This window comes from Thamnophis elegans, chromosome 4 (genome assembly GCF_009769535.1).
Source record: "Thamnophis elegans isolate rThaEle1 chromosome 4, rThaEle1.pri, whole genome shotgun sequence".
Lineage (NCBI taxonomy): Eukaryota > Metazoa > Chordata > Lepidosauria > Squamata > Colubridae > Thamnophis > Thamnophis elegans.
In genome coordinates this window covers 38,225,394-38,297,482 of record NC_045544.1, presented here as the reverse complement: position 1 = coordinate 38,297,482, position 72,089 = coordinate 38,225,394, and the positions used below count along the sequence as shown (strand labels likewise).

The 72,089-nt window shown below is 39.7% G+C and overlaps 1 protein-coding gene across 1 annotated transcript; it reads right to left on the bottom strand.

Annotated features, from left to right (window-relative positions):
* Positions 1-19,994: 19,994 nt before the first annotated feature.
* Positions 19,995-63,446, bottom strand: CLVS2 (clavesin 2). The gene is made up of 5 exons (XM_032214870.1): positions 63,058-63,446; positions 52,324-52,498; positions 25,144-25,254; positions 23,127-23,347; positions 19,995-20,082 (listed from the first exon to the last, which is right to left on the bottom strand). The coding sequence occupies exons 1-5, from the start codon at positions 63,444-63,446 to the stop codon at positions 19,995-19,997; spliced, it is 984 nt and encodes a 327-aa protein (XP_032070761.1).
* Between the last annotated feature and the right edge of the window lie 8,643 nt (positions 63,447-72,089).

Genomic DNA, 72,089 nt, shown 5'->3' with positions numbered 1-72,089 from the left:
CGTCAGTTCCCTGCTTCCACAATGCTGCACTGCCTCACTCGTCTGTCCACTGTCAGATGATGGCTGATGAGCTCCGCGCTGATCTCAACTCCTCCGTCGACCACCTCAGGTCTATGCCCAGTCGGGATGGCGGTGCTTGCCTTAGCTGCGGCGGCTGCCATTCCAGAGCCTCTTGCCGCTTCCGAAATGCCCTCTGCCGCAAGTGCGGGAAAAAGCCACATCGCGGCCGTTTGCCGCTCAGCTCCTGGAGACTCTCGTAGCCCGAGGCCTCCATCGTTTTCTTATTCTTCATTGGCTGCCATCCACTGTCCGCCTCCTGGGTCTTTTGCCACCTGCCTGGCAAAAGATGTCCAACTGGCTCCAATGTCCAACTGGCTGCTCGACTCCGCTGCCTCCTCTTTCAAGGGCCAGGGTAAGATGTACCTCCGCGTCTTACTCGCCGGCCGCCCCTGCCAGATGGAACTGGACACTGGCTCGGCCCACACGATCATGTCCTGGGACACTCTTCATGCCTTGCTGCCACATCTCAAGCCGAGCCAGATGTCCCCTGCTACCTGCCTTTGAGGGACTACCAGGGCAACCCTATTCCCATCCTGGGTTGTGGGACATTCCCTGTCTAGTATGGGTGGTTTAAGGGTTCCTTGCCCCTTGTTGTAGTCTGCAGCCTCCTTGCTTCCCTTCTGGGGCTCGACTGGTTCAGTCCTTTTGGCCTTAGCATTGCCGGCATTAATTCCTTATGCCTCGCCACCTCCCTAGACTCCCTCCTATCTGAATTCAATGACATCTTCTTGGATGCCCTGGGCTGCTACAAGGGCAACCCCATCTCCCTTAATCTGAACCCTCTGGTGGTGTCCATCCGCCTTAAGGCGCGACGGGTTCCTTTTGCCCTTTGGGCTTGGGTTGACACGGAGCTGGATAAGCTGATCTCACAGGGCATTTTGGAGCCCATGGATCACTCCCCGTGGGAGACCCCCATCGTGTTGCCTTTGAAGTCCGACGGATCCCTGAGGATCTGCGCGGACTATAAGGCAACCGTCAATAAGGCCCTACAAGCACACCCCTATCCTGTGCCAGCTGGATAATTACAGCCAGCTGGACAAGGAGGCCCTTGCGGCCGTTGCGGGGGTAAAACGCTTCCACCCCTACCTGTATGGACGCCAGTTCACCCTCCAGACCGACCACAAGGCCCTTCTGGGCATCCTCTCTGGGGACCGGCCCACCCCTCCTATACTCTCTCCCCGCATGGGTTGGTGGTCCGAGTTCTCTCTTCCTACTCTTACTCCCTTCTCTACCACCCCGGCAAGCACATGGGCCATGCTGACACCCTTAGCCGCTGTCCGCTGCCCATCCCTGTTTCTGACCCTGCACCTGTGGTCATGGTTGGCTCCTGGGCGGACAACCTTGCTCTTCCCCTCTCAGCGTCCGACATCTCCCAAGCCTCCCGGTCTGACCCCCTCCTCCAGAGGGTCCTGGATGCTGTTCGCCAGGGCTGGACGGCGGACACTCACTTGGCTGAGTTCCTCCCATTCTTCTGCTGCCAGGACAAACTTTCCATCCTGCAGGACTGTTTGCTCTGGGGCCCTCCGCCAGCAGGTGCTCCGCCGCCTCCATGAGGACCACCCTGGCATAGTGCGAATGAAAGCTCTCGGTCACAGCTATGTCTGGTGGCCCTCCATGGACGCTAACATTGATGCCTGGGTCCAGCAGTGACCTCCCTGCCAGGCAGTCCACCCTGCTCCGCCCTCCACCCCTGCCCGTTCCTGGGAGATCCACTCTGCCTCGTAGAGTCGCCTCCACCTCGACTTCCTTGGCCCAATTAATGGCCGCACATTCCTCCTCATGGTGGACGCTCTGTCTAAATGGGTGGACATCTTCCCCATGCAGTCCACCATGTCCGGTGTCACCATCCAAATTTTTGATGCCCTTTTTACTACCCACGGCATCCCTGACGTCATCGTATCTGACAACAGTCCTCAATTTTCCACTGCCCCCTTCCTCTCCTATCTGACCAGCCTGGGCATCCGGCATGCCCCGGTGGCCCCCTACCACCCAGCGGACAATAGCATGGCTGAGCATGCCGTGCATTCGGGCAAGGAGGGCCTTGCCCGGCTCTCCCACCTGCCATGGCTATCCTGCCTCCGGACATACTTCCTGGTGCAACATTCAACTCCCTGCCAGGCCACCGGCAAAAGTCCAGTGGAGATCCCTATGGGACGGTGCCTACGTACCACCCTTGACCGTTTGCACCCCTCCTTCGCTCCTACCACATGACCCCTCCCCGCGCCCCCTAGGTCTTTTCTGGTGAGTGAGGTGGTCTTCACGCAGAATTATGCTGGAGACCCAAAGTGGCTACCAGGGGTCATAATAGATCTAACTGGGGCCTGCTCTTACAGGGTCCAGCTCGACGATGGAAGACTATGGTGGCACCATATAAATCAGCTGCGCCCTGGACAACTCAAGTCTCGTCTTTAAAACTTCCTACATAGACAAATTCACAAAGACATTAGAAGTAACAATAGACTTGAAGAAGACTTTCCTAACAATTATCTAGATTAACAAAATTCTTCTGCAATTGTGCACTTAAGAATTTCTTTCACATTGAAAATTAGAATTGATGTTAACTTTTGGTAACCCCAGAGAACTATACCCAAGGTTGTCAAATGTTTTGTGCAGTATTAGGAATTCAAGTTTGCAAGTTTGCTTTAGTGGCATGAAAATTGCATTTGTGTGAGTAGTTAAGAAATTAGTGGAATAGCAATTTAATGGCCCTGATAGGGAGAAATATTAATTGTGCATGTCCATACAAACAGCCATTTCTCTATGACTGGTGTACTTGACATTGTTCTTTTAATATTTGGGTATTAGATTAGCCTCAAGGTGCCCAATCTGGTATGAAGATCAGTTTTAAAGATAACAGCCAAATTGCCTTGTAGACTGATTAGAGGAATCCTTACTGAAATTATAAATTAAATTATAAATTTAAAAAAGATGCATGAAGCTATTTGAAACTAACCCTCCCATTAATACTATTTAAATAAAAAATGCATTATGATCTCATCTACCATCCAGAGGGTCTCAATAGCTAGTATAAAAAAACCACCAACTTCCATCAGGTTTTTTTTTTTCTGTCTATGTTCTCCCTCTGTGAATGCTACTTGAAAAATGTGAGCCAATGTTGAAATATACCGGTATCTTTCTTCTTATTGAAATGTCCTTATTCTTCGTTTATCCATCTGAATATACCTTAACTTCTTCCCTGTCACTATCAGTTCACTAAGCAAATTCTTAGTGAACTTAGTGAATCCGACCCTCACTTTCCAATTTGTGCCATACTGAAATTTTACTTATTTTCAGCTAATAAATTCATCTGTAATCCCTGCATTGTATTGCATTTTGTGTAATAATCTCCAGTTTTGACCTGTTATTTCTTTCAATTTTACTACTTTGGTGGGATAGTCATAATGTGAATAAAACAAAGGGCAGATATTATGAAGATTGGAAAAAAAACCCAGCTCTTTTTATTCAGGTGATTATACAACTGGAGATTTATTGCAGTAGTTATTGAATTCATAGATGGGTGATGGCTAGATCAATAGTTTCCTGTGTTACCACTTGGGACTATTCCATCTTTCTTTTTTTATAAATAATTCTGAATATCCTTGCTAAAAATAAAAAGGCCTGGTTTCATGCCAGATTGCTTCAAAGTGATAACTCTAATCCCAGTGGGAAATATGAGCATCACTATGCAGTACTCTGTGCTCAGTTTTCCAAGCTTATTAATGAACGCTGTAGAAATATTGGCCTGTCCACTCTCAGTTATTCCTGGGTGACACAAAGAGGATACATACATGTAGAAGGATCAGGAAATAAACCAGACTCAAATTTCATTACTAATCCTTTCTTAATTACAGAGGTGTTAGCAATATGTCTCCTTCCTTCTTTCTTTAATAATTTTCCTGTACTGTTTCTCTCCCTCCACTTTGGCATATTTGACATATTTTTGGATTGCCTCTTACTTGCTAGTAAAACTTCTTTCTTTCTTTCTTTCTTCTTCTTTTTCTTTCTTTCTTTTTCTTTTTCTTTTCTTTCTTCTTTCTTTCTTTTCTTTCTTTCTTTCTTCCTTCTTTCTTTCTTTTTCTTTCTTCTCTTTCTTTCTTTCTTTTCCTTTTTCTTTCCTTCTTTCCTTCTTTCTCTTTCTTTCCTTTCTTCTTTCCTTCTTCTTTCCCATTCCACTTCCTTTCCTTCCTTCCTTCCTTCTTCTTTCTCCTTCTTTCTTCCCTTTTCTTTTTTTTAAAATGTAGAAGTTTCTATCTCAGAAATCTCACCATGTATTATGAATAAACTATCTTGCCATTTCTTTATTTGCTGTCATAAGCCAGTCTTCAGATTAATAGTGGAGCAGGCTACTATGGACCACTCCCATGTAAAACATAAAGTCTTTAAATTGAGTTCAGTTTCTGGTGACTTCTCAAATCACTCATGTTCTTTTCTGGATTATAATAAAGAATTACTGTCTTTTTCATAGGCCTTCTTTCACGTTCTCAATTTAGTTGATTTGGGGGAATTTTCTGGTGGTCTCCCATCAAATAATAACCAAGCCTGACCCTAGGTAATATTTTTTGAGGTCACCTGTTAAAAGGAAAATATCTAGTGTTTTATACTGGTAGTTTCTAAACTTTCAGTCAGAGAGTAACTCTCCTCACATTTATTAATCTCTGATCTGTATTTCCAATTAAACCAAACCTTATGAGTTGAATCTTAGGATAACAATTAGAAGCAATGTATCCAGATCATGACAATCCTGGTTTACATATAGAGCCAAATCCAATGTAGGATAAATGAAATGTAATAGAAATGTAGGATTGGGAGATTTGGCTTGGTTAAGGACTGGAAAGATTCTAGGAATAGTAGTCTTGGATGAGAAGTGAAATATCTTCAAAGAAAAAAGAAATACAGTTGCCTCTTGAAAAAGCACCTTTGGAACAATCATGAACTGGTTGACAGAGAATCTTCATAGACATCTAGGAATAGTAGTGGACCACTAGCTTAACATGAACAAATAGTGTGATGCTGCAGCTAAAAGTGCTAATGCAGTCTTAGGTTACATTAAGAGAGATACTTAGTTCAAGTTAAAGAGGCAATAGTTTCATTATCTTATATAACTGTAGCCTATATGGAGGATTGTGCCCAAAATTTATCATAGCATTTTAAATGGATATGAAGATGTTGGAAGCAGTTCAGAGGGAGCTACCGGCATGCTTAGGGATCCCTAAACCAAGCCCCTATAAGCTTACAAAAAGGAAAAATTGGGAGATATACAGTGATCTAGAAAAATCATAAACACTGATACATGAAACAGAGGTGGTCTATTGTTGAAAGCAGACCAGGACAAGAATCAAGAGTTGAAAGGAAAACAAAACACAAAAAAATAAAAACGTCAAGAGTTTTCCTGCCAAACTGTGAACCACATAGACAAAGTTTACAGACCAATTTACGCCTTGGTGTCTAGTCTACACATACAGATAGTCCTCAGCTTACAAATATAATGGAGCCTGCCCATCACAGTAGTAAGTCATGATGATTTGGTGTCCTTGTGGAAGTGCTCGGGGATTTGCACATGCCAAGTTTCAAAAACTGAAATGTACAGTTTCAGTTTATGTGGAACAAAATGCTGAGAAAATCCTTGTGCCAGGGGTGATAAATCTTGCCAGGTCTCTCTGATGGAGAGACCGTTCTACTTCTCTTTTACAGTTGTCAACCTTCTTTGAAAGGGATGAGGCTGCCAGCTGTGAACCATCTGGTCTAATGGAAAGATCCCATTAGCTTTGAATTGCAGTTAAGCAAGGTATGAAAGATTGCCACAAGATTGGTGCTAGTGTGGTTACATTTGTTTTACTTTGGCTAATTACTGTAGCTTGGCTCTAAATGAACAAAGGAAGGTTGCTCTTTTTCAACAGTGAACTAGTCTTGAGATTTGGTTTCTAGATAACAGCTTCTGAAAATATACAAACTAGGAATACTTTCAAAGTAGCTTCATTTCAATAAACATTCACACACCTGATTCTTTACGTGTTTTTATTAAGGGTTTAATCCAAATACTCATGGGATCAAGTTCCAGGGTACAAGAAGTAGAGATCTTTTCAAGTGGGATCACAGAGGGAGATCTGTTTCCCAGTTTTTCTTCCTTAAACCAACAGGAGGAAAATCCAACATTTGATGATGATGCATGGCAGTCCTGCAAGCTTAAGATTCAGGAGCTATTGCACCTGAACTGCAAAATGGCAAATGAATATTGTATGGCAAACAAAGCCATAGACAACTCAAATCCATTGTTGTCCAGATTTTTAGCATTTCAGATACAATAGCCCTGTTTCATCCCCCCAGCCTGGAATCCAGTCTCCACCATTCTATCATCTAGCTCTGCTTCTGAATAATAATGTTTTGCATTAATATATCTGGTCTATAAATATCTAGATGACCACAAAATAGTAGCAAATCAGTATCCCTCTGTTCACATCTAGTGGTTGCCCAGATTTTTGCAGACCTGATATGGTAGTGCTAGAAGAAAAGCGGAAAATATATAGGACTCGGTCAGATTACAAATTCTCAGGCATTAATTATCCTATCCAACTATCCATTATGTGAAACCCAGATCTCTGGAGAAGGCTCCTATGTTGGGAAAGGTGGAAGGAATTGGTAGAAGAGCACAACCAGCAGCAACATAGATGGGTTCAGTTACAGTGGCAAAGGGTGTACTGTTAGAAGTCTTGAAAATCCAGGTTAGGGATAATGTGTCATAGAGGAGATGTATCTATCTCAGAGGTGGGTTTCTGCTGGTCCTCCCTGGATCAGGTGAACTGGTAGTGGTGGTGATGGGCAGCTCCGCCCACCTGCCCAGACGTTTCTGCACGTGCGTCGAAGTGACATGCGAGTGCCCATGAGCACACAAACAAACCGGTAGTAAAATAAATTGAAAGCTATCACTGATCTATGTCATTGTGAATACTTGATATTAATTTGATGGCACATAATCAGATCAGTGTCTGTGGAGATGCTCAATCATCCAGGTTTATGGTTGTCTCAAAGATGCTTTTTCAAGAGGCAACTGGATTTTCTGGATTTTCTTTGAAGATGTTCCACTTCTCATCCAAGAAGCAGAGCTAAATAAGGTTCTTGGATGAAAAGTGAAACATCTTCAAAGAAAAACCAGAAAGTCCAGTTGCCTCTTGAAACAGCACCTTTGGGCTAATCAGATTATGCATTGGATAGCTGCCAGCACAGATGCATGTAAACATATGACTTTATTCTTCTGACATATACATTTTCATTTTAATATTCAGGCATGGATCCATTATCTTGGTAGATTGTATTTGGGACAATTAGGACACCACATCCTTACCAGAAGTATCACCCACTGTTACTTGTGAGCACTTGCTGAATTGGATCTTCTATTTTGTGGACAACCTTCTGATATGTGCTGACATTTACTGAGTCACATTTGGCATATTGATGCTTGTTTAGCAAGATGAGAAAAGATTCTTTCACAGCCAATGTAATGTGTAAACATTTTGTGGACCCCATGAGGAAAAGATAAGTAAAAAGGAAATAAAGAAATAATGCTTTGTAGATATAAGGCACTATCTTTTCCAAACATGGAAGAGATTATTTGCCATCAACATTGCTAAGAGAGAAAATGTAAAAATAAATAAAAACAGGCAAACTATTCTTAATTCTGTATTTTTTTCATTTTTGAAAAAAAATCTTTCCTTTTGTTGTTAGGACAAACCTCCTCTCCATAACATTGTGGCAATCTAAAGGAAATAAAAATAGCAGAACTGTTGTAAATGAAGTCACTAAGAACTCTCCATCGCAGCAACCTGGATGAGAATACAATATAAAGAGAGATATCTGGGAAGCGGAGAGAGGCTGTGTCAAAAAAGTCAGTATGTCAGCCCTATCCACATGATCAAAGCCTTCCCCCTTTTTGGTTGCTGGACTCGGATTGTGCAGTTGGAGGTGGGGACAGAGGTGATATTCAGCCAGTTCGGGCCAGTTCACTTGAACCAGTAATGGAAATCGCAGGTGGGCCTGCCCACTCACCCCAGCTCTATGCTATCCTATTTGGGCACATTTTCAAGTCACACACATGCATGCAAGCTGCATGTGTAAGGTGACCAGATGTCCAGCTTTTGGCGGGACAGTCACGATTTTTCAAAATTTGTCCCGTGTCCCGCGGCATGTTCAAAAAGTCCCGATTTTCCAAAAGAAAGAAAAGACGCCGAATCATCAATTTTTAAAAGGACACCGTTAAAAAAAAAGTTTCTATTTCTCTGAAGTGTCATTCCCGATGTGGCCCTTAGAGGGCAGTGGTTTCCCTCCCTCCGCTCGGCTCGCTCGAAGCGCCCGACGAGGGGCGAGGCTCCCTCCCCTCCTGCATGTGCTGACATGCAACATTTTTGCAACAGCTGTCTGGCGGCCTCAGGCGGGGGGCTTTCTGGCGTTGGCAGCGCAGCAAAGGCTTGGTCCCGAGCCAAGCGGCTCAGCTGTTGGAAGTTTTTTTTTTGCCCGCTTCTCTCGGGTGCCGCTCTCCCTGCAGCTATGCTGTGCAAGCCGCCATCAGCAACTTGGTCCGGGTGAGCCAAGGGGAGGCAGGCGGGGATCCGGTTGGGAGAGGCTGGTGATGCGGGTGGCTTTTGAAAGGGTTGGGAGGCGTTGGGGGAAGGCAATCGGGGGAAGGCCTTTTTTTTACAGCTCAGGTGCTCCGAGCCCCCCCGCCCCCCATCAATGGTGTCCCGCTTTACCCATCTTAAAATCTGGTCACTTTATGCATGTGTGATCAAGGCACATGCGCCGAAGGCCAAGTGCATACGTGGATGGCACACTCATATTTGTGAAACAGTAGGGAAAGTACAGTGGATACCAATCTGGAGAGGGGGGATGCTAATTGATCCTTTCATCTGCAGGGAAAACTCTTTGTTATATTGATGCAGTTTAAATGGATGGTGAGAAATGGGGACTGTTGTCAGAAAACTGCCCCTGGCAGCAACAAGGAATTTCCTTTAGAAATTCCTGTTAGCTGCCATAATAGCAGAAAATACCAATTCAATGGTCAGGAATATTTAGGAAAGGAATTATAAATAAAGCAACCTCTGTTTTCCTTATGGCATGCTTTTAAGTGACAACCAAAAAGTTAGAAGATTAGGGATTTTGCAAACGATAAAATAACTGTTTTTGAACGTGGCAGTTGAAGGAAAAATATCACCTTGCTTATTTATTTATATTTTTTTCTATCCTGACTTGCTAATGCATATTGATTTAATTTCATGTGCGGACATTTCAGAAAGCTACTATTTCAAAAACCTAGATGCAAAATGTTGGTTTCTAAATAAATAATAGCTTGGAATGATTTGCAAAATTTAAAATGTCAAATAAAAACAGGATTCTCTAAAGCTTTTCTTTTTCATCAAAGCTTTATTTTGACAAAATTGAAGCCCTCTGCACTCATTAGCTTCAGCAGTTTATTTTTGTTCAAATATATATTGTTTATATAAACAGTGAAAAGGCTTGTTACAATTTTCCAAAGAGTTTTGTGTGAATAAATGGTTATGAAAAAGTTCTATTTCATGTACATATACTGATCAGTTTTGGCACAAGTGTAGTACAATAATTGCAATTTTTCCCAAACAGTACAGAACAATAAACAAGATCTCTTTCAGCAAAATCCTTGTCTGTGGTGTGGTTTGGGCCCAATTCACACAAACATTCAAAAGGTCATTTTACTTTGTCAGTTTTGTGAGATATCAATCTGCCTGGGGGCCTGAAATACTTTAGGACAGTTAAGCAGGCATTTTCTTAAAAACAATGTGTCACAACAGCATCACATAAATATGCATCTCATAAAATAATTCACCTTCTGAGCTTAATAAAAAAAGCAATTTTGTGAAAGTTTTGTTTCATCAAATAAAGGGGAATTTGATCTCAACTTAAAGTGTTATATGAGAACAGATTTAATTTCTTAAATCTCAGCATTCGGTCTGATTTGCAAATAAAATGTTAGAACCTTTTCATGAAGAAGAAATGACATTTTTTGTCCCCAAAGTCATTGCTATGCACCATGCAAAATTCAACATTTACATATAATTAGGCTGACAAATGTTCTGCATCAAGAAAATGTAAACATTATTTTCTGTATCATTTCTTTCCTCTATGCAGTTCTATTCTACCCATAAAAAAATCAACAAGGAAAGTAACCACGGATGTCTTGGGGTAGGGAAAAAAATACCTGCACATATCCTGATGTCTTTCTGCAAATGACATGAATTACCGTACATATTTGCAACAGAAGTGATGATGTAGTTATACAACTGCTTTATTTGCAATATGACATCAAGGCGTATGTACCATTTGAGGTAACTGTGGCTGGTGGGTATAACTAATGACTAAAAAACAGCAGAAAATCTAACAATCATGAAAGGTATTTGAAGTCAAGATTAAGCTGTGCATTATTAAATTATTAAGTTGTAAACATGGGTATTTATTTATTTTCTTCCATCTCCCATTACAATAAGTTGATTAAAGACTTGCATTAGAGAATTCCCCCTCCCCCCCAATTTACATCAAGTTTCATTTGTTTTCTTACTTGGCACTGGGGATACCATGAAAGGTCTTTTTCTTGTTTTTTTTTTAATACGATGAAATCTACAGTTATTAATGATAACACTGATAATAATTCTGAATTTTCCATGTTTAGCATTTGTAACATTAATTACTCAGTCTTCTCTCCATGCAAATGTTATTTTCTTTGGTGGGTTTCTATGCCACCTTTTCTCCCTGAGATCAAGGTAGCTTACATGGGGCTTTCTCTTTGTGCTATCCTTGGAAAAACTTACCAAGTAGGCTAAACTGAGAGTGATTGGCTCAAATTTGACCAGTGAACTGCAATAGCCCAGTCCGAATCCAACACTTTAACTGCCCACACCATACTGACATATGCAGACCATCCAGAGGTGGTATTTAGCCACTTCTGACAGGTTCTGGAGAACCGGTAGCAGAAATTTTGAGTAGTTCGGAGAACTGGCAAATAGGCTAGGCCTGTCCCTGCTGCCTCCCAGTTTCCCAGCTGACCTTTTTTTGTTGCCCTGAACAGGAGAATGGAGTTGGAAAGCAGGTTAGTGGAGTGGGGAGAGAATGGGGATTTTGCAGTATCCTTCCCCTGCCACGGCCACAAAGCCATGCCTACAAAACCGGTAGTAAAAAAATTTGAAACCCACCACTGAGATAATCTGAGAAGCAGGCGACAGAACTTTTGTGAAGCACAGAAAAATAAAAGGAAACCAAGTTGCTTACTAGTGAAATGTTGACAATGGGGCTGTAGGACATATAGTATATATTTATGAAACTTTTGTTGTGATACACAACTGCAGTAGACAATGTATGAGAGAAATGGGTAACAGATATGGATATTTTAGTTTTGAATGTGGTCACAGAATGGGGTACAGAAATTGGTGGCTTATTAGTAACAACTAGGTTTGGCTTCTTTGATACTTCAAAATGAGATCGCTGCTCAGAGTTACATGCAGAATTCTTAGTTGTGGAGGAAGTAGAGGAAGTCCTTGATTTACAACTATTTGTTTAGTGATCATTCAAAGTTAGGGTGGTGCTGACAAAAATGATTTATTACTGTCACGAGTGTGAGGTTCAAACTCACACTAACTCCTCAGTTACAGGATCAAAATTTGGGGACTTGGAAACTGGTTATGTATTTACAACAGTTGCATCATCCTGGGTCATGTGATCACCATTTGCAACTTCTCCTTGGGGCTTTCAACCAAGTTAAAACAATGGGGGAAGCTGGATTCACTTTGTGAGCTTGGCAAAAAAGATTGTTTAACTAGGTGTGACTTGTTTAATAAGTGCATCTCTTAGTGACACAAGTGCCATTCCCAATTATAGTTGTAAGTAAATGACTATTTGTATTATTTTCAAAACATTTCCAAAATTTGCCCGAATTCTTTCCATATTTCCAAATTCTGAATTCACATCAGAGTGTAAAATACAAATAAGATGGTTTTAAGTGGTTTTTCAGTACTGTGATTAATTATGGTTCAGCAAACTAAAAGGCTATGGTTTTCCCAGTTGCAATGTATGACTGTGAAAATTTTGGACCATAAGAAAAGCTGAGCCACCAAAGGAATTGAGGCCTTTGAACTATGGTGCTGGAGAAGACTCCTGTGAGTCCCTTGGACTGCAAGGCGATCAAATCGGTCAGACCTAGAGAAGATCAACTCTGACTGCTCTTTAGAAGGCCAGATACTGAAGATGAAACTCAAATACTTTGGCCATCAAATGAGAAGGAAGAACTCACTGGTGAAGAGCCTAATGCTGGGAAAGATTGAGGGTAAAAGAACAGGAGACGACAGAGAATGATGTGGCCATCAGTGGTGGTGGTAGAGTTTCTGCCCAATCAACAGCAGGCAATATGTCCCTCCTCCTGCTGCCTTGTGGGAATTGCCAAGCCTGAAAGTCACAACTGGGGAATTGGGATTATTATGTAGGATATTCGGAAGGACAGCCTTTCCCCATGTGGATGCGGATGGAAGAGTTAGTTGCCATGAAGTAAGGATTCAGAGTAAGATCATTGGGAGGTTAAGAATACTATGTGCTGATGGAATGCTAGTGCGTGACTTCTTCAGTATGATTAATCAACAAATTAAGACAGAAGATTGGGAGTCTAATAAAAAGCCATGAGGGATGGATGGGCCCACTGGTGATCAACAGAACTGCCCATCTACTATAGATTAAATGAAGGCTCATGCTCCTCTATTTCCTCAATCCCCCCTATACACCCTCCTGCCTCATCTGTAGCTTTTTTATACAGATGTTACCATCCAAGTGGTTATTTGTTCACTGCTCATCAGAAGATGTCATACTTTACGTGCAAGGAACATATTTCCTCTGGAATAACTCTATTGTTGCTAAAAGATGGAAGCTGAATTATGCATATCCAATCTGTTACATCTTTCCAAATGCTCCTTGTAGTAATTGATCAATTAGACACTTTCTAAATGGCAATTAAGCACACAGAGTTGAGAATTCTAACGCAAAAATAAATCCCAAACAATATCAGACACAGTTTTGTCTTGGTCTATGTGAAACCTTTCAAGTGTGATGTTGATCACTGACTACTTACATTAGACTAAATAGTTCTTGATCCCAAGAAAAAAACAACCCTGAATCTCTTATAGCTGTGAATGAGAACTACGGCACAAACATCCTGTTTTACAAAAACTGCATACAGTTAACCCTTGACTTACAACCAGCGGTGTAATCGTCTAAAGTCTGCTACCGGATCGATGAGCCTGCTATCAAGCACGGGCTTTGCATCTGCATGCATGCTTTGTGTGCATGCGTGCCTGAGGCACGCCTGCACAGCACTAAAAAGGGAACATATTGAAGCCTTCCGAGTCTGCAAAGGTAAGTAGAATGGTGAGAGGTGGGAATCCTCTGTGCAACACGATTTAGATTAGCTAGAAAGCAGGAAATCCGATGATTCTAGCTACTATAATATCGTCTGCAATCACATCTGATCGTCCACCCAGCCTGATCGTCAGAAATACTGGTTCGCAGTGACGTGCGATGAGGATTATGCGTTGGTCTGATGGCAAGAGCGTGGCACGCAGCAAGAAGCAACGTCCCCACAAGCCTGTGTCCAAACAGGCCAGCGCGTCTTGGTGTTTATGGCGGATCCTAAACGCGAGATGCCTGGCCCTGTTGGACACAGTGACGAGAATGTCCCTGCCGCTGCCGCGCTCTGCCGCCTCGCCCCCCGCCCCTCCAACCCCACCTCTGTGTCCAAAGGCCGGTGTCTAACATTTATGGCAGACATAAAATGTGAGATGCTGGCCTGCTGGACACAGTGGCGAGAACGTCCACTACCGCTGCCACGCCTCCACGCCTTGCCCCTGCCATCCTCGACCACCACTGCTGGGTCCAACAGGCCAGGCATCTGATTTATGGTGGACATAAACACGAGATGCCTTGGCCTGTTCGGACACAGGGGGGGCGATGGAGGCAGCCAGCAAAGAAAGGGAGAGGAGGAGGAGGAAAGGAAGAGGGGAGCAAGACGGGGCTCCCAGTGGGGGGGGGGAGAGGGCTGTCCCTCTCTTCTCAAACAAACTCTCAAATTGAGAGAGTTTTTTGAGTGAAGAAAGAAACACACGGACCACAAACACCACACACACAAATTGTCACAATAAAAAATTACAAATTAAATTACAATAATCTGAATTCCTCCCCCCTCCCTCTATCCAATCCACATACCTTTTCCAGCTGTGGATTTCAGCTCTCTCTTGTCCGCCCGCCATGATGAAAATGTAAAAAATTAATAAAAGGCAACTTAGGCAAGAGTTGCTGCTGCCAGATCAGGAGGCAGAGAACCACGTGCCTCCTTTGCATAAGGAATTTTTGCCTTTTAACCCTTGCTTAACTCTGAGCAAGGGTAAAAGGCAAAAAATTCCTTATGCAAAGGAGGCCCGTAGTTCTCTCACTCCCCCTGCAGTTAGCACTAAGCAGTCTCAGAGTCATCCACTGTGACTTTGGAGTCTGGCAGCAACTACCTTAGCCTTTTTCCTTTTAATTATTCTTTTCTTTCTTCATGACACTGGTGAGGCCCCGCCTCCCCTGCCTCCCCTGACTGCATGTCCCTGCCGGTTTGTCTGAAACTCGTAGCATTTTTTACTACCAGTTCTGGCGAACCAGTCCAAACCGGTAACATTTCACCCCCTGCTTACGACCATTTCTTCACAATTCAAAGTTACGACAGCCTCAGAAAAAATGACTTACAACCCATCCTCAAAGTTATGATCATTGTATCACTCCCTTAGTCACATGATTGCAATTCAGGCACTTGGCAACCCAACACATAGTTGTGATCGTGCAGTGTCTAGTCTGTGATTGGAATTTGTGATCTTCCCTGCTGGCTTCAGACAAGCAAAGTCATTCGAGGAAGCCAGTTTATTTAATGACCATGTGATTCACTTTACAAGGTGTGGTTTGCTTAATGGTCACAGTAAAATGGTCATAAAATCGGTTCTGTCTTAATGATTCTCTTTATAAATGCACTGGCTTCTGACAAAATTCCAATCACAATTGTGGTTATACACTAAGGGCTACCCGTATATCTGGGAGAAAGAATCATGAAAAAAACTTGAAATACAAAATATTTACCAGCAATTAGAATACTGGCAATTTTTCCCCATGAAAATTTGTTTCTAGCAAGTAGAAGTTGAATTCTTTTTAAGAGAAAAGAGAAGATGAATTAATACAGTCTTATAGACAGAGAGCATATCTTTCTACAATGCTTCTTGGGGTCCTCCCTCATGGCTTATAACCAAGGAAGGCAAGCAGAGAGAAACTCTACTGAATTATTGTAATTATCATCATCTTTTAATGACCTCATAATCCTTTACAGGGTGGTGTCTTGGGAACTGAAGGGAGCTGAGTGATTACTGGCCAGATGCCCGTTCCTATCACCAAGGCGAAGTTGTATTCAGCAGATATATTCTCATCATGCCCAGAAATGGAGCTCAACATTTCCCCCTAGAATCAGGGACAGTGGACCAGGGGAAACCTTTAGCTTTACCTATTAATGATCAGTTAGTGGTAACAGCGGGGATTGACTTTGTTCTCAGTATTTGAAGAACATGGTTCAAGTGAAGATTTATAGAGTATTCCTTTTCAAATCATTTGAGAGAGACTTGAATCGAATCCCTCTATCCCAAACCATCTTTGGAATTAAAAGGCAATTTAATCACATTTTCACTTCAGCCCAATGATCCACAGAAGCATCATTCATTGCACTCCTTTCTGGATTAATCTTCACAACTGGCTTTTGAGTGGGCATATTCAAAAAATTGGGCAGAGCCAGAATACTAAATTTGATTTAATTAATCTAGATGAATGGATAATTAAGGTGTAATTAAAATTAAATAGAGTTAATGAACTACATCAAATATAACTCTCTACATATTAAACATTTTCTGCCTTCTGTTACATGAACATTATGATGTAATTTGTAAAGGTAATTTTGATGGCTGCCTTCAAAATCTTGCAAAGTCACAGGTACTACATTGACAAGCTGAGGAGTTTTGTTCTGTTCTTATATTACAGGAGGGAAATGCATTTGTATAATTATCACTTGTCTTGCTGAGCATTATATCCCAAAAGAAAATTTTTCCACCATCCTAATTCTACCAGGTTATAGGACAGGTAGCCCTTGTTTTAGTGACTGTTCAAAGTTACAATAGCACAAAATGACTTATGACCATTTTTTTACACGTACAACTATTGCAGTATCCCCATGTCATGTGATTAAAATTCAGATGCTCGGCAACTGACTCATATTTATGACGGTTGTAGTGTCCCAGAGTCATGCCATCACTTTCTGACAAGCAAAGTCAATGGAGAAGCCAAATTCACTTAACAATTGGGCTACTAACTTAGCAACTGTTGTGATTCACTTAATAACTGTGCCAAGAAAAGTCATTAAGTGGGGCAAAATTCAATAAATGGCTTCCTTTGCACCAGAAATTTTGGGCTCAATTGCAGTCATAAGTACAGGACTACCTGTACCAAGGTCTAATCATCCATTTTTTACTCCTATAAAGCCTTATATAGTTGTTGCTCAGAAGATTTTTAAGTTCAAGAATCTTCAAAGGACAAATATAAACTGACCTATTGGCATGAAATTACACTGGGAAAGAACAGGCATGTGAAGTTTTTCCTTCTGATGGTAAAGATACAAGAAGATAGGTTAAAGCCAAAACTAGATGCCAAGAAACTGGTCATTTTCTTTTTCTCTAAAACAGTAAAGTATGAATGTGACAAATATGCTTCAAAACATGATTTATATAAGTACCTGACTAAAGAAAGTAGACTGGTTGCTATTGCCAGTTCAATCTCTTCTTAGCAGTAATTCTGAATGCATTGACACGTTCTCTAATGCCTCAGCAAGCAACCACACATAGCAATACATGGCTGACCACAGAAATGAAGTAAGAGTAAATATGGTTAATATTTGGATGAGAGACCCTCAAGATATCTAAACTAGGAAACAAAAATAAAGAAATGAAAAAGAAGGCAGTAGCAGTGATTTTTCAGGAAAAAGTCATGGATAATCACCACGAGTCAAGCTCAATGTGAAGGAGACATAACTTTTTGCTTACTTTATGTAATCCTTCCAAGGACGCTGAAGCAGATCCTAAGAGAGGCAAGTGCTGTTTGGGAAACATGCCTTGAACTCTGATGTGATCAGCATCAGTCTTGCTAAATCATTTCTACAGTAGCAATCATTTCTGATCCACTGATTCCAACATTCTTCCACTGAGAATTTTCTGCTTAATACAGTATATAGGACATTTTGGATGTAGAAGGTATACATTCCTAGTGCAACTTTCCCACTGTAGCCTTATGCTCACCCCTACAAGGATCCTCCTGGTCACAAGAGAGATGGAAGTTTATACTGCAACTTTGTATGTAGCCCTATACCACCAAAATGTTATTAAATCATATCACAATTAAATTAATGTCTGTGAATATGAAGAACACAAATGTCAAAATGTACCCAGGGTAAAGAGAAATTAAGGCAAATGTGCCTTTCGTATCTTAGCATTCAACTGCACACAAAATGGTCTAGTGTGTACTACAGCCTCACATTATATTAACAGTAATTTGTAATGGGAAATGGCCAGAAAACATGTTTCTATTGAAAAGACTAAGCATCTGAATCAAACAACAATGGTAGAGCCAACATGAGATGTAATAGTCCATCCATCAACTATTACCTGCAGAGGTAATCTCTAAATGGAGCAGAGTGCTCACAATATACTGTATATACTCGAGTATAAGCCTAGTTTTTCAGCCCACTTTTTGGGCTGAAAAAAGCCGCCTCGGCTTATACTCGAGTCAGTGAAAAATTTGCCCGAAATGGAGGAGAAAAAGGGGCGGGGCCATGCCGCTGGGTGACACTCGTGAATGGCCCAGTGCCCCTGTGAGTTTCCCCTCCCTCTGTGTCAGTTTGCCGCGCAGCGCGCACCGCACCATCCCCCCTCCTCACGTTCTAATGTAATGCAGGGCTGTCTTACGATTCCCACTCCTGCCGCTCTGCAACGATGTCCCACCTCCTCCTTGTTATGGCAAGCAGCCACATAGCGATGTCCCACCTCCTCTGGTACAGTGATCCAATGATAGGAATCACTGTGCCGTGTGTCATAGAAGGCGGGACATCGCTCCCGCGGCTGAACGGGACATCATCATCACAGCGGGACATCAGCATCATGAGGTGAGTGAAGTATTTCATTGAATACACCGCTAGTTTACTGTTTTTCTTTGAAATAAATATTCAAAAACATTATTGGTATCTATCTATTTTTATTTTTGAAATTTACCGGTAGCTGCTGCATTTCCCACCCTAGGCTTATACTCGAGTCAATAACTTTTCCAGTTTTTTGTGGTAAAATTAGGTGCCTCGGCTTATATTCGGGTCGGCCTATACTCGAGTATATACGGTACTCATGCTTTTTTTTTCCAATCAAAGATCTTTAAAACTAGGATTACAATGAATCCCAACATGGTCAAGGATCTCAAGTATTTGAAACTGATTAATAAGTCCTTGAAAGCTTATTCATAACATTTTTTTTGCAAACAAGAGATCTTGTCATTCCTGTTCAACTGTACTGTAATATTAAATCTTTCTGAAGGAAAGATAGTTGAAGGGTGCAATTCTTGTTTTGATGTACAACAGAAATACACATGCATATCAGCACAATCAAAGATGAAGATACACTCCTAAACTACAGTCCACTTCAGGTACTGTTTGATCTTCTGAGGTAAAAATGTTATTTCAGTCTAATATGGCACATATCTCATCTACACAATTACATCACAAACAAAAGATGGCCTTAGCATGGCATTGCAGCACACCATTCTTCTAACAATTAGGTTTTGCTCCAAGTAGGATGATGTACTTAATATTTTACTAAGTTAACAATGACATTGCCTTAATATACAATATATAATAAACTCTAAACACACCAAATAGGTATGATTTTGTTTTTATAAATCCTTGATTAAATATACTTATCTACCAATGACACTTTATATGTATAGAGACTGGTAAAAATATATTGATATGTATCCAGACTTTTGTTTCGAACAGTTTAGAAATCATCCATCCATCTGCGAAGTCGAAGGAGCAGAGGATAAAGTTCTCAGCACGGAACCAAATGAGGCTTCTTTCATGTTCAGGAACCAAACAGCTCTCAAAATCCAGACTGTGAAAATCAGACATCTCCAAAAATATACCAGCGAATGGTATTTAGCTCCTTGTCTCTATAACTATTTCTTTTCTTTCTTTCTTCTTTTTCTTCTTCCCCACAGTGAATTATTTTATAATCCCTGTGATCAGCTCTGGCAAGGTTTGTGGCAATCTTTTAAACCAGCAAATCTGAGTTACAATGCCTACGGATCTTATCTTGCTAAATGGAATCTGTGAGAAATGAATGAAGCCGAGTGGCAGCTGAAATATGGCTTTGTATAAAAAGGATGACATCTATGTAGGGTCTGATTTTCTGTTTTTTGTCTGAGTTCATTCTGTTCTTTTACAGTGCCTTCATCTGACACGTTAATGGCCACTTTATTTATTTTTCCTGTACTATATAATTCCTATCATTACTTACAAATGCACAGAGAAGGAAATGACTATTTACAAACAGGTTGGCACTTAAGAGAATATATTATTGATATTTTCTCCTGTTTATTTTCCCCCCCACCCTGTTTTCCAGCTCAGTGGTAGCTAGGATGCCTGGCAAAACCTGCTGCCTCATTAGAATATGTTACGTTAACATGAAAAATAGGATTCCAACTTGTACATTCTTTCTCAATGGATGGCTCTGAAAAGGAATACCTTCCACCCTAATTCATATTTGATGCTCAGACGGCTAGTCAAGCGAAAGCAAGGGCTGCATGTTTTCTTCTTCGTTTTTATCCATGCGCTTGAGCACTCCGGGGTCTACCACAGATTGAGACCTAGAAAAACATTAAGCAGAGACCTATTGTGACTCATTTTAGCAACAACAAAAAGGCAAGCTCCTTCGCATTATTAAAAAAAAAAAAGCAAGACTGCAACCAGAAAATATGCTTGGGGAATATGATGGATGATGCAAGATCCTCCTGAAAAGAAATCCAGCCATGTTTCGTAAAACAGCGATGAAAAAAAAAGTGATTTAAAGGTCAGATTTGGCCAGCAGGCCTCTCCTTTCAGTCTATTGTGGCTTTTGCTGACATACATTCCCCACCTAAATGCCAACCTTCTTTTTTTTTTAAAAAAAAAAAGCTGCCACTTCCAGATGGGTGGGAGTGATTTTCTTCCTAGTTACCTCCCTCCTACCTTGCCTTTGCCATTAGAGGAGGCAAAGACTGAATGAAGTTTGATTCCATGTTGCCAAGGAGCATTTTTCTGCCTCTCATTTTGTATGGCTCCTGCTCTTCATTCCCAGGAGCCCTTCGCTCAAAAGTCTTCATTATAGCTGGGAAGACAAGCTGATGAACTAGAAAAAAGTGTATCTGAAAGTTTACAGCTGAAAGTCTTCAGAGGAATGGGCAAAGGTTGGTTAGGGGGCAGCCTTTTACATATACCATCCATCTGAAAGAGGGTTCTGGGGGGGATAGGGAGGGGTTCCGTCAAAAGGTGACAGGCAATTGACAGCTTGCGCAGAATGACGTTCTTATGAGGGACAGTCCACAGCTTACTGTGCATGAAATTGCACATGAATACTGTACGTGAAAAGGGTGGCAAGGGCTCTGTTACAAAATAAGATCTAAAAGAGGGCATTGCAGCACTTGCCCGAAGGGGTGTGGGCAGTTCAAGTAGGATTAGGCATGGATGCTGTCCTTCAGCAAAGTTCAGCTCTGCAAACTTGGAATATTTCACAGTTTAGCAGCTCAGCAACAAACTGCAATCATTGTGGACCCATAAGGCTATTCTACAGTATATGCAGATCTCAACATAGAAGTGCATAGGGAAAGGGAAAGGTTCCCTTCGCACATATGTGCTAGTTGTTCCCAACTCTAGGGGGTGGTGCTCATCTCCTTTCAAAGCCGAAGAGCCAGGGCTATATGAAGACGTCTCCGTGGTCATGTGGCCGGCATGACTAAATGGCAAAGGCACACGGAATACTGTTACCTTCCCACCAAAGGTGGTTCCTATTTTTCTATTTGCATTTTTACGTGCTTTCGAATTGCTAGATTGGCAGAAACTGGAACAAGTAATGGGAGCTCACTCTATTACACAGTGCTAGGATTTGAACTGCCGAACTGCTGACCTTTCTGATCAACAAACTCAGCATCTTAGCCACTGAGCTACCACGTTCCTATAGAAGTGCATATCAATGTGCAATTCCTTCCCCAGTAATCCTACCTAACTTGGTATTGAAAGAATTGTACGGCATCTGTATAAATGGTGCGGGAGATGCCAGTTGGTATGATGAATGCATGCTAACTATACCCTTGTGCATGCTAAGCATAGGCTTTCCTTGCTTTGTGCTAAGGTCATGTTCCTGCCTAAAGTAAATTCACCTAGTGAAAAGCGAGGAAAATCTGTGTATGCATGAGAAAACTTGTCTGTTTGTTTACGTGGGTTTCAAGCTAACACTCAGCTTCAAAGCTGACCTTTAAAATCAACTGGTTTTCCCATTCCCCCTCATCCTTAAATGGTCTCCTTTGTCCATTTTATTTTCATTGTTTAAATGTTTCTCAACCTCGGCCCCTTTAAGACATGTGGACATCAACTCCTAGAATTCCCCAGCCAGCTTTGCTGGTCTAACTCTGGTCTAAATGGATGATAATGGTATTCTAACAATTGGAAACCAATTGGTGGGTGTTTTGGCCTCCACATTCAGAAGCTAGAGATTATGAAGTGAGAAATGAATGACAGCTGTCAGCAAATGCAGAGGGATTACTAATCCACAATGAGGGGGTGGGGAAAGGGAAAGGATAAGCAACAAGGACAGTTGAGAGGGCTCAGTCCAAGGCCCTGGAGAGCATATGATTCACTAAAGTTTTTAGTTTCTTTAGTTTCTAGGGAAGACAAGCAGTGTGGTTTGTATAGGTATAGCAAATTTCCCAGGTCTGATAAATTTGCAAAAATCGTTTTTTGCCCTCTCTCCTTTTTTTGGTGAAACTGTCTGAAGAATGAAAAGTTGGTCTTCTCTCTGATTATCCACAAGTATAATGGTGCATAAATGCCTTGTAAATGTATCTCTGGAGTAGTATAAAGGTAAAAGTAAAGGTTCCCCGCACATGCGTGCTAGTCGTTTCCAGCTCTAGGGGATGGTGCTCATCTCTGTTTCTAAGCCAAAGAGCCAGTGCTGACCGAAGCTGTCTCTGTGGTCATATGGCCAGCATGACTGAACACCGAAGGCGCACAGAGCGCTGTTACCTTCCCACCAAACGTGGTCCTTATTTTTCTACTTGCATTTTTACATGCTTTCGAACTGCTAGGTTGGCAGAAGCTGGGACAAGTAACGGGAGCTCAGTCCATTATACAGTGCTAGGGATTTGAACTGCCAAACTGCCAACCTTCTGATCAATAAGCTCAGCGTATTAGCCCTTGAGCCACCTCGTCCCTTGAGCCCTTGAGAGTAGTATATAGTATTCCTATATCCAGAGAATGAGCATCTTCAACCATAATACTGTTTTATTTCCTCCGCTATGCCCTCTTTCTCCTCCTATATAGAGAAAGGGAGTTTTATGCTTACAAATGGGAGCTGAAAGCAACTGTTCTGATCTGAGCAAGACTGGAAGCCATTCTTTAGTTCTCCATTAGAGAAGGACTGGAAGGAGAGTTGAGTTGCCTTCCAAGCAAATGAAAGAATACCAGAGGATTCAAGGAGGAGAGAAGGAGTTCCAGACTGCCATGTGAGCAATTTAATTCAAAGGCTTACTTAGTTCCCCATCTCTAATTATTTGGAATGGCCCCATAATGTAAGAGAGAGGCATCAGTATTTAAGAACTGGTAAATGGAAGATCACCTAGTCATTTCCTGTTTCAGAAGAAAGACATCATTAACTTACCTCTTCATGGATTTGGGTGAGAGTTCCTTTTCAACTTCTTTTGCAGACGTGTTATAGGAGTCCACACTATATTCACTGTCATCATCATACTCATGGTCGAGCAGCGTTCTTGCCCATGTGCCCATGTCATAAGGTGGAAGCATTCCTCCGAATTCAGAAGGGAGAATTTCAGGATGAATCAACTGGTGCAGACTGTTTAGGTTGTTTCCATGGAGAAATATCTAGGAGAAAGAGGAATATAATACATTGTAAAATTATCAGAATCTATAATAATAAACGTAGCTATCTGAATAAGCTGGGCAGCTCAAAGATGTGGTTTTTAACCACAGAAGAGTTGCCAAATGTTTCAGAAATTTTTTTAAAATTCTATTGGTTACCTAAAGATGAGAGATTACTCCTGTGTCTACTTCCAAATAGCATCTGGAATCCATTGAAAATGAATCTGGTTCTATCATCCAAATAGCTTTAAGCACACTCCTTCTCAAATGTACAAGGCAAATTATGGGGAACATTCAAGCTGTTTTGGGCGATGAGGTGTCAGGGTGCCTGATGCTCAAAGGGGAAAATAGTACATACCTAACTTGTCATTGCTATGTAGGAAGTTTTTAAATGGATTCTTAAGGCTTTCAGCCCCCTTCAAGGATTACTAACATATTTGTAAAGAGGCTTATGCACCCAATGATTTAGAAGAGTTAGGATTACCCAAGTTCACAATACAGTGAAAAGGGCAGAATGATAAAAATATATTACATTGGCACAATACAAGATCCACCACACTGGCAGTGCACCATGAAGTTACACACATATCCAACAGGGACAGAGTTTGAGACCCAAGGGTGCAATGCATCTCTCCCCATTTTGATCTGAAACCTTCAGATGCCCATGATCCGCTGAATAACAAAAAGATTACTAACTATGCTTTATTAATTATCCAAAAGGTTTTGTCCAGGTAGACCACAACAAATTTTGGTTAGCCCTTAAAAGCATGAGTATACCCAGGCCTTTCCTTCTGCTTTATTGAAGAATGTGTATGGGGATCAGGAAGTAACAATTGGAATGGAAGACTAAGCAACAATTTAAAAAAAAAGAGATCAGTGGAAGACAAGGTGATTGGATAACATCACTGATGATAGAAGCAGCAGCGTACAAGAATTCAAAGAGGTTCCTGACAGACAGTCCTGTTAGTAGAAGGGTACCCATTAGGTCACAAATAGAAGCAACTGGAAACCGAAGAACATAACTGCCTTCAGCTTCTATAGAATTTGGTATTATGCTTCCAAAGAGCAAGCTTATTAAATTCTCCATTTCAAGATGCTTTTGAAACTGAGCCACAGCTAAAAGAAAGAGACCTTGGGATTTTAGTAAGAAGCATGGTTTTTGGGTGAATGTATGCAGGTCACTCTGTCTATGGGTTTCCTGGTGTTTTCACCTTCTGCTTAGGATCTAATTCAAAATAGAATAATGTTTTTTAAAGCTATTTTTACATGTTGCATTGATAATCATCAGACAACAAATACAGAAACAAAGTGAATCTCTAGAGTGCAACCATCGCTTATCTTTAAGCTGCTGGATGAGATTCCAATGAACACATCTGTCATGGACTGAGTAAATATATAGCAATAATACTTTTTACCAAGATTACATAGCTTAATTCTCCCATTTCAGAACAGTATTTTTAAGATCAACCAAGTCTGCTTAGGCAGCTGTGCAAATAACTATTCAGCTTTTAATAAATGGGTCGTTCACAGAAAATCCATTTTTATCCTTTGCTGTGTTCTAAAATGTGTTAGTATTTGTATGTACATGGGGAGCTTATGCATCAGAGACAAATTCCATGTGTCTCCAATCACGCTTGTCCAATAAAGAATATTCTAATACTATTAATGCTTTATTTAATGTTATAATTAAAGTCACAAAACAAGACACTAGAAACATCTATTTGTTCTTTAGTTTTCAAGGCCATCAGTCCTTTGATAAAGTTATGAAATAAGATGGAAACAAAGATGAATAAAATTACCCTCTTCCTTGTCTTCTCCTTTAAAAATGGGCGTATGACAGTATAAAGGGCATGGATGTACCATGGCTGATTGACAAAATGAATTCCTCCAAATCGTGCTGGGAAACTGTCCTAGAAGAGAACATAAAACAAACATAAATATTTTATCTTATTTGTCACTTTCTCTATATCTTTAGCACTGCTGTGAAAACAGGTAGTGCTCCACTTACGGCCGCAATTGAGTCCAACATTTCTGTTGCTAAGCGAGACAGTTGTTAAGTGAGTTTTGGCCCATTTTATGATCTTTCTTGCCATAGTTGTTAAGTGAATTACTTAAGTTGTTAAGTTAGTAAAGCGACTGTAAAGTGAATCTGTCTTTTCCATTGAAGTTGCTTCTCAAAAGATCAGAAAAGGGGATTCCATCATCCCGGGAAACTGCAACTGTCATAAATATGAGACAGTTGCCAAACATCAGAATTTTGATCACATGGCCATGGGGATGCTGCAATGTTTGCATGAAAAATGGTTATAAGTCACTTTTTTAGTGCTGTTGTAACTTTGGTAAGTAAATGAACTGTTGTAAGTTGAGGACTTCCTGTATAGGATCATATAAATTCATCCTCACAATAAACTTGTAACCAGGTTTCACTATAACGATTAGGATACAAACCATTACAGATAAGCTTTTTGCTTAAGATCATGTCTTCAGACTTTTGCAAGCTCATCAAACAAAAGTTGTTTTCCACTCCAGGACAGTAATTCTGTATCCACCTCAGATGTGGGTTCCTGCCAGTTCCTGCCAGTTCGGTGCATGCAAAAATTTTGCATACATGCACTCACTTACATACACGCCAGATGCACGCATGCACATTTGCAAATAAAAAGGTCTGCGCATGAGCAAAACCTTTAAAAATGGGGGAGGGGGGAATTGCAATGAAAATTGTTCTGCACATGTGCAGAACTGAAAAACAAGATGGTGCCACCATAGGAGAACCGGTTCGGGGGCATAGCAGGCCTGGGTTGCTACCAGTTCCAGTGATCCAGGCCACCAAGTTACTACCTATTCGGCCGAACAGGTCTGAACCAGTAGGAACCCACCTCTGATCAAGCTAGTAATTTGGGGAAAGAATTCTAATAAAGAGAGAGGAGGTTTTCTACCAAGCAATAATGCACTTATTTTCAGTCTATATTACTTGCCACCATATAAACTTTCTATTTTATATGCACAAATCTACATGCATTTATTTTTATTTGAAATAACGACAATGTTTTTACATACAGTATGTTCTTAACCATCTTAGGAATCATTTATTAAAAATTGGAGGAGAGAAGAGGATTTAAATGCTCCAATAAATTAAAACAGCAATTTGATTATTCCATGTTAAATTATGTATGCATATAACTGGGTTTCAGTTGACTAACCGAAGTGTGAATGCACTGCATGCTTATTTGTCATTATCTTTCTTAGTTCTTAGCTGAACACCTCCAGTTTTTCATAGTGTGTTCTGTTGTTCAATGGCTCCTGGTGTCAAGAAATTAATCTAAATATTTGTCCTAAACGTCCTTCATTTTCATTTCAGTCCTCCTCCTTCAATCATTTCAATCCTCTAGTCTTCTTCCACTCCAAATTTAAGAATAGAGCTGTCCTTTATTGTAAGTAGAACCTTTTAGTTTGTTGAAAATTGTGACCACATCTTACCTCTGTCATCTGTTTTATAAATTAAAAATTAAAGCTTTTCAAAACCCACAATAATCAGCTTGATAGTTAGCCCCCTTATCTTGACATACCTCTTCCATTCCACTTCAACTTCTTCATCTCTCTTTTAAACAAATATCCTACCAAGAACTGGGCACAGTACTCCAAATGCAGATTAATCAGTAGAGTAAAGATGGCATAGTCAGGAGTGGTATTCACTTACTTTTTCTATCGGTTTGCAAAAATGCGTGCTCACTTTGCTCACACACGCCCCATCGATGCATGCGCATGACTATCCACACATGCACTTTGTTCACATGCGTGGCTTGCACACATGCGTGGGCTTTAAAATCTGCCTACATAGGACGGTGTAGAGCCATTTCGGGTGGGCGGACCCACCCACTACTGGTTCGGGTGAACCAGTCCGAACCGGCTGAATACTATCTCTGGGCAATCCTAGAATCAATAGGCCCCAAGATCAGAGGTGCAATTCAGGCAGTTCCATCCAGTTCGGGCGGACCACTAGCGATGGTGACGGGAGGCTCCACCCAGCCACCGGACATCATCACATTCCGTTTTTGATGCTCTGCCCATGTGTGGAAGATCCTGTGCATGCGTGTGCTCACATTTGTGAACCGGTAGCGAAGGCAAGTTGATTTCACTCCTGCCCAAGATCAGAGCCACTCAGTTTTTCCAGGATTCAGTTGATACCTGTTGTTTCGCATCCAGATTCTTACAGTCCCCATATACCAAATAAGATGTTCATGGTATTGCTTAATTCACCAAAGGCTGAGATAGAGAGTTGGGTATCATCAACATATTGACGTTGAACTAACAAGCCGGTCTCATGTAAATGTTGAAAAGAAGAGAGAGCACTGAACTCTGTGGCCTACCTCTCCTTTCTAATATATAATCATGTCTAATATTAGATTATCAGTTTGCATCACAGGAAATTCTCCCCAGTTTAGTGAGTTCCATCAGTATTCTTGATTCAGCTATGTTGATAAGTTGTCTTTCTTCAAAACTCTTAAAAGTGCTAACCTAAACTCTCAGAATATCTCGCAGCATATATAGCTATTCTGAAGTTCAAAGAAACTACACTTAACATTCACTAAATTTTACAATCAATTCTTTTGCCCTGGAGATCTTTAGTTGTCTTTACATTTTCAATCTAAAATTGTTGAATAGAAATTATAGAAAAAGTCTTTTCCAATTCTCTCAATTCCAGTAGTATTTTCCATTCCATGAATATTTTGGACTGGTTCTGTGGGCGTGGCTTGGTGGGCGTGGCATTGCTTGGTGGGCGTGACTTGGTGGGCATGGCAAGGGAAGGATACTGTAAAATCCCCATTTCCTCACAATCAGCTGGGACTCGGGAGGCAGAGAATAAATGGTCAGAACCTGCTGAATACCACTTCTGGTATGTATGCATGTATGTATGTATGTATGTATGTATGTATGTATGTATGTATGTGGCTATTATAAGGCAGGAGCGACTTGGATGATCTCCAAATTTCTTCCAATCCTTACATTCCATGAAATTGTTATATGCGACATTTCGCAACATTCCAGGGAACATCTACCCTTTTCATTTTGACAGAAGTTAGGATATATCAAGAATGACCTTTCTGATGTTTCTGAATTAACTATTTTTTAAAAAGCTATGGAATAGCTGTAGGATATAAGCTCAGCAAAAACAGAAAAAGCCAACCAATAAGGATATAAAAGAACAAGTTTAGGAAGAAAGTAATCTAGCAACATCTATTTAATTTCATCTCTATATTTTTCTCCATGATCCTAGATGAAATCTGGACCCCTTAGGCCTTTTTATACCAGGCTAATGGCTAGCTCATTTATTTCTATTCCATGCTACCATTTGAAAATGATGCTCGATGGGGCTGCAGGTAGTCCTCAGCTTACAACCATTTGCTTAACAATCTTTCAAAGTTACAATGGTACTGAAAAAAAGTGACTTGGGACTGGTTCTTCACGCTTAATGACCATTGTAGCATCCTCAGTTGCATGATCAAAATTTAATAGATTTCAGAAATCTACTAAAGGTATTATGGATACAACAAGAACAAGGGTAGCTGGCAAGTATTATTATTTTGAAGCTTTTAAAAGTATCAGCTTCACAGAGGTATCAGTTGATAGCACAATGATATCAAGCATTGATATTGTGACATCATTTTGAAAATATGATGAATTACATCATTTAGTTGCCCAAAAAACTATGCAACACCATTATTTTCACATGCAATATTACTTATGCTATAACAAATTGTGTGTTGTTATCAGCCTATTTTACAATTTATATTTAATATATAGTGATTGACATAATACTGATCAAACCAAATTAATAAATGCCACACCCTTAAAAGAAATCTAGGAAGATATAATCTAGAAGGGTTGGATGAAACCCAACATAATGTGAACAATCCTATTTTCCATAGCTTCTGTCCCACCATCTGTTCCAAAGAGCCCTTCAATCTTGGCAGCTGATTTTGATATCCCACCAGTCCTCCCATTTAAATGAGGACAGGGATTCCCTTAGCAGGAGGACTTAATTGGATATCATCTATATCTAAGGTCATTAGGTCTGCTACCAGTTCAAAATTGCCTCTAGCAAACAGCTGTTGTTGTACATTTTATTAGCTTTTGAACAAATGAAATGTATAATACATTTAATTACCTATGAAACAGAAGCTTGGAAAGATGAGTTAAATGAGATTGTGACAGTGACAAGCCTGTAAGAAATAGGTATTTTTGAGACTTTCATTCATTTCCTAAAACTGTGGGGTGTGTGGGTGTTACAACAGTAAAATCTAATACAAAGAAAAGAACAAAAGAACAGAAAGAGTAAAAAATGGAAAAAAGAAAGAAAAAGAAAAATATAATAAAAAGGAATGTATGACTTCCAGCATCCAGTTATCACAAGTATAAAAAATTTAGTAACTCTTCAACTGTCTAGTTACAAATATGTATCCCTTCATCCCATATCCCATCTCTTATAAATAAATTCATAAATCATAATCTTTTCAGTCCTCGTTACAGCAAAAAGAATTACTAGAAGGAACAACATCTTATTTTAACCTTTAACCCATTTGGTTTATTGGAAAATCAAGCTTTCCAAATAAACAAATTCTCTGATTTTTCTATGGGTATGCCTACATATTTTGTTAAATTTCTGTTATTTGGGGAGTTTGGCCTTCTGAGAATAATTTTGAATGAAAAAGAACAGACAGTACAAGAAGTATGATTGCAGTTAAGGAGTCCATTAAGGACTGGCCAGTGAGAAAAATCCCCTCAAAGGAAGCTAAAAGAAAACCTCCTTGGTAATTTTCCCAAATCATAGCAACCTGTTCCCTATGAAAGAAATAATTATTGATTGGCAAGGGGCCAGACTAACACTTACTGTAGCAAAATATAAGAATAAAAATGGAGGGGAAAAACATTCTTCCTTAGGGAGAGTAAGATAAGGATGGAAGATTTTCTTATCATAAATGAAACACTATTTCAGGTAATCTTCAACTTACAAGCATTCATTTACTGACTATTCGAAGTTAAAATGGAACTGAAAATGTGATCTACAACCATTGCAGGATCCCCATGGTCACCTGATCAAAATTTGGACTCTTGGCAACTGGCACTTACAACAGTTGCAGCATCCCAGGGTCATGTGATCACCATTTGAAACCTTCCTAGACACCTTCTGACAAGCAAAATCAAATGGCAGAAGCTGGATTCGCTTAACAATTTGCACAATTCACTTAACATCTGTAGTCATTTCCTTAACAACCATGGCAAAAAGGTCATAAAATCAGAGGCAACTCACTTAACAACTGCCTTCCATACCAAATCAGTTATGGTACCAGTTTTGGATATAAGTTGAGGACTACCTGTATGGAAGCAGTATAGTATAGAACAGTGTTGGCGAACCTTTTTGGCACCGAGTTTAGAGGAGCGTTGGAAACCGGAAAAGCAGCTCCTTGGCGCTCATGCGCAGGAGCACCAGAAACTAGAAGAGCAGCTCCCCGGTGCGCATGCATATGCCGGGAAGCTGAGCTTCTAATTTCTGGAATGCACATGGATGCCATTCAGCTGTCTTCCGGTTTCCGATGCATGCAAATACCAGCTAGCCGGTACGCATGTGCACATTGGAACCCAGAAGAGCAACGGGCAAAGCTGGCATACCTGGAGAGATCGCTCTGTGTGCGACTTCTGGCACGTGAGCCATAGGTTCGCCATCACAGGTATAGAAGTATAGAAGAAATTAAAAAAAATCTCCCTACCAAACCACAGAACAGGTTGCTTGGAAAGAGAACGAACAGATGAGAGAGGTCAGCAGGAAAGGTCAAATGACAAAAAGAATAGTATCATGAGCTGACAACAAGTGATGTATACATATTAAAGGGAGAAAGAGACAGCAAATGTGAAGGAATTTTATGAGATTTGTGAAATGAGGGAGACATTTTTCACTCGTTCAGCAAGTTTTAGTTCAGGATTTGCTACAGGCTTTTTATTACAGTATGGAAGGAAAGTCAGATAAGGGTTAATTTCTATCACTAAGAAAACAGGTGGAAATAATGAAGAAAATGAAGACAGAAAGGGCACCTGATGGAAAGTTTATAGCAATGAAATATTAGATTTCAAAGAGAATAAACATGGATATAGCAAAAGTAGAGAACAAGATAGAGTAACTTTCTTTCAGAAGCAGTAACGCAAGATAAGAACAAATGCTACAGAGTCTGTGTGTTGGCAACTCACTGAACAATCAGAAACCAATGTCTCAAAGGTGCTTTTTCAGGAGGCAACTGGACTTTTTTGTTTTTTCTTTGAAGACGTTTCGCTTCTCATCCAAGGAGCTTCTTCAGCTCTGACAGGATAGTGGGGAATGGAAGGATTTACATTCCTTGCAGAAGAGCTGAAGAAACTTCTTGGATGAGAAGTGAAACGTCTTCAAAGAAAAAACAAGAAAGTCCAGTTGCCTCCGGAAAAAGCACTTTTGGGACAACCATGACCTGGATGACTGAGAATCTCTATAGACTTTGGAAACCAATGGGTTTCTTTAGGATTCAAAGACAATAAGGTTAGATCAGAGTAAAATGCCAAAGAGGATTTTACTGAATAAATGTTCAGAGAGTTAACAGAGAAAAATATACCAATTTTCATACCTTTAGCATGGCAGAAACCCCCAAAACAGCAACAGAACACCCTGAAGTTCATATTTGTGCAGGAGTCTCCCCAGACTTTGGATCTATCTACATGGCGATAGTCAACATTGAACAACTCTTTTCTTAACAGACAGAGAACATGCAAGGCTTCCAGTGAGGCAAGGCAAACTAATGCCTGCATTTTTCTCCAATCTGTGGATTGTCAAAATGTTAAGGCTGAAAAGACAGCTGGATGCAAGAGCCAGACTGCCAAAATTCTCTCTAGTACAGAGAGAGATCTGGAGATTGTTGATATGTACTCCGAACAGCTGATTTTTGTGAGTATAAATCAGGACAGCACCACAATCCCCCTTGCTTTTGAATTCATAATGTATCATGGAAGGTACAGTGAGCCATCTTAACACCTGGGCAAAACCACATGAAGATAAGCTATTTGGCCTTGAATTTAATGGGGTAAAGAAAGGAGAGCTGGGAGATTGAATGGTGAGCTCTGGAAAGGAAATCCTATCCACTGCATAGGAAATTTTCCATTTACCAGTTGTGGAATCATGCTGGAAATCCTGTGCAACCTTACTGAGAAGTAACTACCATCAAGTAGTGGATTTAAGTAGTGGAGTAAATCATGCTGAACATCCATCAACTGCAATCTGGCCTATCCATAATGTGACTATATTTGCATCTGGTGAATCTGACTATCATTTTCAATTATTTTCACCTTATTGTTTTGTAGCCACTATGACAGGAGATTACTATAAACCCTTTCTTATGACCTGTGCTCAAATCTAGGAAGGGATATCAATGTGTGAAAAGATGGCCTCTGGCATACAAATAGAAACATATTCTGTTATCCATCTGTCACTGCTCTTCAGAAATATATGACAATGTACATGTATCTTCTCTCAGAGTTACCATCTGTTTATATGCCTCATTTAATAAAACTGTGTGTGTGTGTGATGGTCTACTGTTCCTGGGTGTGCATTTAATTGTTTTTTTCTCCATTCTTGTCTGATGCTTCTTCCATGGGAGCATCACTTCTACAGCCTGACATGTTTGCTCTCTCAGTTGCTTTCTCAACATTTGCAGTTTTATTTGAATATTTTTTTTAATCAAGGTCTGTTTTTAGTGCATTTGGCAAAAAAAAACAATCTGGAATGTTTTAATGATAAAGTACTTCCTGCCTTTCATTACAAAGCACGAGTAGGCTTTAATTTATTCTTGTAATAATAAATAAATTTGGGGAATGGGAGGGGGGAGAATAGGTTTGGGAAATGGGAGAAAATGCTTCCTGAAAAAAAGTCAGATAAGAGTGGCCATAGCTCAAAACTGCATAATGGGTAGAGGAAGAAGCTCAGAAGGGACTCATCCCCAAGTTCTCAGAGTATAAAGGAAATGGTAGGAGATTTGTACTTTCAGACTTTGAAGATTATTAAATATTAATTAATTAATTAAATTTATATAGCCAGCCATCCCATGAGAAATGATTCTAGGCAGCGTACAACAGCCATCTGGGGATGACTAATATGGCTTTACAATAAAGTAGAATTCATTCCCCTAGTTGTGTTTCCTGTCTGGTCTATCAGGGAAGGCTGACAGAGGCATACATAATGCTTCCTCCTATTTTTCCCATGACACCCAAGTTGGTAAGTTGGGCTAAGAGAGTGTGGCTAGTTCAAGGTTACCTACTGAAATTTTATGTCTGAGAATGGACAGGAGTCGGGGTCTCCTCACTCTTAGCCTAACACCTTAGTCCAAGGGTGTCAGATTTGATTTAATTGAGGGCCACATCAGCGTTGTGTTTGACCTTTGGGGCTGGGGTAGGCGTGGCCAGATTGACATCACTTGTGTCAAGGTGCCTATGGTGACCCGAGTGCTCTGCCAGTGAAAACAGGCTGCTGAGCTCTGTTTTCAGCTCTAATGGCCTCCTGCAACCCTCTGCCAGCGAAAATGGAGTTTGGGAGTGCTGCCCATGACCCTTGTGAGCTCCGTTTTTGGCTGCTATAGCTTCCTGCAACCCTCTGCCAGTGAAGACAGAGCTCAGGAGGGCTGCATACATCCCTCCCAAGCTCCATTTTCACTGGCGGAGGCACTGTGGGCCAGTCCTTCACTGTTTTCCAGGGCAGCCCCACAGGCCAAATCTAAGTACCTTGTGGGCCGGATCTGGCCCCTGGCCTTGAGTTTGACACTCTTTAGTCAGTACACCACACAGGCCTCATGATAAGCACATTGGCAAGTGAGTGAGATGTAATAGCAACGTTAGTTCTCAGCCATGGAAGCTCAGTGGATGCCTTTGGACCAGACATTATTTCTCAGCCTATCCTTCCTCACAAAGTGGTTATGGTGAAAAAATAAAAATGAAATGAAATGAAAAGAGGGAATGTATGTATTCTCCCTTGAGCACTAGCACAGAAATTAGAATAACATCTAAAAAAATAAAGGCAAGACCTTAAAATGTTCCTTAAAGTCTCAGGAAAACCTATGGCACTTAACGTTGGTATAATATATTTTGGGGAAATTATTTACTTACAAAACTGTGGGGAGCAGTCTTGTTACATTCTAATCTAATAGATTTCTTTTAACCTTAGTTATGCTATTGCTGTCCAGAGGCCTCTGAGTGCTGAAACACAATAACATGTAGTTCATGTATCAAATCTGTCCCTTTTGACAAAATAGGGCTCTCAAAATTCCAAGAAAATTGCTTTAAAGTTAACTAAATAAATCCAAGCTGAAACCAAACCAAAACTCCATTTTGGGGGTATTTTATGAGAAGTCAAAGTTTAATTCCTGTGCATAGGAAATCTGCTTAGAATTGCAGCCTACATCAAGAGTCAGTGGCATTTCAAGCAATGACATGAATGATCAATGAGAGCCACATATCAACAGAAAAGCAAATGTTCTGCTTGCTGAATATTCAGATGAGTCTCATCTGAAACTCTAAAAAGTGAATGCTGATCAGCATACATAATATGGAGTTGGTAGGACTAAAAACATCTAACTCAGTAAAAGCCGGATTTCTACTATTCATCTGGGTTGTAATTGCTGTGGCACACAAAGCTCAGTTACACAATAAGAGCTGTCTAATCTTCATATTATGCATTCATTGAGGAAATCTGTAGAATATGTGATTTACACCAAGAAAGTCCTAGGCTTAATTCTTGATATTGAGGATCCAATTTAAATGATTTTAGGTATCAAGGCTGGGAAATGATTCTGCCTGAGACTATGAAGAGCCAGTGCATGCTAGATATGACAAACCAGAACCAGATTACATTGTGTTCCTACTTAAAAAGAAATGTGGACTTCTGTCAATTTTTTTTAGAACCTCCTCTATAGGTGTGGCCTGCTTTGTGGGAGTGGCTTGCCAGTCATGTGACTGAGTGGGAGTGGCTTGGCAGTCATGTGACTGGGTGGGCATGGCCAACTTGTAAAATGTGGTGAAACTCACTTAGCAACACTCTTGCTTAGCAACCAAAATGTTGGCTCAGAAACTATGGCATTTGAAGCACGCAAGTCTTAAAGCTGTCAAGTTACAAGACCCTTGCACCCCTAACCCTTTAGAAAAAAAACCCCAGGTGTGTTCAAACTTGAAAGCTTTAAGACTTGTGGACTTCAACTCCCAGAATTCCTCCTCCAGTCATATTGGCTCAGGATCTCTGGCATTGAAGTGTGCAACTCTTAAAGCTGTCAAGTTACAAGACCCTTGCACCCCTAACCCTTTAGAAAAAAACCCCAGGGATGTTCAAACCTGACAGCTTTAAGAATTTAAGGTTTAGATAGGACTCTTAGAGGTGGGCGGGGCAATTGGTGAGCCAGCCACTCAGTGAGTGTCTGGTGGGGCAATCGTGATATGGCTGGGTGGGGGGAGGGAGCTGGAACCGGTTCTAAATGACATGGTAGATTTGTGGAATCTCTTCTATAGAAGAGGTTAGAACTGGCAGGAACCCACCCCTGACTTCCGTCCATGTGTTATCATGATCAGAATATATTCCTTTGCAAATATCCAATAGATGACTGAAAGAGGCTGTTCTAATGTACAATAGTAGTCTGTGTTTTACAGAGGAGGTCACAGAGTATTTGGGAAATCACATCAGAAGGAAAGCCCTTGCATAAATTCCTCTATCTTGATGTGTTGCAGGGAAAGATTGAGCTAAAATCTCAATATAAAATATGGTGGGCATACAAAGGTACACTTAAGTTAATGAATCGTGCTTCACTGACTCTGTTTGTGATGGTGGCTTCTGACCCAAATATTTATCTGTATCATTCTACTACTGGTCTCTTTCTTCCTGCAAAAATATTAGGTGACAGTGTATTATTCTAATCTAGAAGTCCTCAACTAATTTTTGAATAACTTAGGTTCACTCAAAACTGGGCTTCCCAGTTGATGGAAGACTTTAATTTATATACAACTGCATTAAAATGCTCTGAAGATTATCCTTGCTATCATAAATGTTTGGATTTACAATATGAGCTTTATTTCAGTAAATGTTTCAAAGCTTACACAATATTGATTAGACAGCCTTTAATGGCTGTTTTGGAATTATTTTAGCCTGCTGTTTTACATTTGTAATTTTATAGTGTTTGATTGATGTTCTAGTCTACCATGAAAATTCTGATAAATAATAAAAACACATTACATAACAGTATTCAAGATGATTTGTTATCTACTATAAAATATGTATTGAGATTTGCATGACAAGACCTAAAAGAAAATATTTGCCTTTTGGAAATCTATGCAGTAGTGCTTTATGTCAACTTCACCAGTGAAATTGTAATGTTTACAATCGGAGCAAATTACTTACCATGGATAGTGTAAGTGTGAATTTAAACTTGATGGTGAACATTCATAATCCTATTTGTCTCTCTGGCACCATTCATGTACAAAATATGCATAATATGCCACTGTGTCATATAAAATGCTTAATTTTGGAAATGTCAAACATAAAACAGCCATGATAAATAAATCCAGGTACATTAATCTAGCACTGTAATGTAATGTAAGCAAATTTATCAAGCAATAAACCTATTCATTGAACATAACTGCACAAATAGTAATGCTGAAGACATTCCAGCAGTCAATCAATAAAAAGGATACCCAGCTTTTTAATTAGTTGTTGTCACCCTTTCATTAAGTATGATGAAGTCAAAATATCAGTGGCATATAAGAATTTTATGCTAATATTACACCCTGAATTTTACATATAGTATATTCTCATAACAAGACTGAACTCCATTGTTATAACCTGGGTCTTTAAGAATTTGGATACATATTGTGAAAAGCTATAACCAATGAAGCTTTTCACCTTTGCATACTCCCTATAATTAAGGCATATAATTTCTTACACATATACATGACAGAAGCCCCATTTTAATATAATGCTCATATGCTTGCTGTGTGAAAAAGCTTTGAGGGCAAAGGAGTGGAAATAATTCACTGATGGCCAACTGTTTTAGCATACTTTGTGTCGTGTCTTCTCCTCAGACCTCTCCTCTTAAAGAAAAATTACGAGATTCCTGAATTATAAAATTACGAAGCAACAGCTACTCCCAGAGACTCTGAAGTGGAATGGAAAGACCCTTAGAGGATAGAGGTGTCAAGTCTTGAGAAAGGTCTTCCAGATGAGACAATTCTTGGGAGTATCAGATATGAAGAAATTCCTTCTGGATTACCAATACAACTCATTCATGGCCCACTGTAATAATCTTACATAGAACTGATTTGATTAAGTCTCTGAAGGTCAAAGTTCAAAAGTCCTCATTTCAGAACAATTGTTGGAGCAATGTTTATGTCCACTTTGTTTGTGGGCAATGCCTTACTAGCTACCTTTTCCTTTGGGGACTTTTTAAACTTGTTTCAAATGTGTTACTAGTGACCAGGTGCAGTTTTATCCTAACCAAGACATCTTGATTAGATTGTTGTAAATATGTTCTACCTAATCTTTGAAAATGTTCAGAAGTTATAGATACTCCTGAATGTTACGGCTTTTAACTACTCTAAGTTCTTAAGAGAACATTGATAAATACTCTGTTTTCTGTGTGAGAATTTCCAATTGCTTCTAGGCTTAACTAAAATTTACCCTGTTTTCCCCAAAATAAGATCTCCCTGGATAATAAGCCCAATTGGGCTTTTGTGTGCATGCGCTAAAATAAGCCCTCCCCCGAAAATATTGCAACACAGCAGCAGTCATAAGGTGACCATGTTTGCTGCCTCCTGTACCTCCAAAATAATAAGACCTCCCCGAAAATAAGGCCGATTATGTCGGATCCCCAAAAGAAAATAAGACTGTGTCTTATTTTCAAGGAAACATGATATGTTCGTGTTTTTTAAAGCTTTCTCTGACTTAAGACATCCTAAACAGCATATGATCCGTTTTCCTTTTGCATCTCATAAACCTCAGGATGCATTTGATGAGTGTGTGAGGGGTTTTTGCATGGCTATATCTCAATTTAAAATTCCCTTTTGAGAAATAATGTTCTAACAGCCTCTTCAGTGGCATGAATATCTTTTTTTTCACAGTCTATAACTGTTAGGACTGATTGCTTAGTCTTGCTTCTCTCTGGAGCTTAGTTTCATTGGCAGATTTTTAAAACATATTTTAAATATACTTTGGAGACACTTATTTAAATTACGTTGGAATGTGGTTAGATTCCTTTTCCTTACTGTTAGCTGCATTGGTGCTTTGTATGTATATTTCCGTATGCATAAGATACATCATTTGATTTGGCTAATTTTAAGTTTTGTACTGCATCCCTATCTATTTGGGATGCAGATTATCATGACTGTAGCAGGTATTCCCATACTTTTGTGTCCATCTCTGATACAGAAAAACTAGGATATGTCGAGTGTGAGGTGCCCAAAATATGTGCTGGATAATGCAGGATACTGTAATGGTAATGTTGAGACACACAATAAGATTAACAGAAAGTATCAATTAAAATTACTGATAAATACTCATTATAAAATCTCTAGTAGCAACAAGGTGGTCTTGTCATAGCAGTCTGACTTATGGCAAAAATGTTCCTTGCTAAAAGAGATTGTTGAGCAGAGACTCTATATCACAAAACTGTGAGGTTTGTGTGTGTAAGAGAGAGAGAGAGAGGGAGAGAGGGAGGGAGAGGGAGATGGAGGGACGGAGGGAGGGAGAGGAAGAGGGAGAGGGAGAGGGAGGGGGGAGGGAGGGAGGGAGAGAGAGAGAGAGAGAGAGAGAGAGAGAGAGAGAGAGAGAGAGAGAGATCACTGACAACATTACCTAGCTGGGTAATAAAACATCTGCAAGAAAACCACTGAGTTTAGAGAGCACCAAGGACCCCACAATTCAACTCTGAGTTACAAATATTCTCTTTTATCAGTGCACAGATGGAAGCCACTGACCAAAAGAAGTATTCTACTTCTCTTTATACTTAATGAAAACCTGGTCTGCTAAATCAATCACTCAATGGCTGGAACAATCAGGCTTTGCAGGTGGTTCCATTTTTATTTTCATGCTTTTTATTACATTTTAAAATTCATACCTACTGCTCTTCAAAATCATTACAGGTTAGAAGAAATCTTCGTGGCACAGCCTAAGTTTGCCTCACACATAAATATCTAAGATCTGTCTGTCTTTATACAGTTTAATGCATGCTTGAATATTAACTGAACCAGGTTTGCCAGGGTAATTGTCAAATTACTAGGGAGCTGGTTTGCATTCAAGTACATAGAAAATTACATTGATAACTCATCATTTTCCAGGGATGTCTCTGATGTAATTTTTATCTCTGCCTCTCTAGTATCTAAAAGTAGCATTATTAAATGTTCTGCCTTGAATTGCAGATGTGAATGCCTTTAGCATGGTCCCTCATGCTGTGACTGAGGAACAAGCACCAACAGTGAATTCTTCACAGACAAGAGCAGTGATTATTTATTTTTCCATCTGGTAGACATGCAATATGTGTGAAACCTGAGGAGGTATATGTTTGATGACAGCTTGTCATTTGGACAAAAGTGAAGAGGCAGCAAGGCTTTTCAAAATTATGTATTTTAGAGATTTTTTTAAAAAAAATCTAGCAAGTAAAAAATCAAACATGAATATAAAGTACAAAATATATCTCCCCATTGATTTATTCTTTCCAACACATTGCCTTTGCTGTCTTTTCTAATAAGCTACTGTATTTTCAGCCTGACTAGCAGTTTAATGACCAAGAGCAGGGAGAGTTGTGTTGCATTGGCAGCACTTTTCTCAATATGAAAAGCTCCAACCCCACCTGTCAATTTATATGTCACATACGTCATATTAACAGTATCAATGTTTTCTCCAAAACAAGCTACGTAGCCAGAGTATATTGGCCTCACCTATTTGTATACTCCAGGTGAAAGGACTGTGACTCCTTTCTTCCCCAGCCAAGAGTAAAGATTTAGTAATCCATCCAAGAGAGAGCATGTTTGGTGTAGTGGTTAAGCACCAGACTAGAAACTGGGAGATTGGAGTTCTAGTCCTGCCTTAGCCAGGAAAGCAGCTGGGTGACCCTGGACCAATCTCTTTCTCTCGATCCTAGGAAGCAAACAAGGCAGTGGTGGCATTAATCTTTTTTTACTACCAGTTCTGTGGGCGTGGTTTGATGGGCATGGCAGGGGAAGGATACTGTAAAATCTCCATTCCCTCCCGATCAGCTGGGACGCGGGAGCCAGAGAATAGATGGGGGTGGGGCCAGTGAGAGGGGGTGTTCACTGGTTCTCTGAACTATGCAAAATTTCCACTATCGGTTCTCTAGAACTGGTCAGAACCTGCTAAATACCACCTCTGAAACAAGGCAAACCATTTCTGAAAAAGCTAGCTGAGAAAATTACAGGGACAAGTCAGGCAATCACCATGAATCATGACTGACTTGAAAGCATCCCCCTCCCCTCCAAAAAAAATCCCCAAAATAATGAGTACCCAAACTGTAATAGATGAACATCATTTTCTCCCATCTGTTTAGTCTTTTGGTATGTGATATTAAATTTATCCTTGCTGAAAACATTGATGCTTTACTTTGATAGATGTGTTGATTTTGCTTTCACTAGCTCAGTGTATTCAAATCATGTTTCATCCAACCAAACAAAATAAATAAAATTATGTTCCCTCAGAAGAAACAGATCATTTTTTTACAAGTGGTTGTTCCACACAGTTCATCTCTCTATCCTTCAATGGGTTTACATGGAGCAAAAACCGAAGGCACATTAAGGAGTACTGTATTGTACATGTAGTTATTAGAAAAGGCAGCTGTTTTTATCTGAGGAATTAAGCTCTCAAAAGTTGTTATTGATTTGCTATAATGCATTGTTGACAGCAGGCTAAGTGGAACTTTGTATTAGTGGAACTCAGCCTACCAAACCAGCATGCAAAGCAAGCTTGAGGGCCTCTATTCCCACCCCCTTAAGTTAAAAATCTGAAAACCAATTTTATCATGTACCTTCTAAGTTACATGTGCTCCTGGGGAGGAAAGCTATGGCAAATCTAGACAGCATACTAAAAAGCAGAGACATCACCCTGCCAATAAAAGTGCAGATAGTCAAGGCTATGGTTTTCCCAGTTGCAATGTATGGCTGTGAAAGCTGGACCATAAGAAAGGCTGAGCGCCAAAGAACTGAGGTCTTTGAATTATGGTGCTGGAGAAGACTCCTGCGAGTCCCTTGGACTGCAAGGCGATCAAACCGGTCAGTCCTAGAGGAAATCAACACTGACTGCTCTTTAGAAGGCCAGATCCTGAAGATGAAACTCAAATACTTGGGCCAACTAATGAGAAGGAAGGACTCATTGGAGAAGAACCTAATGCTGGAAAGATTGAGGACAAAAGAAGAAGAGAATGAGGTGGCTGGATGGAGTCACCGAAGCAGTAGGCGTGAGCTTAAATGGACTCCAGAGGATGGTGAATGACAGGAAGGCCTGGAGGAACGTTGTCCATGGGGTTGCGATGGGTCAGACATGATTTCACAACTAACAACAACTACCAATAATATTCTAAACGTGCTATGGATGAATTTTGAGCTCTTTGGAACTTAGTTTGGTCAAAGGTGTAACCCTTTTGAATGGCTTCTCCCAAGCATGACGTTCTCTGCCAGAGGTTAACAAAAATTGTCTTCTATAAATTTTCCAGCAGCGGCATTTTAAAATAGGCAGCCCTTTGGTATATAAGCTGGTTTGCTGCTGAGTTTGATGCATGCTATGACTTTCATAGATGAATTTTAACTTTTTTAAAAAAAAACTGTACTCATTTCTCAACCCTGGCAAAAGACATATAAATAGCAGTAGACTTCCCAAAGCACTATTTGAGACAGGGAAGTCTTTGAAATTACTGATGAAGGGGATATGTCAAGTTAAAGATCTACTGTCAAAGATTAGTTTGGAAGGAGAAGCAAAGATTCTGCCTCTCCACCCCATTAAATATTTCATTCAACATTCCATCCATTGAACAGTTACAGAAAGTTCAAAGGCCATATGTAGAGATTCTTCTCCTTCTATCAAAAATAAACAGCACTGACAGTTTGGAGGTAGGATGAGTGGAAGGATGCAAGATAGAAGAGAGTGCAGGAGGAAGACAATAGGTTAGACACTTTTCAGAAGTTTCAGCATGGGTGGAGTCTTTTAAAATTTTTATCTTGCCCTCTGTCTAACCTTGGTTGCTAATATTTAGCTTCAAAAATTCAGCATGACTGAAAGAGATCTATAAGGTATTGAAATAATTTGGGGAAATATTACGAAAAAAGGCTGACTGCAGATAATATAAGAAGTGGAGAAACATGTTCATCTCACAATCATACATCCTTATTCTACATACAAGCATGTAAGCATATATAGCTATTAGCCGCCCTGAGTTTTCCGAGAGTGGGCGGCATACAAATTAATTAAATAAATAAATTAGGCCAAACCTGTGTATCACACAAACACACACACAAATACACACACAGAGTGTGATGCAAAGGTTGATCAAAAGTTGATCACTAATCACAGTGAACAAAAGCTGATCACATAAAATAAAGCCTGGTATAATATAATATGGATTGAATAATTCCAGAAGAAATTAATGAGTAAAACCAACACAGTTCTAGGCTGCATAAACAGAGGGATAGAATCAAGATCCCGTGAAGTGTTAATACCACTTTATAATGCCTTGGTAAGGCCACATGTGGAATACTGCAGTCAGCTTTGGTCGCCACAATGTTGAAAAGATGTGAAGACTCTAGAAAGAGTGCAGAGAAGAGCAACAAAGATGATTAGGGGCCTGGAGGCTCAAACATATGAAGAACGGTTGCAGGAACTGGGGATGTCTAGTTTAATGAAAAGAAGGACTAGGGAAGACATGATAGCAGTATTCCAATATCTCAGGGGTTGCCACAAAGAAGAGGGAGTCAAACTATTCTCCAAGGCACCTGAGGGTAGAACAAAAAGCAATGGGTGGAAACTAATCAAGCAGAGAAGCAACTTAGAACTGAGGAGAAATTTCCTGACAGTTAGAACAATTAATCAGTGGAACAACTTTCCTCCAGGAGTTGTGACTGTTCCAACACTGGAAGTTTTTAAGAAGATGTTGGATAACCATTTGTCTGAAGCAGTGGTGGGTTCCGGATCCTGGTGCAACCGGTATGTTGCAATGGGGCTGGATTTCCACCACATACATGGGAGCAGCACATGCGCAGCGCATGCATGCATACTTACCACCCGTGACACTCCAGCTGCTCAGCGGAGCATCGCACAGGCACCATATGCTCCATGCGCGTAAGCCCCAATCTGCTCAAATACAGGTAAGGAGGGCAGGCGGGCCCTCCGGAGCACTGTACCGGAACGGTACCTGGTGCTCCTAGCAGGTACCAGTATGCTCATACTGGGGCATACCAGTTGTATCCCACCACTGGTCTGAAGTGGTGTAGGGTTTTCTGCCTAAGCAGAGGGTTGGACTAGAAGACCTCCCAAGGTCCCTTCCAACTCTTATTCTATTCTATTATTCTATTCTATTCTAAAGTACCTCACATAGTTTTCAATTCTTTAGTAGCAAGTGGGTTACTTCAGTCAACTTGGTTTTTTTAAGTACATAATAGATGAACGAACGACTTGTAAGAATTATGCATGCATGAAAACTGCATTCCCAATTATAGCATCTGAGACTCAGAGGTGTAGATTTAATTTCTTCAGCCAATTTAATTCCTTTCAAAATGAAAATATGGCACTGACCTATACAGTACTTTTGGCATCTGAAATATCAATTCATGGCAAGGGCAGATCCTTTAAAAAAAGTCTTCATATATGGACAATTATCTGTAGAAATAACTGAATCAGATGGGTTGAAATTTAAAACTTAAAACAGAAATCTGCCAAATATAAATGAGTATTTTATGGGAGAGAAGGAAAATATATTTAAAATGTAGCCATCCAAAGTAGTAAAACAACATGATGGCTTTTCCTCCCCTTACAACTGAGAAATAGTTGCACAAAAAACCAACAACACAAAATACTGCACTATCTTGAGTAGGGTGCAGAATATGATCAGATTATTCTGGTAGGAAAGCAATCATAAACTCTTAACCACAAATTGCAAGTTGCATGAATTTGAAGTATACGTATCAGGGTAAGATCTTTCCTATACTATATTGACTTTCCTAGTGAGGATTCAGGATGCAAATGTTTATCCAAGTTACTTCGCTTTATAGTACAGGTAGTCCTCAACTTATGATCATAGTTGAGTCCTATTCTTTTGTTGCTAAGTGAGACATCTTTTAATGAATTTTGGTCCATTTTATGACCTTTCTTCGAGATTTGTTAAATGAATCAGTGCAGTTGTTAAATTAGCAACACGACTGTTAAGAGAATCTGGGTTCCCCATTGACTTTGCTTGTCAGACCAAATGAGATCAAAAGGTGATCATGTGACCCCCAGAATACTGCAACTGTCATAAATATAAGTCAATTTCAAACATCTGAATTTTGATCACATGATCATGGGGTTGCCACAATGGTTGTAAGTGTGAAAAATAGACACTTTTTTCAGTTTTGTAACTTCAAATGGTCACTAAATAAACTATTATAAATTGAGGACCACCTGTATTGAGATGAATCTGTGTTTTTTTTTCTTTTGCTGGGGTGAGGTAAAATAATTTTAATCTCCTCTTAAAGGGCCAAAGAAAATTCTGGTATCCTGAGTGACACCTATTCCTTCATAGGAATGTTAAGTTTACTGCTTCAATTGGCAGAAATGGAAGTAAATTACAAATACTTTTATTTAATTTTCATTCCACAGGTGGCCATGTTTTTTCTCCACACTGCTACTGTCACCAAAGCTGCCCTACAGGCTGATTGATGATTCTGTTCCAAACTCTGACATGACAACATATGTCTAGCCCCAAGGAAAGAGCTCATAAAAATGAGTCAAAATCTGGGGAGCTGCACCGGCTGTTCTATCCCCTGTCCCATCTTTGCTTCTTTATGCTAAAGCTCCAAAGTACTGCAGCACTTGAGCATGTTCAAATCTCTACACTGCTTTGACTATCAATGGGGAAAGAGTATAGATGGCCATTTTAAAGACAGAACTTTCTGGGAATAAAAAAACCAACACTGTCTTTACCTGATAGGAGCATGAAGTCCCCATCTCCCCCTCCGAATTAAGTGTGAGTAGGCAGGAAGGAAAGATTAATCTTACCTTCACTAAATAGAAGCTGTTGTAAACAAAGAAGTCAGCAGGGCATGGAAATGATTTGCGCATATTGCTTATGAAAAGCATAGAGGTTTTTGGTGTTAATAGAGAGGTAGATTGCGTGTTGAATTTAGCTTTCTTATTTTATTCTTTCTTGGTCCAATTCCATTCTTCTCACTACATCTTTACCCTTGTTTGATTCCTTCCTTTCTCTTTCTTTCTCCCTCCCCCCGCCCCCAATGCAGCTACTCCTTCTCCTCTCCTTCTCATTTCAGTCCCGTTTTCTTTTCTTTTTCATCATTCTTTTTCAGGGAAAAAGGAATGGTGTGCATGTGTGCTTGAGAGAAAATGGTTTCTCTATCTGTACTGAAAGAGAAGGGCTTGAGCAGGCAGATAAAGAATTAATGTTATAAACGGAATCCATTATTTTATTAGCAATTAGTTCTAATTAGTAATGAATTAAATAATATACATTTATTTTGTTTTTTTTCTTGGTTTGCTCTTTTTTGCAGTGTGGCTTCTTGGCATATACTCAGGATATACGAATATAAATATGAGAATAGATATAAGAGTATACCTACGTAAAAGCCCATCATGCACATCTCTAGGGTTGGCTTCAGATGGGGATGACAAGGTAAAGATGTGTTTTGTCTATATTGTATTTTTTATTTATTCTTCCTTTGAGGAGAAGAAATTACCTTAAATTGATATAGAAAGCGTGCCATACACACACCCATGATTCATTGCACATTAAGTTCTAATTGTCTGGAAACTCAGACTGTATAAGCAATAAAAGATGATTTAAAATAACAGGTTGAAATAGTGGGAGAGAAATTGCCTCTACCTACACAACTAAACAAACTAATGCCTGTGACAAGGAGATTTCAAAAGGAGAATAAATAAAATTGGAAAATGGATAAAAATTATTTAGAAGGACTGGCATATTATAATTATAAGAAGGGTTACGATAAGGATTGGAGTAAGAAAGAATTGATGGCATACAAAAAGAAATCTTTCTCTATCTAATCATAATTTTTTAATATTTTTTCCTACACGGATGATGTTACATAGTTTGGTAAAGAAATGTCTGCAAGAAAACCACCATGCCCAGAGAGCATTAAGGACCTACCTACTCTTTTCTGCACATTTCTGCTTGATGAATCAATCTAGCAAAGAGCAGAGGGAACAGTAAATCTCTCTCAAGAGTCAAGCCTCTGATCTGGAAGCCTAGAGAAAATGTTCTCTGTCACTTCCACTCTCTTCATCTGCCTCTCTCCCAATCTGGCCTTGTATATATGGCAAATCAAACCTAAAGCAATGAAGCTAAGCTATGACTTTCCCAGCTCTTAATACACACTGCACCATTCCCAATGCTTCTGGGAGGTTTTGGATTCAGTTTTAGTTGTCTGTAGTGGGGAAATCCTGTTTCACACCGAAAAACCTTGTAATCCCTTGAAGTAGCTGGATTTGACCTGAGATTTCTGGTGTGTTGCTTTTCTTCTTCTTGAAGAGAGAAACAAAGAAGCTGGTCCCCAGCTGTTCTACCCCAACCCCCCTTTCTGTCTGATGTGTTTGCTCTCAATGGCAGTTTGAAGAAGAATCGCAGAGTGTTCCATTGTATCTTTGTCTTCATTAGTAGAACAGTGTCAGCAAGAGCCTTTTGACATCCCTATTTACCTCTACAAAGTCTTTCGTGCTACCCACAGAGCCAAATTATAATACCAGCCACTTTAACTTGTACTCAAAATAAATGTAACAAGGGGAACTTCCATCGATCACCTGAATATTTGTTCTCTTAACATGTTCTCAACAGTCTGGTGTTATGAAAAGTGTTAAACATCTGCTCTGGAGAACTTATTTTCCTAGTTCGTTTATCGACTCAGCTTAGTCCAATAACAAAAGCAAAGTTTATTTGAGCTATTGACTAATAAAAATTAGTAACCAGAAATCACTATTTTATGTTGTGATTAAAAATGACTAACTCTTCAGCAGGAGTACTGAAAAGGGGTTTTGTGGTCACATGCCGAATAGCTTAGTATGATGGCAGGTGTAGCCCCTTATCTGTCTATCTCCTGTGTCCATCCACCACTCCACATCTTGCATCTGTCTTTCATATTCATTCTACTCATCCCTCACTTTCCCCCCCTATCTCTGCCTTCTTGATATAGGGAGGCCATCCAAGAACTTGGGAGGTTCAAGTTGTGTGATCATCCATATTTTCAGTCTCGAACAGTAAAACCTATGAAACAGCTTTTTGATCCCTGGAAAAACTAACCAAGAGAAGGGAGGGCTTAAGACTTCTTCCTGTCTCAGGGAAAACTCCTCTCTTCAAGTTTCATGCCCCAGGTCTGAAACAGGAATGAATAAAATAAGGAACCAGATGTATGTGATGACCAGGCAGAGTCTGAGGAAAGGGTTAAGTGCATCACCCACCTCAAATCCCTTTGCACCCACAAGAGAAGTCCAGCCCACCTTGAATTCTATTGACTCTTACCTACTACCAATTTGCTTTAAGCATTAGTAGTTCAGATTCTTATAGATGGTATATGGTAGAGGCAGCGAGCAGACTGCTCCAGTTTGGCAAGATTCTGTCTGAAGGTATGCAATAATAAAGAGCTTGAAAGAATCAACACATGTCTTTCTTGGTTTTTTGAGTCTAACGGTTACTTACAGGATCTATATAGTCACCTATCTTGAATGCTGATTCTAGGCAGTTCACAATATTTCATAAAAACATTGCAATATCCTCGTCGAGATTTTTTGGTACCAATCTTTGAACAGTCTGAATTATTCTGCAGGCACTGCAATTTCTCTGGAGACAGCTATCTTTCCCTCCTTCTGATAATCCTGAGGCAGTTACAATTTCTATTTCCTTTTTCTTTTCCTATAAAAGCAATTAATTTCCGGGAATGGTAGTATTTTGTATGCAGCCAGCCATTTTGAGCTTTGCAATGCAAAGTCTTGTGAGGCAAATCAAATTCAAATTAACTGATGAAAGAGTATTTCAGTTTATCAAGGTAACATTATGCTTTATGCAGCAATATTTATCTAGCATGCCTTGGTATAGAGATAGACAAGATTCTGGTGTACACATTGAACATTGTGTCAAAGAAACAACATAAAATGTTTCCTCTGCTTTCTGCCTTTCATCAGCATTTTGGTCAGATCTGGCAAGTGGTTTTTAAGATATAAGGCCATAGCTTCACAATACGCTAGTGAATGAGAAGACATCATAAATGAAAAATCAGTTGGATTCACCTGATCAGCAGGTATCAGTACAAAAAATAATTTTGAAAGGATTCATTGATATTTAATAGTGGAAATTATTTCTTTTTTTAAATTATAGGAAATGAAAGGACACATAATTATCTTTGGGGGTATTTTTGAGGCAGGACTTTAAACATAACTAATGGATAATGAAATAGAAGGGTTCAGTATCTTAATTATTCTTAATGTTTTGTCAATGATAGTGCATCAATGTCTTAGAGATAGTTTATTTCAGTTCAATATTTGATGGGAAATGTTTGATATTATTACGTCTAGAATCCTTGTGCATTTATAAATATTTGTGTTTTTGTTTTATTTATGTATTCTGTTTTTCCTTTAAGGCTTTAAAGGCAGTGTGTGAGAGGTCACTCTTCATGTTTACTCTTTCAATAGCAACCTTGTTAGGTTGAGAGTGTGACAGCTAGTGGACTACTTGACCTTAGATCTGTCTGGCCTCAGTCATATCACCACCTCATAATAGCTAATAGCTAATGTGTCCATGAAATAGAAAACCTATTTTGCTGAAAATTCAAACCAAAATTTTGCACATCCAAAGTTCCAATCACCCATTCAAGACTGTCCTTCGCCTGGATGAAACAAAACCATATTCAGTCAGAACAAAAGAAAATCCAGAGCAGTTTTGGATGTTCCATGAGATTAGAAACAAGCTGCAAAAGTCTGTTTGTTTATTACATGGTGACAATGGTGGCATTAAATTCTGAATCTTTCCATCCATCCATCTAGTGACCAAACAGAATTTCGTAACCCAGATCTGTTGCTTTAACCCTAATCATTGAATTAAAGCAACAATTTGCCCGAGTATATAACTATTCAAGCTGAATCACTCTGTTTTTGATTCCTCACACAAGATATAAACTCTTTCCATTGATTATCTCCCCTGGAGTAAGAGGTCAACCTGACAGGAAATGTTGAAACAACTCTAGTCAGCCCATTAAAGGGTTAGTTTTCTTTTTAAAAACAGTTTTGTAATAAGTCTCTTCTTCTAATTCAATGTTGCCTTTACCTACACCTAAATTTGCAGTCAGAAAGCCCTTTCCCTCCTAATATTTAAATATTCCAGGAATGTGGAGTGGGGTGGGTGGGCAGAAAAGATGTTCCACCCTAGAAAGTAGAAAAAATATCCCTCCCAATCAGAAGTTTTCATTTACCTCCATGGCACATAGAACAAAAGAATAATCATGAATCATGTACACACCCTTGTTCAGCAAAACAATTCTTTTTATACTTAAAGAGAAATTGCATCAAACACATTTGTGCACTTCTATGACTGCAAAGGGCAAAACTGATCTCCTTGCAAAAGAAGACACCATCAACAGAATCCACTAACTTTCTGCTGGGTACTGTGTCCACAAAACATGTTTGTGAAAGGGCTTTTTATATCAGGGCTCTGTAGAAGTGACAAGCAACATTTTGGCGAATTCTCTTCAGGTGGTCAGTATTAGAATACATAAATGCTCATCCAGATGTTTTTTTAATTTGCTTCATAGAAGTTTGAAAATATTTCATTACTTCAAGTATGAAGGGAACATTTTCTTCCTTACAATCAGTTTGCAGTAAAAGAACAATATTTGGACAGTGCATGACGGATGCAGTTTCACCATGGGGATTTTTCTTCTGCCAGTGGTATTCTGTCAAAGAACTATAACTCCCATCATCCCACTGGTGTGTGGGAATAATACAAACATAATGCAACACTTCTAGAGAATGCCAAGTTGAGGAAATCTGGTTTTTCATACTATATGATGCCAAAGTAAAATGTGTCATCTGCCATCATTATATTTTAGTTTTTAAATAACATGTTAAACCTTCACCATATAGAACCATATTTTCCAGAGCCATTTTAAAAACTGAAACATATTTCATCAAAGGGCAACCACACTCTACTTATGAACAACTAAACCTCCTCCCCCTTTACCATTGCCAAGAGATCAGACTTTCAACAACAAGGAAACATATTTATGGCCTCAGCTATCCATGGACTGAAGACCTGTCATCCCTTCAGGGTAGATCAGACTAGGAATCCAATATCATGTAGTACAACTTTTATTGTAAAGCCATAGTAACAAATCTTGCAATAATGCTTCCTTTCTCCTTTCCTTTATCTTCATGAGAACTAGGGAAGGACTTTTCTGAGACATTTTCTCAGGTTACATTCATTATCCTGAACAGAGGTGGTTTTTTTACCTGGAGGTTGTCTTGAGAGTGGGTTTTACTTAAGGTCATTCCAGCTCTTCTCTACATCAATCAGTGTCGCAAGTTTCCCTCAGACATTCATCATACATGGAAAGTTGCTATGAAAAATAGTTAACAAACATCTGAAGGGTGCTTGGTGCTCTCGGAACTTGATTGCATTCTTGCAGGCATTTCATTAACTAGGTAACATCAGTGCTAGTAAGAAATGGGATTTGTGCTCAATTTATATTCTAGTGGCTTGCCTTGTCAGTGTTGGTAGAAGTGGTCCTGTTCTTTTTTTATTTGCTGGGTTAATCCTTACTAGCACTGATGATGTTACCTAGTTTGTGTAATGAAAATCTGCAAGAAAACAACCAAGCTCCTATAGCACCAAGGACCCCTCATTTCAATCCTAAAATACAAATATTCTCCATTATTGGTAACAACTGTCTGTTAATTGCTTAAGAAATATACAGGTGCCCTTATATTTTTTAAAATAACTAAATATTTATAGTTATTTTTTATTGAAACTATTATAGAAAAATGTGTTCATATGTAAATATATACTGTATGTATATATAATTACATATATACATGTGTCTGTGTGTACATACATGAAACCCATAGTTATACATGAACACATACAGTTTATCTTGTAGTTATACTATTCTGACTATTTTTTTTATTTTGTATTTTTTCTCATTTTTTTTCTTCTATACAAAAAGCAAAAAAAAAAAAAAGAGGAAAGGCTGATCATTGCTCCTTGTATTTCTACACCTATACATGAATGTATTGCCTGAATAGGACTACTAGCAATGTATAAATATCTTCACTGTTCCATAATGTATAGCACTTGATGGTAGCTCTTACTGTACAAAGAACCTTGCTTCAGAATAATAATGTAAGATATATAACCCGGTAGTATATCTGCTTTATTGGCTTGTTTTGTTATAGTCCAACTCTTAATAACAATTTAAAGCTCCTAAATTTGAGAAATCAAATAAAACCTTTAAACCTTGAGCATTGTAAGTTTGAAGAACCACTTGGATAGCAAATTGATTCTTCACAGTTCACTCTCAAATTCTACAATATACACACCGGTAGTCATCTAAAATCCCAATTGTTAAACTGCAAAAAAAACATTGTTAGATTGATATGAAACAGGAAGAACTGAGGAGAGATGCTTGGAGTGAGAAGAGTAAAATATGAATAACGATTAAAACCATTTTACCTGAAGGCCTTCTATGGCTAATCGAAGCATACTTGGTGTCAGCTTAGAAGCCTGTTTGAAAGTGAAATTACTCCAGTCTATAATCAAAACAAATCCATTTACTTGAAGTTCTGGGTCCTCGATCATAGCTTCTAATGAAAGAAGGATGGCACGTAAAATATCCACCAGTGTGTATCTGTCAACAGATAAAAGCAAAGATGGCCTTAAGCTAACCAATAATGTTCAGATGATAGAATATAAGCCATTATTTTGCTATTACTAGGCAACATTTCAAGATTTCTAGTGATAAAGAGTTCATGAAATATGATTACTGTAGCTATTGTAATTACACACATATGATGTTTCTTTAGGTTTAATAGAGTTAAGATTGGGAAAGTTAAACAGCAGCTATTCAGATGAGACCATATCATAATAGTAATTGTTCCAGATGGTCCAGCTCTAATATCATTTGAACAACTCAATACTTCTTTCTTTCAAACTGCATTACATTCTGTTCAATAAACAGAATCAATATTCATCCAGAATATCTTTATTTTACCTTCAGCATCACTGAACATGCTAACACAAAAACCTGTGGAATCTCCAAAATGTGACAAACCACATTTTCAATGGATGTATGAATCAGCCTTTGAATAATCAGTTCAGTCATTGCTGGGAGGAAGATGGAGAGAGAGAAAAAGTGTTCTTAAAAAATAAACAAGATTTCTCTATGCATTTAAAAAAGTAATCCACATCAGAATTTGTCAAAAAATAGTTGATCCACTGTAAAATCAGAAATGTTGGTACCAATTGTATTGGTTAACAATGGTTTTTCCTCCCCAATAGTTTTACTTTCCCCAAAAAATTGGTGATTATGGTAGACACCTTGAAACTGAACACAAATATAATGTCAGAATAACTGTATCATGTAGGACTCTAGAAATATGAAATTAATTTTGGATGACAATGCTGTATTTAATCCCATACCATTTCGACATGAGCTCAACAGAGCTAAAAGGGTTTTGCTGCTAATTTGGTTTATACTCAGTGTTTGAAGTTACTTAGTAAAAGAATTTTAAAATGGAAATCAGCATACAATCTGATTTACAAGACACTTTATAGTGTCATTGATCCCACAGTAAAAATATGTCCTGCTTACAGAATAAGAGAGATGGAAGGGGCCTTGGAAGTCTTCTAGTCCAACTCCCTGTCCAAGCATACCATGAGTGTCAAACTTGATTGCTTCATGTGATGAATCACAACGTATCGCAACATTTTTTACCTTTGTGGAGCCGGGGTGGGTGTGACCCGTGCATGACACATCCGGCCCACGGGCCGCCAGTTTGACACCCCTGCTATACCATTCCAGATAAGTGGCTGTCCAGTCTCTTTTTTAAAGCCTCCAGTGATGAAGCATGCACAACGTCTGAGGACAAGCTGTTCCACTGGTTAATTGTTCTCACTGTTAGGAAGTTTCTAGGTTGCTTCTCTGGATTAGTTTTCATCCATTGCTTCTTGCCCTGCCTTTAGATGCTTTGGAGAATAGCTTGACTCCCTCTTCTTTGTGGCAGACCCTCAAATATTGGAAAACTGCTATCATGTCTCCACTAGTTCTTCTTTTCATTAGACTAGCCATATGATATACATATGTGGTATTCTCTAGACTAGCCATACATACATATACATGTACATGTACACAACATAATTTTGAAGCAGACCTTAAGGACTTGAAATGCATGTCTGTTATGGAGTTTTCATAACAAAGCTTTCCATATATTTAAGTTTAACAAAATTCTAGCGCTTCAATTTTAAGAAACACCTCATTTTGCTTTCAATGTTTCTAAGTCTGAATTTGAAAACCCTGTGGTCTGGTTTTCAAAGCGGCTAAAACCAATATACTAAATGAAATGCTTTTAAATAAAGTAAATTAAAGAGCTCTTCATGTTGATTTTGTATGATTACATTTTGGGGCAATATTATGGAAGTGGTTTGTCACTACATTCTTCCAAGGTATTTTTTTAACCTCCCAGTTAAATTTATATCCCCAGAATTTCTTGTCCACTCACATCTAAGTGTTAATACAATCCAGGGGTGGGTTCCTGCCATTTCTAACCTCTTCTATAGAAGAGATTCCACAAATCTACAGTGCCGTTTAGAACCGGTTTAAGCTCCCTCCCACTGCCCATCCGCACATCATCAAGATGAAGAGCGAGAAGAGGAATTCTGGGAGTTGAAGTCCACAAGTCTTAAAGCTGTCAAGTTTGAACACCCCTGGGGTTTTTTTTTCTAAAGGGATAGGGGTGCAAGGGTCTTGTAACTTGACAGCTTTAAGACTTGCACACTTCAATGCCAGAGTTTCTGAGCCAACATTTTGGTTGCTAAGCACCAAGCCACTCCCACCCAGTCACATGGCCAGCAAGCCACTCCCACCCAGTCACATGGCCAGCAAGCCACTCCCACCCAGTCACATGGCCAGCAAGCCACTCCCACAAAGCAGGCCACACCTACAGAAGAGGTTCTAAAAATTTTTGAAACCCACCACTGATTCAATCTGACCCACTAACTTTTGTGAGATCAGTTACAGTAAGCTAGATGTACAGAAGCAGCATACACATGAAACAACCCCCCCTCCTATTTAGCATATTGCACACAAACAGGAATTAGGGAAATGTCCTTGAAAAAATTTTTTCTCCAGAGTTCAGAGCTTTTATTCAGGTCCTTCAACGTAGCTTAATAAAAATGGAGCATTGTTGACAGTTTTACACATCTACAAAAATGTCAATCAATGTATTTATTTTAATGAACAATCAGATTTATAATTTAGTAATATCATGTATCATGTCTAATAAAATAGAATATTGACAAGGAAACTATTAGAAAACTAGCCAGTTTCGCATCCTTAAAACATATTATTTTTACAGTAGAGGTTCTTTCCTTGACTAAGAAATAGGTTTGGGTTATTTTCATCTGCATTACTCAATTACCTTTCAATGTGTTGAAAACAAGCATCAGAGGTGGCTTCCTACTGGTTTGGACCAGTTCGGCTGAGTAGGTAGTAACTCGGCTGGACCCACGCCCGAATCAGTTCTATCGGCGGTTCCAGTATTTTGTTTCTTGCTTCTGCGTATGCGCAGAAACTTATTTTTTTACTTCTGCTTATGCATGCATCAAGCGCATGCATACCTGAAACATGCGTGCACCTGAAGTGCATCCCTGAGCGAATTGGCAGTAAAAGAAGCCAGAACCCACCCCTGATAAGCATTCAGTATTTTTCCATATTAGATCATATAAAAATGTTACCAAAGAAGTTCTCATTAGGTGAGCTCTATAGTGCGCTAAATAAAACACAATGTTCATAGTGTAGAACAGCTATATTCTGTTTTTGCCTCCTTCAAATCTGGTCATAGAAGTGGTAACAGATATCCAGTGGTGAAAAAATAAAATGGGAACCATGACTTTGCAGTAATATGTAGATTAGTATTAACAATCAACAGAATTAATCTCTAAATTAAATCCGGCTGGTTTCAGTGAAATTTAGCTTTCATATAGCGTCTCCTGGGTCACACTGTAAACCGATGGTGTATCACTAATGCCTAAAGAATAATCTAGGATTTCTGGTTTATTTAACAGTGTCTAATGTCCCTATTTATACATGCTGTTAGAAAACCTGTTTATGCCATTTCTAAAAGCCTTTATGCCTTAAGAAAACAGATACAATTACCAAACTGGAAATGTAGTAATAAGCAAAATGTTCCTCTTTTAGCTCCAAAACTCAAAGTGGATTTAAATGAAATTTCATACAATCAAGGGACAATCTTACAGACATTTCTTACAAGTAAGTCTTATTAAAATTCTCACAGCAGAATTTACTCCAGAAAAGGCATGTAGAGAACTGTGCAACTGTGCTATGAATTATTTATATTGATGAAGTATGAGGTTATGTCAATACAAATGGGAAAAATGAGAACATTTAACAGATAGCCTTTGTTAGATTTCATAGTTCAATTGCAAAAAACAATTCCAAACTGGGATTAAACATAGGATCTAGATGGTTTAGATTGTCATTATTTTACTTCTTTAAATCAATCCCTTTTAGTAGTGTTGGTATTATTTACTCTTGGGAATAAATAACAAGTACTTATTTCTATCAAATCTTAGCCCAACCTACCTCACAGGGTTGGGAAAAAATAGGAGGCCTCAGCATTCTTCCTTTCAACAGCAACAGGAAAGAACAGCTTTATGGATTTGCACCATGAATCTGAATTGTGTGCTCATCTACAATTTTACGCACACAGAAGCCCCTCTTCATACTGCTCACTCAACGCCTGGCATATGAAAATGGGCTAAAGACAGTTGTTATTATTAAATTTGTTGTTGTTGTTGTTCTTTGAATTTATTATTCATCTTATCAATGAATGAAATGTTTGCATGGAGGGAATAAAATAGCAAGGCTTTTGAGTTAGATACTAAACCACTAAACCTGTGATGGCGAACCAATGGTAAGCATGCCGGAAGTGGCATGTAGAGTCATCTCTCTAGCTGTCGCCTGTTGCTCTTCTAGGTTCTGGCATGCACATGTGCGCCAGAAACCAGAAGACCAGGTGACTGGCACCCATGTGCACACCGAAAATTGGAAGCTCAGCTTCCTGGTGCATGAATGCATGCCAGGGAATTGCTCTTTCGGTTTCCAGTGCTCTCCCGCCCGCCCGCCCGCCTGTGCACACTCCCATTTCAGCACTCAGTGCCCAAAAGGTTTGCCAACACTGCACTAAACCATACAATTTATTCCTGTGCCAACTTTTCCATAGAACTTTTAACTGAAGTTGAAGAAGTTAGAAAATGAGTGGAAGACATTCTCTTGAGTAGCAGCACCCATTTTTCTCTTCAGAAATAGAATCAGAACTAAAGCTACCCTGCAGCAGAACCATTCATCTCAAACAACTAATTTTACTTTTTCTGTGTTCTATCTACTGTAGAGAGATGTATATGTATGTATACGTATACGTAGGTATGGTGATTAAAGTGGTACAATAGGAACAAGGGAGACTAATTTCTAGTCCTCCCTTAAATATTGAAGTCAGCTGAGTGATTTTGGGCCAATTATTCCTCCTTGGCCCTTAAATCAGTGTCACTCTCTGCAACAAACCAACTGATAAACAAAATTTACTATGCATGGATAGTTTTGCTTTAAGAACTAAGCAAATATAGGGTAAGCAAGCATAGACTTCCAACCATATGGGGCAAATGCTTAAGAGAAGCATATAGATCAGGGGTGTCAAACTCAAGCCCTGCAGGCTGGATCTGGCCTGCAGGGCTATCCTGGAAACAGTGAAACAACCTGCGGTGCCTCTGCCAGCGAAGGTGGAGCCCAGGCGGGCTGAAAACTCCATTTTTGCTGGCAGAGGGCTGCAGGAGGATCCCTCCAGCCCTGCCCAGGCCACCACAGGTGCCCCTGCCCCCGCCCCCCATGGTCAAATACAATCCTGATGTAGCCCACAATGAAATCGAGTTTGACACCTCTGATCTAAATGCATCATGTTGTAGGATATTCTGCTCAGGGTTTTGCAATAGGGCTGTGTGAAGAAGGTGTGTTCTATCGTAGGCACTTTGCACTGCAGAGACAACACTCATCTGACCCCATGAGAAAACTCGAGACAGGGCTGAACTGTCCTGAACTGCCTGCCTAGCTCATGACCATTCCGGCAGTCGAAGCAGTGGGATTGCTCAGGCCTGCTAGTTACAGGGAAGAATGTAATGATAACCTTACAGAATGTCTCGATTAGAGCAAAGCATATCTTCAAAACTTTGCACAGCACTGCTGTGTGACTATTATACACAAACCTTGGTAAGTGAAGATTTCTACTTAGATTTCTTTAGAAGAAAATATATGTAGCTCACTGTTGAGCTATGGGGTTCTTGATGATCTTGATTGTTTGCTTGAAGATATTTTATTACACAACCACATAGAATCATCAGTGATGATGATGTTACCTCATTGGCAGTGGTGGGTTTCTACCGGTTTTACTACCTGTTCGCTTATGCGCACGCTTTCTCTCACACATGTGCGTGACACTTCTGCACATGCGCAGAAGCATCTAGGCGGGTGGGCAGAGCTTCCTGCCACTGCCACTACCGATTCGGCTGAACCGGTCCGAACCGGGAGCAACCCACCTCTGCTCATTGGGTTATGAAAACATCTGCAAGCAAACAACTGAAGCTCAGAAAGCACCAAGGACTCCACCTTAGAATTCTCTAAGATTTTTGTTTAGCCTAGAAGATTCTCTGCTGTGCTTTTAAAGCATAAATATGTATTGATGAGAGAAACGGAATCTGTTGAATTCTATTTCTCATGTCATTTTTATAGATTTCGATGTCAAAGATACATTCTTTTTCCTACCACTCAACTTGAATTTTAAATGTTTAGCACAAGGACATGGTCTACAATTTATGTATGGATGTGTGAGAGACAGAAGTGTTCTACAAAATCTATTTCCAACTTAATTGGAATAGGAATTTGCTAATTTGACTTATTCAAATGAGAAGCTGATAGTGGCAGCAATAGATTGTCTATATCATAGTTCTTATTCCTTTTACAATCAACTGTCACTTCACTATAATTATGACCCAACAGACAATTATGCATGCATAATAAATTTACTGACAAGCACATTTCTTTTATCTTGGACATGAAAAGACTCAGAAAAGTTAACTGATGGAACAGAAACATCTAAGCTATTCCAGCTTACATGGGGGGAAAAAGAAGAGACGTATGTCAGGTAAGATAGGAGGGCAAAGCCCTAACATATGTAGACCTGATTTTTTCTTTGAAAATTGCTAAGGCATATCCATCCACAGCAAAAGAGACATTCCAGAAGAATACGCCAATATGATACATTCTCTAATTTCACCCATCTAATATTCCAAGACAGATATAGGATAAGCATGAGAAAGAAATCTAAATGCTGTAGAAATCAAACTAATCTTGTCAGGACTACAGAAGTATAATGACATTTCTTGGAGTTGATAGTTCAGTTCCCTGCTATAATTTTTTTTTATTTGATTTGGTTTTCTTTTTCTTTCTGTTTTTAATCCATCAGCTTTCTCTTGCTCATGACTAAATCACGTTTTAGCAGACTGTTTTATTGAGAATGCATCAATTATTTTAAGATAGTTACAGCTTCAATGTGTACATCATTGGAAGATATGAAAGACAAGGCCAGGGACAGATCATAATGGATGACCTATGTGGTCACTAAGAGTTAACACCAACTTGATGGCACACAATCAGTTTTAAGGTACTTCATTGGCAGACTCTGTGCCTCTGAGACACAGTTCTTGCTTTTTCAAGAAACTAGATCAAAAGTACAAAAGTGAGTGCAAGACTTGTGCAAACTACTATGGTTTCTTGCCCTTTATACAACAGCAGCCCAATCATATTCCCCTGAGCAAAATGATGATTATTAAGAAAAGGCTCAATTCAACAGGTATTTTTATACCATGTGTTTTACCCTGCTATAAAGATCCCATGTAGGAATTGCAGCATCTGAAATTGGGCATTACTCTGGGTAATTAATTCTGATTCCAACATCAGAGGAGGTGGAACCCTATTTTCAAACTCATATACTATTCAGGTCACCCAGAAGCCATAATATGCCAATATAAAGTGAGTCATGGTCAAAAGAAAAGAACTGTTCTATAAAGAAACCTCTGGATTGTGTGCAGATACAATAACATTTTTAATTTGAGCAGAGTAAACACTATAAAATCAGTCTAGAACAGGGGTGTCAAACTCACATTGTCACGGCGTCATCACATGACGTATTGGGACTCCCTCCCCACTTTGCGAAACCAGGCAGGGGCGTCACCAGCATGTGACACATCCGGCCTGTGGTTTTGGAGTTTGACAACCCTAGCCTACAATGTCCTGGTTTTAAATCACTACTCCAATCATAGCCACACCCACTGGAGCTTGATGTTTTCACTAGAATGATGAAACTTTCTTTACTAATATGAGGTCAAGAGGTGTCAGAATGATGAAAGCAACATTGTGGCATTGTGCCATAAGCTCCACCCCTACTGTCTGTGCATGTGACATCACAATATAGTCAAAAAGGGACGGGTTATATCATGCATTGCAACTTTCCTTGCTTCTCTATCCAATAATGAAACCCCTAAATGAGACATTCATTTTCTTTCAATCTTCCAAGGCAGACTCTGTGTCTAATGTAAGTACTCCAGGCAATCCTTTCAGGTAATGGCTTTTATGATAGGAAAGACAGGATATTGTTTGTTAGTTACTGCATTTAATTTATTATACAGTATTGTATAATACTGTAATACTGTATTATACAGTATTGACCTCTCAGAAGAAAGAAACAAGCATTATGGACCACAAATGCCCAATTAATTCAATCATTCTGGCGTATTGTGATCCTTGATGGAGAGCAAGTGAGGGAGAGGGAAAACATGACATTTACCATTTCATTTCAAGTAGCAAGCTACCTTGAACCAATCTCAAGTGCTTACCTACTTCAAGAGACTATTGTAAAAGATAAAAAAGGAGGAGAACCATGTATACTGCCTTGAGCTCCTTCAAGGAAGTAAAATGTATCAATGAGAAGTGAGGATAGGATGGCATAAAAGTTTTTTTCATGAATCAGAACTCTCTAACTCAAAGTTGGACGGACCTTAGGCTTTGTGACATTCACAAAATGCATCATGTTGCTAGAACAAATTGGATGGACATTAAAATTAACAGATATGTTGTTAAAGCAGGTTTGAGCATATTGTTTTTCTGTTTCATAGGTAAGTCCTTGTATATTAATATTACTGTTTCTGGTAAAGAAGCTGATACTGAATCTGCCAAGAAAGAAAAGATGTAAAATCTGCATTTAAATTTTATAGGTGTTGCTAAACATTGGGAAACCTAGTTCATTTGGAAAAGTAGAAAACAGCAACATAGGTAACAACATTGTCAAGACATTATTTCTCTCACATTATTTTTGCCTCAATGACCGAGGCTTAAATTGAGATGCCTGGAAGTTGTGGAGGTCTGGATAGGTAACCAGAGACTTTTGCAGAACCCTGGTCAGATGGAGTGGCTGTGGGTGAGGAACCCCTCTGTACCTAGGAGTTTATCATTTTTGGTCTTAGATGGGACTGCACTACCCAGGCAGATCTGGTGGACAGTCTAGGTGTCCTCCTGGATTCACAGCTCTTGCTTGAAGAGCAGGTGGCAGTTGTGGCTAGGAGGGTCTTTGCTCAACTGCATTTTGTGCATCCATTATGACCTTTCCTCGATAAGCAGGTACTTTGCTCTGTCACTCACACCCTGGTAACTGGTAATTCCCATCTGGAATACTGTAATGTAGTCTACATGGGTCTTCCCTTGAAAATTACCTGGATACTTTAGTTGGTACAGATTACGATCACATGAGCAATATTGGGAGTTCCAAGGATGTTGCATTTAACACCTCAGCTGTCCAAGCTGCATTGGGTGCCAGTTTGCTTCCAGAACCAATTCAAGATGTTGATTATGACTTTTAAAGCCCTACAGGCCAAATCACCTGACAAGTCATCTATTGCCCATTATATTGGATGGTCCCACTCGGTCAGGCAGGACGATAGGCTGCAGATCCCAGCAGTTAAAAATTTTCAACTGGCAGGAAGAAAGCCTTCCCTGCCATTGCCCCTGCCCTTTGGAACATTCTTCCCCCAGAGACACTTTCTTGGCCTTTTGGAAATGCTTGAAGAGTTGGCTCTGCCAACTCGCTTGGGGATAACAGAGGAGCACGCAACCATAGTGATGGTTAGCGCTCTGAAGTCCTTTCCTTGCCTTTTGAATTTTAATTATTTCATTCTTATTTTTAACTGTTTTATTGTAATGTTTACTTATAGGTTTTTACGTTTTTGTGATTATTTATACACCACCCAGGGCCACTATGAAGGAGAAGGGCAGTTCTAAGTATGATACATCAAAAAACTAATAATTCAAGAATGAACTTCTCAGAGATACCCAACTGGCACCAGCATTACAACTTTAAATTAGAATTAAGTTTCAAGGATTGTTATCCACTGTCTTAGATTGCTCGCCAACTTTATCCTTGGTTGTCTTTTAATTTGCCATTCCCATTGTTTTTTATACTTGTACTTTTGTTTCAATATTTTGTTATTGTTGTTTATTAGCCGGGAATCAATTGGATCTAGGGCAAGTTATAAAGTTTTTGAACAAATAAATGGTTGGCAAATCAGGTGACAAATTGTTAATTGCATTATTACCTATTCAGGTCCCAGGAAAAAATAACTGAATAATTGAGAATGAACTTCTCATTAGTCACTGATGAGAAACCAAACTCCCCCCCCCCAAAAAAAAAGTTATAGATGAAAAAGTCTATTAAAATCAGTTTCCATTCATTGTTTTCACCATCATCTTATGATCGAAGGTCCATGGGCCCACCTGATCTGTGCACATTGTTTTTTGCCATCATAGAATATCAAGTTTGGGATGAACTTTTTAAAAATTAATGTAGCTCCTTCCCCTAGATTACAAATATATCAGTTTGACTCCTGCACATTAGAATCAAATACAGGTTCCTATTCCTATCATAAGTTTGGAATGGAATATCATTGACATCAAAGGCAATTTGAACCCATTATGATGATGTCAAACATATAGACTGCAGCACTATGGTGGATTCAGGTGAGCATCTTAGCCTACCCTACCTTCCCCCCTCCCCATGAGTTTAAAACCTTTACCTGCTTTGGTCCCAGTTGGCAGCAAACAGCACCAGGATCTTCCTGCCATAATGATCAAGGTTGGCCAACCCTCCTGGGAAGCCATCCTTGAGTGCTTGCTTGATGCCTGGATCAGTGGCTTTGAAGCTCTTGAACATATCAAGGTTCTGCTGACGATATTCAAAGTATTGGGCCAACAAGCGAAACGCTTCAAAATGCTGGAACTTTCTGGCCCGCAAGAAGCGAAGAATAAAGGCATCATCTGTGCGTAGAAAGCCAATGTCCGGTCGGGTAATCACCATGTCCCGAACTTCTTGGATGTCCTGGTGCAGAGTGTCTGGGTTCTCATTCAGTTCCAATCGGGCCTTCTCCAGGGTCTCTGGGGACAGACCTGCCTGCAAATGAGTCATTGTGCCACTTGGTCCAATAGTGGTGGTTCTACTACAGAAGAAGGGGTGGAACCTCCAAACTGCCACGAAGCCTGAAATCTGTTCTATTGTTTTGATTTATGAAACCCTCTCTTCCATTTCTAGTATCTAACAAGTTAGGTAATTCTTTGCTGCCAATCTCTCCAACACTAATGCCTAATATGATTCAATTAATATATGCGCCTCAATCCCAATCTACCCTTTCCATATCCTAATTAACTATACACACACTATACTGTTGCTCTGCTTTCCTTTTTCAGCACCAAATCCCACCCTTCCAACATCTGTCCTCCACTTGAAGCTGCAGCAAAACTATAACTCACATATAATTGAACCCAATTACTCTCCTTCTGCAGCAATTGCCTGTTGATGGCTAGAAATAATGGCTCTGACAGGGCCCAAGTAGAGAGAATGGAGTTTCCTCCTTCCCATTCAGTAGTGGTTTAAACAACCGGGTGAGCAAAAACAACAACACCCCACTAAAATAAAATGCCTTGATCAGCAAATACAGATCAGCATTATGATGCCAGCAAGAACAAGGCCAAACAGCCGTACAGTGACTTTGCCTGGAGTGCAGAAGGGGTTGAGGTAATTAATTCCTCCACCACAGGCACAGGCTAATATTTTCCACCCACTTCTACCTGCAAATTAGAAATCTTCACCTTGCCGCTGCTGAAATAGCTAAACAACTGCAATTTCAACAAATAAAATCTAATTCCGAGTTTTAAGCAAAGGTGGTTTTTCCCCCTGCCTCCCTCACTCTCTCTGAGCCATTCCTGTATAGCATTTAAAAATCAATGCGTGGTAGGGTTCAAGAGGCATGTGCTGATCAGCTGGATAAGTTGGATTATTGTATCTAATCAATTAGTTGCTTCTTCAGATACCCTCCCTCCCCTCAAGCTTTTTAATCTCCGGAGCAGGGGACGGATTTCCACCCCCTTGTCCACTTACACAGTGACCTCATCTAGTACCAGCAAGCTGCCGTCCGTCCCTCTCCTTCACCTCTAGAAAAAGGGGGACGGGAAAGATCGGGGAGAGGCCGGGGGTGAAATCTGGATCTTTTTCACTCACTGACGGAGCAGGTCTGGTCGCCTCGCAGGGATCCAAGCCATCCGCCGGAAGAAAGGCATTCAGAGACAAAAAGGAACAGCCAAGTAATGCCTACCAGCCAAGCAGCCAACAAACATACACCAGGCAATGCGGCACCTTCCGGCATCCATCAGCCGAGGCAGTAACTCCTTTGGATGGGAGGCAGAAGAGGCAGCGGGAGCAACCGATCGATCAAGGACGGGCCTGTGGGCTCAGGGCTCCCCTCTTCTCTCCCGTCCACTCCCCTTCCCCCCCTTCCGCAATGGTGGTCCAGGCATCAGGGCGTGGAGGCGGCGTGTCCTCCTCGCTGGTCTCTTCGGGGGCGGGCTGGCGGGGGGGGAGATGCAGAGCTACTTGCCAGAGGAAAGGTGAAGCTGGGCGGCCAGCGGCAGCCGAGAACCTCCCCGCTACCCGCCCGTCTTTGTGTTCCTGCAGGAGCGGCCGGTGACTTCTGCTGTGGCTCAGCCTGGTGATGGATGCGCCGCTTCCAGCAGGTCTACGTCAATCAAGGCTCCCTGGGCGGCAGCCGCCGGGGCAAGTTACTTCAGATCAAATCCCCCGCCGGAGCCCCTGGCACTGTTGTTACCCAGCCCTATCTTTCCCTCTCTGGCTCCGGAGGCTGGGTTTGTGGTGCGGGGCGGGGGAAGCCTCGGCGGAACAGCGCGGGAGGGAGAAGAGCAGTTTTCCAATAATAGCCCCCGAGTCCCACCACAGCTTGGCCTTCCACCGCATTGCTTTCTCCGGCGCTACATGCACGATCAGCGAAGCGCTTGTCTATCTACCATCAACCCATCCTTCAGAGTCAGCCCACGTCCCCCCTCCACGCGCCCTCGCCCCCATCGATTCTCACGCCACCCGCACCCCCGCCGCCCATTTGTTTGCGATGCCCCAACTGCGAGAGATCTAGTTGCTTAAGGGTGTTTGGGGGCATTGGGTGAAACGAGGCCTGGTTGATTAATCTTATCGTGCCGTTTCTAATAAGAAAAAGCGAGTCTCCCTCCCCCCTCCCCCCATTCAATATTGTGAAGTGGGTGGTATATTGTTTGCCCCTAACCAGCAACACATGTGGAAATATTACAAGCGAAACTGTCATTGAAAGCATCTTGTTTTTAATCTTTCAGAAATGGTATCTGGGCAAAGCTACACACTGCCACCACAATTGAGTCAAATCTACTTTGCCCTTTGCCCTTCTGCCTCATTATATACATCACTGAAGTTCCAAGCTATCTACTCTCTCTTAGCTCATCCTACCTCACTGGGTTGTTGTAGAGAACAAGATGAGGGAGCATTATGTATGCTGCCTCAAACTCCTGAATGAAGCACAGGATATATTACTAAGAAATAAATATTGTACATTCAAACACTGGGTTTAGTGACAAGGTGGGCTTCTTTTGCATTTATCCTCACATTCATCTAACTTTAGCACAAAGATGATTTGTTCTCTTTAGCTCAGCTGTAGGTTTGACTGTGGCCATGCCAGAAATAAAATGAGATGAAATTTGAATTTTCTCCCCAAGACTGTTTAAATACCCCCTCAATCTCCCTATTTTCATAGCTGATTGTTGAATTACAGTAATAAAAGACAGTGGAAGATTTACAGAAGGATATTTGCATGCATTAAATAAGGTATTAAGTAAATATTCATATTTTCTGCCTAAACTTTGTTCATTCCCAGAAGAAATTTTTTTAACCAAAACTGATGACACTGGACTCCATTATATATTATGTATATCCCTGCTTCTTCCATCATATGACTTTTAAACATATGCTTTTTTGTTGTGTTTTTGTAATTTTAGATTCAGTTTTAAACTTCTTCTCTCATCCTTCCAATAGTCCTTTAATATTCCCAATCTGTTAGTTTACTTTCTATCTACCCTTAATTACTTTCTTTCTCATTCTTTCCTACAGCAAGAAAAAAATTAAAGAAATAGGAATGGAGACAGTGAATGCCCATAATATTTTAGCCAAACCAATGAGGTCTTGCTGAAAGCTACTTCTTGGGTACAGCATTAGCTCTCTCTGTTGCAGAGGGAAATTTTTAGAAAGAGAATTTGACAGGAAGCTTCCAGATATATTGGGTAAAGATAGACAACAATTTAAAAGAGAGGCTTGCTTGGCAAAAATACAATTCCCAGCCTCTGCCCCCACCTACATTCCTCAAAGTTCCCCCCCACACACCCTTTGAGTGATATTTGTCTATTTGAAGATATGATTAAAGGCAGTGGTGGGATTCAAAAATGTTTGCTACCAGTTCTGTGGGTATGGCTTGGTGGGGATGGCAGGGGAAGGATACTGTAAAATCTCCATTTCCTCCCCACTCTAGGGGAAGGTTACTGCAAAATCCCCATTTCCTCCCGATAAGCTGGGACTCGGGAGGCAGCAGGGGGGTGGGGCCAGTCAGAGGTGGTATTTACCAGTTCTCCGAACTACTCAAAATTTACGCTACTGGTTCTCCAGAATTGGTGAGAACCTGCTGAATACCACCTCTGCTTAAAGGGCAAAAACTGTACCACAGGCAATGCTCAACTTACAACCATTTGTTTAGTGATCACTCAAAATGGTACAAAAGGTCAATAAATTGGGCATGACTCACTTAATAACTGCCTTGTTTAGCAACAGAAATTCTAGTCCTAATTGAAGCTAAAGGACTACCTTTAGTTACTAAGTAAGATTTGTAACTATCTACATAACTACAAGGTTCTCATGCCAAATATTAAGAAAACAGACATTGGGTCAGGTGTCAAACTCAAGGCCCATGGGCCAGATCCAGCCCACAGGGTGCTTAGATCTGGCCCATCGGGCCGACCTAGAAACAGCAAACACCCAGCCTGTGGCTCTCCTGAGCTCTGTATATGCTGGTAGAAGGTTGCACGAGGCTGTCGTAGCCAAAAATGGAGCTCACAAGGGCTGCGGGCAGCCCTCCCGAGCTCCATTTTCACTGACAGAGGGTTGCAGAAAACTGTCACAGCTGAAAATGGAGCTCGGGAGCCTGTTTTCGATGGCAGAGCATTCAGGCCACCACAGGGGCCCACGATACAAGTGGGATCGAGCTGGCTATGCCCCCTGTCCCCACCAGGTGAAATAGAACCCTGATGCAGCCCTCATGAAATCGAGTTGAACACTCCTGCATTAGAGGATTGATAATTCCATGGTTCAATTTATCTTCTCTAGCTGCTATTGATCAAACGTTTTCTTTTGTATGGGATCATCCTGAATAATCTCCTGCCTCTCACCAATCATCATGTTAAAGAATCTCCATCTTTTTCCCTCTTCCTTTCAGCCCAGGAAAAAACATCCCCCCCCCCCTTTCAGCTTGGCATTTAATGTTTCTTTTTTCAAATCCTATGTGAGAAGTTGGTTTTGGTTAATTTGCTAATTTCCCCAAGAAAAGTGCAAAAATGTTTCTCAAATACAATATTCAGGATGGAGGAGAAATTCTTGTTCAGTTGAACAACTCTTTTTCTTAGTTATATTTCCTCTTTAATCTGAAAGAAGCAAAAGGGTCTTCATCACAAGCCAGCAAATATATTCCAGTGCAGCAAAAGATAAGTATTTTTTCCTGCTTCTTAAACCAGAAATCCTTTCCCACTTTAGTTACCAAGAAGGCAACCTTTTCCCTCTTTGACAAGTTAAGTTGTGTCCCACAACCTCAAAAAAAAGGATGTCCATGTGGGTGGGAATGTAAAATATTTTACCTTATTTCAGTGACAAGAAATTTGAAACCTTTTCTCCTTAGTTGCTGCAGCAAGGAGCTTTAACATTACATATTTATTTGTTTGCTTGTTTATTGTTTTTTGCAGAACTCTGTGTATGCTTCATTAAAGTTAACCTGCATTTTTTTGAACTCAGTCTTTGTTTTTCTCTCATTGAATTGAATGTATTAAATTATCTGTAGATTATTTACTGCTTCTTACCTGATTGCTTTCCACAAATATTCTTTGTGCTAAATTCACTGTAAGTTGTCATCTGCTTATTGATTGCCTTATATATAATTAGTTTTAAATACCATTTAATAACACATTGATTCGTTATTAATTATTAAGTATAATTTCAGGTTTGGACAGCTTCAACACATAAACACATAAAAATATAACAGTGTTCCAATATCTCAGGGGTTGCCACAAAGAAGAGGGAGTCAAACTATTTTCCAAGGCACCTGAGGGTAGAACAAGAAGCAATGGGTGGAAACTAATCAAGGAGAGAAGCAACTTAGAACTGTGGAGAAATTTCCTGGCAGAACAATTAATCAGTGGAACAGCTTGCTTCCAGAAGTTGTGAATGCCCCAACAGTGGAAGTCTTTAAGATGTTGGATAGCCATTTGTCTGAAATGATATAGGGTTTCCTGCCTAGGCAGGGGGTTGGACTAGAAGACCTCCAAGGTACCTTCCAACTCTGCTATTGTATTGTATTACCTTTGCATAACCCTTGCTAAGATCCCAACCTAATTGGTATTGTGAAAGGCTCCAGTTGTAGTAATTTTAAACGACATGTCCTCATGAAGTTGCCTTCTTTCTGATACCAATCCATAGCAAAAGAATAGATCTGTTCCAGTTCAAAAATAGTGTTTTTCCTCTTCTCCCTACCCAATTTTTGCCATCGACACAATCTAGAATCTATCATTGACACAAAATGTGCTCAGCTTTTATTGGACATTTTAAGCTGTGTAAGCCCTCCCAACTCCCAACTGGTACAGCTTGCCTTCGGAAGTTGTGGGAGCTTCATCACTGGAGGCTTTCAAGAAGAGATTGGACTGCCATTTGTCAGAAATGGTGTAGGCCAGGATCTCCTGCTTGGATGAGGGGTTGGACTAGATGACCTATAAGGTCCTTTCCAATTCTGTTAATCTAATCTAAATTTTTAAAAACCTAAACTGTACATGGCCATTTTGGCTTAGGCTGCAGAACTGTTTGGCCTACTGCATAAACCAGACTTAAGAAATCAACTCCATAGGAAGATTAGAATTACTTGTATTAAGATTGGCCATAGTAAGGGAAGGCAGAACAAGAAACAATGGATGGCAATTAATCAAGAAGAAAACCAACTAGAAATAAGGAGACATTTCCTGACAGTTAGAAAAATTAATTAATGAATCAGCTTGATTTCAGCAGCTGTGGGTGCTCTATCACTGGAGGTTTTAAAGAAGAGATTGGAGAATCATTGGTCTGAAATGGTATAGGGTCTCCTGCTTGAGCAAAGGATTAGACTAGGAGACCTCCAAGGTTCCTTCCAATTCTTGTTATTTTTGCAATTCCGGTTATGCTTTACTCCCCTATACCCCTATACTTATGTGAATTAGAGAGGTCTCCTCCTGAGCTGCTTTCCAATTCCTTCTGCTTTTTTTGGATTTAAGTCATGTTTTCCCCTCATCTCTTTGATAGTGAATTTTGCCAGTCTTCATCAAGGTCATCTTCCTTATTCTCCACAAGAACTGACCAACACCTGACTACCCCAGAGGCATCTATTCATGTAATGTCTAACACATACTTTCTGACGAGTTCTTCACATCTTACTTTAATGTGTGTGAAAGAGAACTATATTTGTGTTTTTAAAAAAATCAAATGATTGTTCTTTTGAATGATCCAAAAAATGGGCAAGACTGAGAAAGAGAGAGGAAGACAAACAACAAGATGAGTGAGAGTGAGAGTGAAAGAGTGTGAAAGAAACAAGTGAAATGCAGAGTATACCAGTAAGATGGAACATGACCGAGAGGCCAAGAGTCTACAAGCAAAAAAAACCAGAAAGCAAACCAGAGACAGAAAGTGGGGTAGAGGCATTAATTAATCCAATTAACAGGCTTCAGGTACAAGGGAGGGGCATGGAGTAAAGTGGAACAGAGACACTCAGTGCATCTTCTCCTTTCTCCTACACCCCTCTTCCACACCTGCTAATCTGACCGCCAGCTCACAGAGTACTAAATCTCATCTTTAAAAAAACCCTGCCCTTTCAAAAAAGTGCTAAACCAAAATTTCTAGTTATGTCCAACATTTACATATAGTGGCTATAAGAACTCCAATATTTTCCTGGAATGTTTATTGATGATACATCCATTTTTGAATAGTTCAAAAACTTCAAAAACCAACACCCATTATTGATTGTGAAATTTTATTTATATAATGTACTAAAAAAAACTAGTGTTTTGTTACATAAGAAGATAATTGTTGGTTTCACAAATTTGTCCCACTCCTCAAAACCCTGTTTTGATTGATCAAATGATGAATATGTTTTCAAACATGGACATACATTAATGTAATGTCACAGGAAAGATCCTGTAATAAATGTATATATTTCTAAATGTCACCAGTTCTTGCTGACCTTTACTTATACATGTTTATAATGTAATTGAGATGCAGCCTGCTGTCATTTTTGTAACTAGTGGCCAGGTTGTTAAATTATTTTTGTGATATTAACCTTGTTGTTTAAAGTCCAAAACTACAAACAGTCCAACCAATGATTAATTATATAAATGAATTCCATAACCAAAGTTCCATGATGGAATATGTACAATTTTGTCCTCTGAAAAAGAAAATTCCCAATGTATTTTGGATAAACATGACAGGTAAAATATTGTCTCTACATGCACTTCACCACAATGTATATGTATTTTGCCATTTAAATTTCTTATTTACAAGATATCTACAAATGTTTAAAAATACAGGGATTCTGTAGCTGATTCTTGAATATGTTCAACATTTCAGTGTCTTTAGGTTGGACCTTAACAATAAATTGGCTTCCTGTCAAACTCTGAATTATGCATTTTGTTGAACTGTATTCTTCATTCAGAAGTATAATTATGAAATGGAAATTAAATAAAGGAAGGTAAGAATCTCAAAACTTGATTTGACATCAGATAAAGGGAATCTTGCTTATGGAAACATATTTGTAATTAGGCTGCAGTCATTGATTGTCAGGGAATAAATATCACTACATTCAATAGAAATTAACTCAAGTACATATCAGATAAAAATATGTCTGGATATTCAATTGCTTTCAGATGTTGTAATCTTCAAAGTATCTAATTTTCATTAGATAATAGACAATGGTTTCTCTATAAAATTGAAGCCTGAATCCAAAAGAAAGAAATGTTGTTGGGGAATCTCATTATAATAATATCTACAGTAATATCTTTACTGTAGGTATTATAATTAGGTTCCTTAACAACCCTTCTTAAGCTCTATTTCTGATCTGTGTATATTCAAGCCCATGTCATTTTCTTGGCAACAATATAGTATATATTTATTTTGGATGCTGTTATTGGTTTTTTTTACATGTTTTAGTGTCTTAATTATAATCTATTTTTTGAATTGTAAGCCACTTAGTTATTTACTGAGATAGATAGAAACTGAATAAATGAATGAATGAATGCATACTTAAATACAGTAGAAGAGAGTTGTTTTCTGGAACTTTTTTTTTTAAATTGCAGTTTAGACTGTAACTCTGAAATTTCTCAGTGGTTTCCCATAGAACAGCATTTTCACTACTTTAGTTTTCTCTGAACAGTCAGCATCATTTAAACATTCCTGCCTGTTGCAACTTTA

Coding starts and splice junctions, on each gene's coding strand:
- CLVS2 (XM_032214870.1), bottom strand. CDS start 63,446: ATGACTCATTTGCAGGCAGGTCTGTCCCCAGAGACCCTGGAGAAGGCC. Junction 25,255..52,323: donor TAGCCATAGAAGGCCTTCAG/GTAAAATGGTTT, acceptor GTTCTCTTCTAG/GACAGTTTCCCAGCACGATT. Junction 20,083..23,126: donor TCACCCAAATCCATGAAGAG/GTAAGTTAATGA, acceptor ATGTTTTTCTAG/GTCTCAATCTGTGGTAGACC.